General features: G+C 37.2%; 1 long non-coding RNA gene across 1 annotated transcript; it reads right to left on the bottom strand.

The window, feature by feature from the left end:
* Positions 1–29,484: 29,484 nt before the first annotated feature.
* On the bottom strand, positions 29,485–38,664 carry LOC106996686 (uncharacterized). Its single transcript, XR_013414592.1, has 3 exons — positions 38,294–38,664; positions 34,211–34,347; positions 29,485–29,625 (listed from the first exon to the last, which is right to left on the bottom strand). It is a non-coding gene; the product is annotated as an uncharacterized LOC106996686 (long non-coding RNA).
* Positions 38,665–72,089: the final 33,425 nt, after the last annotated feature.

Here is a 72,089-nt window from a genome sequence, read left to right on the forward strand (position 1 = left end):
CCTAAGTATTTTATATAACTTGATGTTACTGTAAATGATTTTTTAATTTTTTTGTTTTCCCATTGTTTGTTGCTAGTATACACAAATACAATGGGATTTGCATGCTGACCTTTACATGCAGATCTTTTAAGCAAAATATACTCATCAAAATAGAATGAATGAATAGGTGTTATGAGGAGGGAAATTCAACTCTAATATTAAACAGTTTTCTTAAAGCAGTTGCCAGCTAACAATATGATAGACTACCTGGTAGAGTAGTGAGTTCTCTATCACTAGAAAAGCCCAAGATAATTAAGGGGCCAATCACAAGAGGAAAAAAAGCCCAAGGGACTAATCATATCTGCTACCAAGAAAAGTTTGACATTGTATGAAGAAATCTTATATTTTCTTAAGCAAATATACACTAAAGCTAAATTTTAGTGGTGTTCAATTCCCTATAATTGTTTTGCCAAGTATTATGTCTTGTATGAAATAAAAGCAATTCTGTCTTATATATTTACACACATACAAATATACAGGTGTATTCTAATGAAGTTGCTTCCACTTTCTGGGTCAAACTGATTCATATGTTTGTGTGTGTGTGCACACACATATGCACAATATATGTAATAAGTTATGGATGTATACATATATTTTTTTCTCATCCCTTTATCCATGGTACACAATACACATTACTTCTGAAAGAAAGATAATACTGTGAGCAAAAGTATTTACTTTAATATAAAATCATTGTCTCATTTTCAAAGGACTAAAGATAAGACAGCTGTTTTCCTCATAGAAATAGAAACTTCTGAAAATCAGGTTTTAAAATAAAAATACGAGTATACCTTAAAGCACTGCCTTAAAAAGGCCAATAAACAATGAAAGAGATTACCTCAAAGGAAAGCTCCATTGTTCCTGATCTCAAACAGCCAAAATGGAAACCAATTTTTAAAAAAGAGGTGCTAGCTGTTGAGAAGATGGGTTTTAAGTACCACTGATATACGCTACACTCTGAAAGAAATATGAACAGCATCTGGCCTTCCCTCTCCTGAACTTGGCTGATTGCACTATATAGAAAGATGCATCTGTTCCTCTCATAGAACAGATAGTAGAGTCTTTAAAAGGATACTCAAGGAATCCACAGGGATCCTGAGGCAGGACTGTTAAGCACAAACCTTGATGCATGTGGCTGTTTGCTTGACGCTGTGTGTACTGCACACACTGCTAATGTGTATCGATACCGTCACCAAAGCATGGAAATTAAACCTTCATTAAGTGCCAACAGCAACAAAATTTCAAAGCCAGATATTACTAAAGACAAATGGACACTTTGGCCTGAAATATTGAGCTTTTGCAAAAGCATTTCTTCCCTGAATTAAGGCTTGCTTATCTGTTTACCTCTAAGAAGCAAAAAAAAAAAAAAAAAAAAAAAGAAAGAAGTCTACTCTGAAATATTCTTTAAAATGAAATGAATAATGCAATAAAATGAGAGGTCCACAAGGAGTTTTGTGGGAAACGGAGGTTTATTCAATTTTAGAGATGCATTTTCTATAGCTGTACTATCCAACATGGTAGCTACCAGCCACATATGGCTGTTTAAATTTATATGAAATTTAGTTTAATTTAAAATTAAGTTCAAATTAAACACTCAGTTCCCCAGTCACATGAGCCATATTTTAGTGCTCCATAGCAAATGATGCAGAGCTGGTGGTGCTCCATAGTGGCACATGATGACCATATCAGACAGCACAAATGTAGAACACTTCTGTAGCAGCAGAAACTCTGTTGAAGTTTCTTTTTGAAGAAAAGCAAACAATTTTGAAGAAAAGCAAACAATGTGTTACCCAGACTTGAGCTATGGACACAATACAAGCAGAAAAATTGAGAACATTGTCAAATAGATTTTTATAAAGTCCTACCAGTTAAGGAAAGGAGAAATATTTGGCCTTGCCTCTCTAAATCTACTTTGAATAACTATTAAGATGACTCGATCCTTAAAAACTCATTGAATAATAAGCAGACAATGGGGAACACAAAATAAAGTGCATTGCACAAATAGCAGGTGACCAAAGAATTACCATCAAAAATGAAACACTGAGTTGCTGTAGGTACACAAAAGAGACAGGTTAGAAATTAGCAGAGATTTCTAGAATTCAAGGAGGCTGGAATCTTAGATGATTTTCCTTCTTCTTGAAATAATTTGTATGTTCATTCTGTAAATCTTTGGAAGGCATATCCTAATTTTCAGATTTCTATAACAGAAAATAATATGCATGAATGAAGCTGTTTATTGAAATAGCTACATTCAAACAAAATAAGAAACAAATTATTTTTCTCACTACTGACTGGGGAAACTTGAACTTCTCCAATCCTACATGATAACCCTGATAAAAAAACATACAGCTTTTCTAGCAACTTTTAGGCAAACAAAGAGTCCTGTCTAATATAACAAAATTACTTGCAGCTATTTGATTCAAACTTCTCCCTTGCTCCAACTAAGAGCACTTAAGGGAAAGTTGAGTTGGAATCTTCATCTTTATTTATCCACCTTGCTGCTCGATTTCCTCATTCATTGTACTGAATCTGGTCTGGTTAATATTGCAACAGGAGAAGGCAAGGGAAAGAAGGGTCAGAAAGTTCTTGTTTGACAGACTGGGTATCTTAGATTTCAAAGGTGACTTTATTTTTTGTGGAGTAGTTTGTATCTTCTTGAGAGACACGTACAATGCCCCTGACCTACCTGCCACTCTTAGCTCTGTCAAAACAGACAGATTCAGCCAGCCAATGTCACTGTTTTCACTTCATAGAGAAGCACATCAGTCTGCTGCCAAAAGCAAGGGAGTTGGCATCAGAACAAGAATAAAAATCCTTTCTCTTCTACTTTTTACCCATTCAGATTGTGCAATCATTTTACCTGTTTACACCTCAGTCTTCTCTAGGAATATTTAGGGATTACTGTGAAATATAGGATTATTACAGGCAAGATAAATAAAACAGAGTCTGTGTGTAGGGTTTCTTTTCCTTTCATCTATCCTCTCCCTTTCTAATGACTAGTATCTGTAGTTAGATGATCATGTTGATAAAGCATTCTGCTCCATTTACATTATTTGCCTAAACTTATAAGAGAATTGCCAAATATAAAATTAGTTGATTTTAAAAGAAGAATATTTAAGAAAATTCTGAAATGTTATCAGAATTTTTTATTACCAAATAATTGAAAAGAATACTGGTGGATATTTTAATTAATATTTTTTATCCATTGCCCCGATTTACAAGAGGCATAAACATGCTGCAAAAAGATTTTAAGAAACTTTTTAACAGTTCTTTGAAAAAAAAAATACCAAGATACTAAAATAACCAAATGTTTAACATAAAGCTTTCTTTGTATAAGCATAAGATCTTATTAATTCATGGAATTATATTTTTCTCAATAAAGAACATTTTAAATAGTCTTATATATAAGTAGAAAATAGTTGACACAACTTGTGGGCTTTGTACCCAACTGCCTATATTTGAACCCAAATTCCAGCATCCACCAGCTAGTGACCTTAGGCAAGTTACTTCACCTCCCTGTTACTCACTATTCCCCTATAAAAGGGAGACATTTCAATACTCACCCACTAGGCCTGAGTCAATGCATGTGAAGTGCTTGCATGAATACCTCACAATGAGTAACTGCTCATAAATGTTAACTATTATTTTTTATTTAGAAATATTTTTGTTTTAAATATATGTCAGCTAATAATATGAGGAAATTAGTATCAGAACAAAATTAGAACTCTGTTTTCTTAAGGCAAAATATAAGCACTGTTTTTCTGTGCCACAAGAATGTTACTCTAACCCTTCATTAAGCAACTGAAGAAAACTAGAAAATTTAACTTATCCAAAGTTACCCAATAAGTTGGTGTCAGAATAGAAAAAAAACATCAAACCACCAACTGAGAAGGTATTAGTTACTCTATTTAAAGCTAATAAAAAAGGTAGTCCCCAACCTGGATTCCGGCTGTAAAAGAACACTACAAAACAGAATATCCAAACCCTGTGGGACAACTCCAAAAGGTGAAATGTACATGTAATGAGAATAACAGAAGGAAAAAAAAAAAAGAGAGAAATGCCCAGAAGAAATAATTCAAGCAATAATCACTGAGAATTTCTCCCAAATCAATATTAAACATTATTACCAGAGAATTGAAGATCACCAAGCAGGATACATGCTTAAAAAACGACACCTAGGCATATCATAGCCAAACTTCAGAAAATCAAAGATAAGGAAAAAGTCTTGGCAAAAGCCAAAGGGGTGGGGTGCGGGGGGGTGGGGGCGTGGTTAGAAACACCTTACCTATAGAGGAGCAAAGCTAAGAATTACATCTGATTTCTCCAGAAATCATGCAAGCAAGAAATTAATTAAGTGAAACATTTAAAATGTTGAAAGGAAAACCCCACTAACCTAGAATTCTGTACCTTATGAAATTATTCTTCATAAGTGAAGGCAAAATAAAGACTTTCTCAGACAAACAAAAATTGAGGGAATTTGTTGCCAGAGATCTGTCTTGCAAGAAATGTTGGGAGCAAAGAAAAAGTGGATCTCATGGAGGTGAAGAATCAATGATGGTTAGAAGAGGCTGGGAAGAGTAGTAGGGAGGGCAGGAGGAAGAGAAGCTGTTTACAGGGTATGAAAATACAGTAAGATAAAAGGAATAAATTCTAGTGTTTGATAGCAGGATGACAATAGTTAATAATAATTTATTGTATATTTCAAAGTAGCTAAAAGAAAAGACTTGTAATGTTCCCTAAACAAAGAAATAATGAATGTTTGAGGTGACAGGTATTCTGATGACTCTGATTTGATCATTACACATTGTATGCATGGATGAAAATAGCACATGTACTCCATAAATATTTACAATTAATATGTATCGAAATAAATAAATATTTTAAAATGTGGTATATATACACAAGGCAATACTATTCGTCCTTTAAAGGGAAGAAAATTCTGTCATTTTCAACAGCATAAATAAATTTAGAAGACATTATGCTAAGTGAAATAATCCAGGAATGAAAAAACTAACAATCCTTTATCCAACTTATATGTAGAATCTTAAAAAGCATAACTTACAGAAGTAGAGAACAGAATGGTAGTTAGAGACAGGAATCCCAGAGACTGGGACTGAGGGGAGAGCAGGGAAAGAAGACACAGTAGTCAAAGACTAAAGCGTTTCAATTGGGAGAAATAAACTCTGGTGAACTATTGCACAGCATGGTGACTGCAGTTTTAATAATGTACTGTATATTTCAAAATTGCTAAAAGTGTAGATTTTGAATAGTCTCACCACAAAGAAAAGATTAATGTGTGAGGTGATGGCTGTGTTAATTAGCCTGACTTAATCATTCTATATTGTATATGCATATCATAACATCATACTATAGCTCATAAATATATATAATTATTATTTATCTATTAAAAATAATGAACTTAGAAAACAATAAGTCATTAGCTAAGCTAACTAAGAAAATAGAGAGAAAACACAAATTACTAACATCAGAAGTGAAAGAGAATATCACTATAGATCTCATGAACATTAAAAGGATTGATAAAAGAATAGTATGAACAACTGTCTTTGCCCACAAATTTGATAATCTAGATGAAACAGACCAATTCCTTGAAAGACACAAATTGCAATAATAAGAAAATAAACATCCTAATTTAAAAATGGGCAAAAGATTGAAACAGATGCTTCACCAAAGAAGATACAAGCACATGAAAAGATTTTCAACATGCACTAGGGAAATGAAAATTATGACCACAATAAGGTATCACTACACACCTAATAGAATGACTAAAATTTAAAAGACCCTACCAAGAGTTGCCTAGAATGAACAGCAACTAAAATTCTCATGAAGTGCTGGTGTAACTTAAAATGGCACAATCACTTTGTTAAACGGTTTGTCAGTTAATAAAAAATATAACTGTACACCTATCACACCACCCACTCAACTCTTAATTATTTACTCACAAGAAAAGAAAGCCAGTATCTACAACAAGACTTGTAAAAGAATATTTGTCTTTATTTATATTAGCCAAAAAACAGTAAACAAACTAAATGGCAAATGGATGAACAAATTTAGCGTACCCATACAATAAATTACCACTGAGAAATTAAAAGAAATGGAGTGTTGAGGTGGGCAAAAACACGAGTGAATGTCAAAATAAATACATTGAGTTGAAGATGCTAGACAAAAAAGAGTGCATACTATATGATGCCATCTATATTAAATTCTAGAATGTGCAAACTAACCCATAAAACAGGGGTTTGAATCATCATTCTGAAAGATACAATCCTGAACACCACAATCCCAAATGCTGAAATTCCAGAAGATCAAAAATGCCTAAAGTCCAAATTCCTACAGTCTAAACTCTCTAAGGTCTAAAATCCCCCAAATCACAATCACAAAATAGTTGCATCACGTTTGATTGACTTATTACCTTGTTATTGTCTAAATGCAGAAAAAAAATTCAATTGAGTCCCCAAACCATAATGACGGATTTGGAATTAGATGTGATCAAAGCTTCTAAAAGTGAGTTTCAAAGTGTTGTCAATCAAGTTTGTTTTGCTCCATTCAACCCAATGCATTTGTTAGAAAATTCAGAGAAGTGGATTGGCCATGAGATAATGGCAATGATAAAAACTGCTGTTTAAAAATGTGCCATTTTCCTGCATTGACATTCCTTGTAGCTGATGACCTCTCAAGAGATTTTAATTAATTGAAACCACATTTGCCTGAAGAAGCCAGTGAAGTCACTGACTGGCTTTAAAACAATTATGTGCATGGTAGGATGAGAAGGCACTTATGCAATGGTGTTGCTGTTTGATCACCAGTATTATTTCCAGCAAACTTGTGGTCTGTGTATGAGTACGTGCAAAGTGGGTTTTCAAGTGCCAAAAACAACATAGCAGCATAGCATAGAAGATAGAAACACTAGTTTCAGTGTATATCAAATCACAGAAGAATTTCACAAAGAGAAAGACCACATAGAAAATGAATGTGAGTGTATTCTCCAATGGCTATGTCAAAAAAGAAAAACAAAAAGGCAGCTATTTATCATGTTGTAAGGCCTCAAAATATAGTTAATAATCATGAAGATCAGCAACCTCTTATGGACTGTCTGCATGCAATTACTCCTAATCTATCCCTGTCACCCCGTCATACACTTTTTTACATGTTGAATTTTCTTTTCAGCTTTTTATTTTTTCTTTTATTTCATTTTTTCCCACTATCTTAAATCGTCAGCATTAGTTTTTACAATTCACTGTGCTGTGTATTCCATCTCTGCATCATTTCCAATACTGGAGGCATAAGTTGTGTTGGACTATTAGTGAGTTCAAATTCATTTTATACAGTTTTTGCAAATGTGCATTATCATAAGGTTGACTATGTAAACATGATGCATATACATTAAAAAATGGAAACTTCCTTAGTAAGTGAAGAGATGTCCTTTTTGTACATCTGCATTTGTGACAGATAAAATTCACGAGACCTTGGGTCTTTGGAGGGCTGGCTCGGTGGTGATGCTGGCATTTGGTTGAGCTGGTCAAAAACTTCAGTTGTCCATCACAGTATTTCAGATGACTGCAATTATAAAGCTAGGTACACACAATTACCACCCATAGTAATAGGTTTTATACATTTTGGTTTTTTGACTATTTCTTTATGAATATAGTTCATCTGCTCATAACTACTATACCCATGTGACTGTCATTAGTATACCTCAGTGTTTATCCTTACAAAAATATGTATGTTATTGTTGCCTATTTTTTTGCATTTTTGCATAAAGTGATCTATGAAGTATTGTCATGCTTTTATATGTTTCTCAAATAAATCCATTTTAAAAAGATAAACAAATATATTTTTACACATCTTTAAAATTTTTTCCAAAATTTTATTTCTAGGATTTTGAGATTTGGGGATTTCAATATTTGGGATTATGTCATGCAGGATTGTGTCTTTTGGGACTGTAAACAGCTCCCATGGCAAAAAACCTATTAGACGTGCCAGAGGGACAGCACCGGAGAGAAGGAGAGTCAGAGAAGTTGGAGGGGAGAATTACAAAAAGGAAAAAGAAACTTTAGGGTGTGCTAAAATGTTCATTATACTGACTGTGATACTTTAATGTGTATACATATGTGTCATAACTTGCCAAATTTAATATTTTTAATATGCACAGTTTATTTCATGTCAATATACCTTGATGAAGGTATAAGTAAGTAAAATATTACTCACACAACATGCTGATGTGATAGCAAGTATGCTCTAAATTACAAAAAAAATACATAGTTCTCAAAATTAGAAGTGTTTTCAATACCTTTAAAAAATAATCAAACGTATTTACTACAAAATGTCAACATTAAGAGATTTCTTCCTGGCCTCTTAGTCACATTTAAACGTAAAATGTATATTTAAATGTAAAACATTTTTAATAAGTTTCTGAAGTTTTAACACCTTAGTGGAAAAAACTTATTCTTAATATACTTAAAAAACCCAAACGTCATGCCAAATAGCATTATTTTTGAGGTTTGAAGCCTTCCTCCTTGTAGATGTTTTCAAAGTGAATTTTTTTCTCCTAAGTAACCCATATTTTATACAACCAACATTCGTTTGACATTCTTACTCTTTAATGTACATTAGTTTGTGAAAACCTAATGAAACATTCTGAGTTAAATCAAAGCAAGGATGCAAGTAGATTCTTTGATCTTTGTTCTCATTTTCCAAAATCATAAGTCCAGCAAAGTAGTATATATGAAAATTTTCAGGACAAAATTTTTTAATAAGAAGCAAGATCTTTTATTTTACGATCTATTTTCACGGTCTCTGCCATTTGCTGTAAGTCTTCTTCCAAAGGATATTTTTGCTTTAATGAACTCAGCGTCATAATCTCTATACATGTATAATAAATACACTTCCATTCTTTATTATTACCCATTGATAACATGATTAATGTGCCTTTCAAATACCAGTGACCCGCAGTGCAAATATAGAACACTCTACCTCACACCTCTAACCTCAGGCGCAAGCTGACCCTTTGTAGTCAGATTTTTAAAATCATTTGGCTATCTATCTTGCTCAGCATTTACTATGATTTCAGTTTGCATTGAAATGAGAAGTGCAAAGAGTTAAATAATCAATAACAGAGCTAGTATATTCTATTTTGTAGCATTAACATATCTTCATGTTTAAAGGCAGAATGCCATTCTTTCTCACTATTCCAACTACAAGTATTTAGAAGATGATTATCTTAAAGATCTTTAAGCATTTTTAAAAGTAGGCTAAATATTTTAAAAACAATTTTAATGTAAATGTCTTTAGACAGGCATGCACTCTCCAAGTAGTTGCATCTCCACCACTCTCTATAGCAAGCCAGTCATTTCACACATTTCTATGATGGCTGGTCCACAAGGCATTTCAGTTTTTCACACCTAATGTATAAAGCATTAGAAGTTTTAGATTGAAAGACTGTTAGAGTTTAAAGGATCTTAGAAATATATGCCCAACCTTCTCACTTTACTAGTGAGACACAGATAAAAGATTTGTTCAACACTAAACATTAAATTAGCAGCAGAATAGCAGATAAATCAAACTTTCTCACTCCTAATATTCCTTTTCCATTACAATACTCTAGTCTTTCTAGTTTAAGGTCTTAAACCTAAATTTTTCTCCCCATATAATGTAAGCTTCAAGAGAGTGGGCTATTTATCTCTGAAGTCAAAAACAATCAGAACTTTCAAACAAAAAAGTGATTATTAATTTTTGATAAATATACGGTTGATGCTTAGTCAGAAGTTGTATGAGCAGCAGGAGAATTAATATTAACTGACTTAAGTTACTTCCCAGGTATTTCATATATGTAATTGCATTGAACCCTTCCAAAAACTGCAGGAGAGAAGGTATTGCCCCATTTTATAGATGAGTAAATTAAATATAGTAGGTGACAGTATATACAGTGTGCCTGATTCTAAAATCTCATACTCTGTTCACTACAATGGTCTATAGCTATAACGCAAAGAACCAGTAGTGACATGCTTGGTTTTAACATATTTATGATGTCTACACAACATAATAAGAGCACTTGTAATATGGTAGACATTGTAGGTAAATTTTTGTGGCTTTAGTGCTATTATCTTACTAAAATGGAGATTTTTATCCTCATTTTCCAGATAAGAAAATGAGGCAAGACAAATGTTAAAACTTGCTTAAAGTCAATCTAGGACATGGCAGGATCAGACAGCCATGCAAGGAAGTTGGCTCCAGCGTTCATGCCTATGACCAGTACACTGAACTACTGCATAGACCAAAATGATGGTTCTGAAAGGATGGTTCCCTGAAGAGCAGCAGCAGCAGCAGCGTCACCCGATAATTTGTTAGAAAAACAAGTTATTGGGCACCACCCAGACCTATTGAATCAGAATCTATGGGGCTAACACTGAGCATTCAGTATCTTAACAGCCTTCTGATGCACACTAAAGTTTGAGAACCACTGAATGAAAAACATGATATAATTGTTTTTAAGATGCTTTTACTCACCTTTTCATATATACACTTCTAGAATTTTTGTAAGCATGTACATACTTTCAAAAATATATAACAACCTGTACTGTTTTGTCATTTTTTCTCTAATTGATGTGCCATGAACATTTTTGTATATTGATAGTATTTTTCGAGATCATAACTTTCAATAGCAGCTTAGTACTCTTTCAAATGCACTTAACTTACTAGTGAAGTCCCTGTTGTGTCAAGAACCACAAAGAGTCTGAGATTTTTACCCCACTAGTAAGCTAAGAAGTTAACTTGTTACTGATTCACAGATGGTGACAGAAGACACAAGACTGTAAGTAGGAGAAAAAAGATTTTATCACTCACAGGACAGCAAGAAATAGAATCATATGCATACTTCCATTGTCCTCCCCTCCCATCAAGTCCCAGGAAGGTGTACCATGCTTTCAGCTGACACCTGTATACAAAAAAAAAAAAAAAAGATTGCATTACAAGAGAAGAACCTGGGACCAAAAGTCTGAGGCTTTTTGACAAGCTGCCAGTCACTGTAGCCAGCAACACGTAAGCCAGGCTTTCTCCTCTGAAGGTATGTGCTGTTATAAATTACACGGTGGTCAGGTTGTGGTCATCTTGACCTACTCATTTGACTGTGTGACTAGCTGCATAAGCTACTCAGAACACAAAACATATAAGCCTTGCAATCTGGAACACTTTCCAAGAATGTGGAGGAATACTCAGGACCCGTGGAGGATACCTCTCTCAACAATTGTTGGACATTTCGAGTATTTTAAATTTTTTATTGTTTTAAATAATGTCACGGTAAACCATCATGTGCTTAAAATTCTTAATTTCTTGTTATTTATTTAGGATACATTCCTGGAAATAAAATTGTATGGTCAAAAGTCTCTTTCTCTCAGCTTTGACTAATACTTCACTTAGATTATGTGAGGCCGGGCACGGTGGCTCAAGCCTGTAATCCCAGCACTTTGGGAGGCCGAGACGGGCAGATCACGAGGTCAGGAGATCGAGACTATCCTGGCTAATACGGTGAAACCCCATCTCTACTAAAAAATACAAAAAAACTAGCCAGGCGAGGTGGCGGGGGCCTGTAGTCCCAGCTACTCAGGAGGCTGAGGCAGGAGAACGGCATGAACCTGGGAGGCGGAGCTTGCAGTCAGCTGAGATCCGGCCACTGCACTCCAGCCTGGGTGACACAGTGAAACTCCATCTCAAAAAAAAAAAAAGAAAAAAAAAAGAGATTATGTGAAAAACCCCATTTTGTGCAAATTCTTACCAACACTAGGTAGTTTTTTGTATTATTAAAATTTGGAATGTCTTTTTTAAAAAATCACATTATTAATGCTAATCATAATTAGCACTCTTTGGTTATCACTAAAGTAAACTTTTTAATACATGTATTAGAATTTGTATTTCTTCTGTGTGTTACCTGTAATAGTATTTGCCATTTTTTCTTAAGATTATATATTTGAGGGGGGCAGAGCAAGATGGCCGAATAGGAACAGCTCCAGTCTCCAACTCCCAGCGCGAGCGACACAGAAGACCGGTGATTTCTGCATTTTCAACTGAGGTACTGGGTTCATCTCACTGGGGAGTGCCGGACGATCGGTGCTGGTCAGCTGCTGCAGCCCGACCAGCCAGAGCTGAAGCAGGGTGAGGCATTGCCTCACCTGGGAAGCGCAAGGGGGAAGGGAATCCCTTTTCCTAGCCGGGGGGACTGAGACACACAACACCTGGAAAATCGGGTAACTCCCACCCCAATACTGCGCTTTAAGCAAATAGGCACACCAGGAGATCATATCCCACACCTGGCCGGGAGGGTCCCACACCCACGGAGCCTCCCTCATTGCTAGCACAGCAGTCTGTGATCTACCGGCAAGGCAGCAGCGAGGCTGGGGGAGGGGCGCCCGCCATTGCTGAGGCTTAAGTAGGTAAACAAAGCTGCTGGGAAGCTCGAACTGGGTGGAGCTCACAGCAGCTCAAGGAAACCTGCCTGTCTCTGTAGACTCCACCTCTGGGGACAGGGCACAGTAAACAATAACAAACGGAACAGAAACCTCTGCAGACGCAAACGACTCTGTCTGACAGCTTTGAAGAGAGCAGTGGATCTCCCAACACGGAGGTTGAGATCTGAGAAGGGACAGACTCCCTGCTCAAGTGGGTCCCTGACCCCTGAGTAGCCTAACTGGGAGACATCCCCCACTAGGGGCAGTCTGACACCCCACACCTCACAGGGTGGAGTACCCCCCTGAGAGGAAGCTTCCAAAGCAAGAATCAGACAGGTACACTCGCTGTTCAGAAATATTCTATCTTCTGCAGCCTCTGCTGCTGATACCCAGGCAAACAGGGTCTGAAGTGGACCTCAAGCAATTTCCAACAGAACTACAGCTGAGGGTCCTGAATGTTAGAAGGAAAACTATCAAACAGGAAGGACACCTACACCAAAACCCCATCAGTACGTCACCATCATCAAAGACCAGAGGCAGATAAAACCACAAAGATGGGGAAAAAGCAGGGCAGAAAAGCTGGAAATTCAAAAAATAAGAGCGCATCTCCCCCGGCAAAGGAGCGCAGCTCATCGCCAGCAACGGATCAAAGCTGGACGGAGAATGACTTTGACGAGATGAGAGAAGAAGGCTTCAGTCCATCAAATTTCTCAGAGCTAAAGGAGGAATTACGTACCCAGGGCAAAGAAACTAAAAATCTTGAAAAAAAAGTGGAAGAATTGATGGCTAGAGTAATTAATGCAGAGAAGGTCCTAAACGAAATGAAAGAGATGAAAACCATGACATGAGAAATACGTGACAAATGCACAAGCTTCAGTAACCGACTCGATCAACTGGAAGAAAGAGTATCTGCGATTGAGGATCAAATGAATGAAATGAAGCGAGAAGAGAAACCAAAAGAAAAAAGAAGAAAAAGAAATGAACAAAGCCTGCAAGAAGTATGGGATTATGTAAAAAGACCAAATCTACATCTGATTGGGGTGCCTGAAAGTGAGGGGGAAAATGGAACCAAGTTGGAAAACACTCTTCAGGATATCATCCAGGAGAACTTCCCCAACCTAGTAGGGCAGGCCAACATTCAAATCCAGGAAATACAGAGAACGCCACAAAGATACTCCTCAAGAAGAGCAACTCCAAGACACATAATTGCCAGATTCACCAAAGTTGAAATGAAGGAAAAAATCTTAAGGGCAGCCAGAGAGAAAGGTCGGGTTACCCACAAAGGGAAGCCCATCAGACTAACAGCAGATCTCTCGGCAGAAACTCTCCAAGCCAGAAGAGAGTGGGGGCCAATATTCAACATTCTTAAAGAAAAGAATTTTAAAACCAGAATTTCATATCCAGCCAAACTAAGTTTCATAAGTGAAGGAGAAATAAAATCCTTTACAGATAAGCAAATGCTTAGAGATTTTGTCACCACTAGGCCTGCCTTACAAGAGACCCTGAAGGAAGCACTAAACATGGAAAGGAACAACCGGTACCAGCCATTGCAAAAACATGCCAAAATGTAAAGGCCATCAAGGCTAGGAAGAAACTGCATCAACTAACGAGCAAAATAACCAGTTAATATCATAATGACAGGATCAAGTTCACACATAACAATCTTAACCTTAAATGTAAATGGACTAAATGCTCCAATTAAAAGACACAGACTGGCAAACTGGATAAAGAGTCAAGATCCATCAGTCTGCTGTATTCAGGAGACCCATCTCACACGCAGAGACATACATAGGCTCAAAATAAAAGGATGGAGGAAGATCTACCAAGCAAATGGAGAAAAAAAAAAAGCGGGGGTTGCAATACTAGTCTCTGATAAAACAGACTTTAAACCATCAAAGATCAAAAGAGACAAAGAAGGCCATTACATAATGGTAAAGGGATCAATTCAACAGGAAGAGCTAACTATCCTAAATATTTATGCACCCAATACAGGAGCACCCAGATTCATAAAGCAAGTCCTTAGAGACTTACAAAGAGACTTAGACTCCCATACAATAATAATGGGAGACTTCAACACTCCACTGTCAACATTAGACAGATCAACGAGACAGAAAGTTAACAAGGATATCCAGGAATTGAACTCATCTCTGCAGCAAGCAGACCTAATAGACATCTATAGAACTCTCCACCCCAAATCAACAGAATATACATTCTTCTCAGCACCACATCGTACTTACTCCAAAATCGACCACGTAATTGGAAGTAAAGCACTCCTCAGTAAATGTACAAGAACAGAAATTATAACAAACTGTCTCTCAGACCACAGTACAATCAAACTAGAACTCAGGACTAAGAAACTCAATCAAAACCGCTCAACTACATGGAAACTGAGTAACCTGCTCCTGAATGACTACTGGGTACATAACCAAATGAAGGCAGAAATAAAGATGTTCTTTGAAACCAATGAGAACAAAGATACAACATACCAGAATCTCTGGGACACATTTAAAGCAGTGTGTAGAGGGAAATTTATAGCACTAAATGCCCACAAGAGAAAGCAGGAAAGATCTAAAATTGACACTCTAACATCGCAATTAAAAGAACTAGAGAAGCAAGAGCAAACACATTCGAAAGCTAGCAGAAGGCAAGAAATAACTAAGATCAGAGCAGAACTGAAGGAGATAGAGACACAAAAAACTCTCCAAAAAATCAATGAACCCAGGAGTTGGTTTTTTGAAAAGATCAACAAAATTGACAGACCACTAGCAAGACTAATAAAGAAGAAAAAAGAGAGGAATCAAATCGACGCAATTAAAAATGATAAAGGGGATATCACCACTGACCCCACAGAAATACAAACTACCATCAGAGAATACTATAAACACCTCTATGCAAATAAACTGGAAAATCTAGAAGAAATGGATAATTTCCTGGACACTTACACTCTTCCAAGACTAAACCAGGAAGAAGTTGAATCCCTGAATAGACCAATAGCAGGCTCTGAAATTGAGGCAATAATTAATAGCCTACCAACCAAAAAAAGTCCAGGACCAGATGGATTCACAGCTGAATTCTACCAGAGGTACAAGGAGGAGTTGGTACCATTCCTTCTGAAACTATTCCAATCAATAGAAAAAGAGGGAATCCTCCCTAACTCATTTTATGAGGCCAACATCATCCTGATACCAAAGCCTGGCAGAGACACAACAAAAAAAGAGAATTTTAGACCAATATCCCTGATGAACATTGATGCAAAAATCCTCAATAAAATACTGGCAAACCGGATTCAGCAACACATCAAAAAGCTTATCCACCATGATCAAGTGGGCTTCATCCCTGGGATGCAAGGCTGGTTCAACATTCGCAAATCAATAAACATAATCCAGCATATAAACAGAACCAAAGACAAGAACCACATGATTATCTCAATAGATGCAGAAAAGGCTTTTGACAAAATTCAACAGCCCTTCATGCTAAAAACGCTCAATAAATTCAGTATTGATGGAACGTACCTCAAAATAATAAGAGCTATTTATGACAAACCCACAGCCAATATCATACTGAATGGGCAAAAACTGGAAAAATTCCCTTTGAAAACTGGCACAAGACAGGGATGCCCTCTCTCACCACTCCTATTCAACATAGTGTTGGAAGTTCTGGCTAGGGCAATTAGGCAAGAGAAAGAAATCAAGGGTATTCAGTTAGGAAAAGAAGAAGTCAAACTGTCCCTGTTTGCAGATGACATGATTGTATATTTAGAAAACCCCATTGTCTCAGCCCAAAATCTCCTTAAGCTGATAAGCAACTTCAGCAAAGTCTCAGGATACAAAATTAATGTGCAAAAATCACAAGCATTCTTATATACCAGTAACAGACAAACAGAAAGCCAAATCAGGAATGAACTTCCATTCACAATTGCTTCAAAGAGAATAAAATACCTAGGAATCCAACTTACAAGGGATGTCAAGGACCTCTTCAAGGAGAACTACAAACCACTGCTCAGTGAAATAAAAGAGGACACAAACAAATGGAAGAACATACCGTGCTCATGGATAGGAAGAATCAATATCATGAAAATGGTCATACTGCCCAAGGTAATTTATAGATTCAATGCCATCCCCATCAAGCTACCAATGACTTTCTTCACAGAATTGGAAAAAACTGCTTTAAAGTTCATATGGAACCAAAAAAGAGCCCGCATCTCCAAGACAATCCTAAGTCAAAAGAACAAAGCTGGAGGCATCACGCTACCTGACTTCAAACTATACTACAAGGCTACAGTAACCAAAACAGCATGGTACTGGTACCAAAACAGAGATATAGACCAATGGAACAGAACAGAGTCCTCAGAAATAATACCACACATCTACAGCCATCTGATCTTTGACAAACCTGAGAGAAACAAGAAATGGGGAAAGGATTCCCTATTTAATAAATGGTGCTGGGAAAATTGGCTAGCCATAAGTAGAAAGCTGAAACTGGATCCTTTCCTTACTCCTTATACGAAAATTAATTCAAGATGGATTAGAGACTTAAATGTTAGACCTAATACCATAAAAATCCTAGAGGAAAACCTAGGTAGTACCATTCAGGACATAGGCATGGGCAAAGACTTCATGTCTAAAACACCAAAAGCAACGGCAGCAAAAGCCAAAATTGACAAATGGGATCTCATTAAACTAAAGAGCTTCTGCACAGCAAAAGAAACTACCATCAGAGTGAACAGGCAACCTACAGAATGGGAGAAAATTTTTGCAATCTACTCATCTGACAAAGGGCTAATATCCAGAACCTACAAAGAACTCAAACAAATTTACAAGAAAAAAACAAACAACCCCATCAAAAAGTGGGCAAAGGATATGAACAGACATTTCTCAAAAGAAGACATTCATACAGCCAACAGACACATGAAAAAATGCTCATCATCACTGGCCATCAGAGAAATGCAAATGAAAACCACAATGAGATACCATCTCACACCAGTTAGAATGGCGATCATTAAAAAGTCAGGAAACAACAGGTGCTGGAGAGGATGTGGAGAAATAGGAACACTTTTACACTGTTGGTGGGATTGTAAACTAGTCCAACTATTATGGAAAACAGTATGGCGATTCCTCAAGGATCTACAACTAGATGTACCATATGACCCAGCCATCCCATTGCTGGGTATATACCCAAAGGATTATAAATCATGCTGCTATAAAGACACATGCACACATATGTTTATTGCAGCACTATTCACAATAGCAAATACTTGGAATCAACCCAAATGTCCATCAGTGACAGATTGGATTAAGATAATGTGGCACATATACACCATGGAATACTATGCAGCCATCAAAAAGGATGAGTTTGTGTCCTTTGTAGGGACATGGATGCAGCTGGAAACCATCATTCTTAGCAAACTATCACAAGAACAGAAAACCAAACACCGCATGTTCTCACTCATAGGTGGGAACTGAACAATGAGATCACTTGGACTCAGGAAGGGGAACATCACACACTGGGGCCTATCATGGGGAGGGGGGAGGGGGGAGGGATTGCATTGGGAGTTATACCTGATGTAAATGACGAGTTGATGGGTGCAGGACACCAACATGGCACAAGTAAACATATGTAACAAACCTGCACGTTATGCACATGTACCCTACAACTTAAAGTATAATAATAATAAATAAATTTAAAAAAAAAGATTATATATTTGAATTATACATAATTGACATATTTTAATAATCCTCATAAGCTTCTCCCTTATTATATGTTAACACCACAAATACATTATCTATATATGTCTACAATTATTATAATAATAATCTGCTGAAAGATTGATTTTCTAATTATTGCTAGAAGACCACACCACTGCAAATTTTTTTTAGCATTTCTTTAGGTAAACTACAGTTAGAAAAATCCACTTTTGAAAGATCACTCTGCCGATCAAATAAAGCATTTTTTTCAATATAATTTGGTATTGAGAGTTCTTAGTAGATTCAATAAGAGTTCAGTAGGAGGACTACAGGAAAGTTTCAATAAGTTTTTGTTGTAAATTTGCATAGATCTTTCTTTGTTAATACCAGGGCCTGCTTGGAAGTGGAGGGTGGGAGGAGGGTGAGGATTGAAAAACTACCCATTGGGTGTTATGCTGATTACCTAGGTGACAAAACCATCTGTAAAACAAGCCCCATTATCTACAATTTTCCTATGGAACAAACTTTCACATGTACCCCTTAAATCTAAAAGTTCAAAAGAAAAAAAAGATTCCAGTCCATTATATTGGAGCAGGTACTGAGGGTTAATTTGGAGCTGAGAGGCATAAAGTTGATAACCATGTTGCTGAACACGTTGACACTTTGGTCATTGTTATTTATCCCTTTGAAAATTGTTCTTGTCATAATCATATTTTTCTCATGGAATACTTTTATATCTATTGTTTCTACAAATCCTTTACATGTTAACAATGCCAATTTAAATAGCTCATCATTTATATTTTGTTTATAGATTTTGGACATAGCAAAGCATTAAGTTTTATGTAGAAAAACTGTATTTTTTTTTCTTTTGTCTAAATATCTTTTGTCTATATGCTTAAACTTTTCCTATTAAGATCAGACAAATAATCGCCTACATTATCTTCTGCTCTACTTTCTTTTTATTTAAAATTTAAACCCCATAGGGAATTCTTTGATATATGATATGAAATAGTAATCTAATTTTATTCTTCCCCAAGTGTTTTCCAATTATCTCGAAGGCTAAAAGAGCTATTTTTCCTTCTAATTGTCTTTATTTTATGTCAAATTATTAAATAATTGATGTTTACAGAAACAAAAATTGATTTTATATATACCTATGAACCCGTCACATATATGTAACAGATGTTACCAACATCACACATATGTAACAAACTACATGTTACAATGTAGTCATAAATTTTTAAAGGAAATAAAATATTATATACAGAGCTATAACCCCCCTCTGTTCTCTGTTTTTTTTGAAATGGAATTTCACTCTGTTGCCCAAGCTAGGGTGCAGCGGTGTGATCTTGGCTCACTGAAACCCTTGCCTCTCGGGTTCAGGAGATTTTCCTGCCTCAGCCTACGAGGGGCTGAGATTACTGGCACCCGCCATCACACCCAGCGAATTGTTGTATTTTTAGTAGAGATGGGGTTTTGCCATGTTGGCCAGGCTGATCTCGAACTCCTAACCTCAAGCAATCAGCCCTCCACGGCCTCCCAAAGTGCTGGGATTACAGGCATGAGCCACTGCACCAACACTCTGTTCCTCCTTTCTGCCCCCCTCATTTCCCAGAAGTAACTGACATCCTCATATTGGTATATAATGTTAGGCTGTGTGTTTTAATATTTTATCACATATATATGTATACTTATTTGAGTGTTTTGTGAGTGTATGTAAATGGTATACGCTATACATCCTTTAGCAATTTGCTTTTTTTTACTCAACATTATGCTTTTCAAATGTATCTAAGTTGATAGATACACACACACTTCCTTTTAGTACCGTGTAATGTCCTATTTTATGAATAAATCACATTTATTTTTCCTTTCCCTAAAACTTAGAGACAGTGTGAACCGAAATGGTTTTAATGACTTAACATCTCACCTACAACACATGAAGTTTGCCTTTGCGCCACAACTCTACAGATTGATATTATCAGAAATTTATTTTTGTTGATGAGTTGGGTATAGAAAATGATCTCGTTTTTATCTAATTTGTGTTTTCCTAAGTACTAGTAAGATTATATGTATTGACCACTCAAATTTAATTATCCATGAGTTGCCGACCATAAACTTTCCCATTTTTCTTGGAGAAATGTACAAACAGGACGTCAATTGTTGCGGTACAGAGAGCCATGGGTTCAAGGTAGACTAATTTGCATAGAGACCCCAGTTTCTTTCCTATAGAAAAATACTAGAGACACTAAGCTCTGCACTACAGCAAACTTGAAATGTTGCTATTCTCCAGGAAAGGATTACTGCATCACTAATAGTAATAATAGCAGTCACAGTGATAGTAAGAGCACACATTTCCTGCAAATCTTGGAGGTGCCAGGCAGTTTGCTTGATACGTGTTGTGTCATTTAATTTTCACAATACCACTATCAGATAAATTCTATTATTATCTTCATTTTATAGAGGAGGAAACTGAGGCTCAGAAAGTTCAATAACTTGACTTAAGTCACACAGCTAAAAAGAAGCAAAGGCAATATTCAAATTCAGTTCACAGGACTACAGAACTCAGAATCTTAACCAGGCACCCTCTACATTAACCCAAGAGTGCAGGGAACCCAACGTAGGAACTTAGACTAGAAAGGCGTCACCACAAACTGGTGAACATTTATGGAACTGGACAGAACCAACCTTCAATAATGGCGTCATATGGCAATGGGAAACTATAAGTAGAAGATTAACACAAATTTGCAATTACCTTGGAAATATGACTGCTAGCTTTTGGTCTGAGAAAGCCAGCTGAACAATCTGGAATGACCAGGAAAAAAAGCACTCCATCGGGAGATGTTAGACTTCCTGCTAATAGGAAACTCCTGTTGTTTGAATGATTAATTAGCAAAATAAAAGAGATATGATATATTGCTACTCCTAGTTGGTGAAGCAAGTCATTTTGTGAATGTTAACCTAATCTATAATGTATATACATGTACATTAGTGGATTTTAGATTTATAACTGCTTTTTAAAGGAAGGTGGAGATGTTTGGAACATGGCCCTAGCCTTTTGAGTTGATACAACAAATGGTAACGATATGCTGCCCTAATACAATAAAGGAAGTACATGGGACACAGTGTCAACTGGAAAGAACACATGTTAAGGTAAAGCCTCTATACTAATTATTGTCCTTAGTATATCGCTTTGCATCAGAGACTCGTCAATGACTTGTAACTCAATGTTACTTCTATAATCTTTAGGCTTTTCTACTCATGATTCATCTAGTACTGGTTTCCTAAAAAATTTAGAATACCTTGCTGCTCCCTTTTTGTTCAAAAAGGAATACCAATTTGAAATGAGCTTTACAATTTTATGCAAAAAATCTATCCATCCTTATATCAGTAGTAATTGCTCAATTATAATTAATCATTTTAGATAACATGTTATTGTTTATTTTTTATTGTTAGTTTTTGTGTGTACATAGTAGGTATGTGTGTATATGTGTGTATATATATATATATATGTAATTTTTATATATCTCATGTGCCCTATAGAGAGGGTATATATATATATATATATACACATACACACACACACACACACACACATAGGGTACATGGCATGTTTTGATACAGTCATATAATACCTCATAATTACATTAGGATAAATAGGCTATCCATCACCTCAAGCATTTACTCTTTCTGCTCCAACCATCCAATTATACTTTTAGTTATTTTAAATGTACAATAAATTATTGTTGACTGCAGTCACCATGTTGTGCAATCAAACACTAAATCTTATTTAATCTATCTAACTATATTTTTGTACCCACTAATTATCCCCACAACCCACTCCCCCAACCCGACCATCCAAAACCCTTCCCAGGCTCTGGTAACCGTCATTCTACACTCTATCTCCATGAGGTCAATTGTTTTACCTTCTTCAGCTCCCACAGATAAGTGAGAACATGTGAAGATTTGTCTGTGCCTGGCATATTTCACTTAACATAATGACATCTAGTTCCATCTCTTCAATATACTGATTTCCTTTCTTTGGGACATATATCTAACAGTGGTATTGCTGGATTATATGGTAGCTTTTTTTGTTTTTTGAGAAACCTGCATAGTGTTCTCCGTGGTGGCTGTACTAAATAACATTCCCACCTACAATGTATGAAGGTTCTCTTTTCTCCACATCCTCGTCAGCATTTGTTGTTGCCTATCTTTTGGATATAAGCTATATTACCTGGGGTAAGATAATATCTCATTGTAGTATTCATTTGCATTTCTCTGATGATCAGTCATGTCAAGCACCTTTTCATAGATCTGATTGCCATTTGTGTTTCTTCTTTTGAGAAATCGCTATTAATATCTTTTCTCCCTTTCTAAATTAGATTATTAGATTTTTTTCTATAGGGTTGTTTGAGCTCTTTATATATTCTGGTTATTAATTTTTGGTCAGATGAGTAGTTTCCAAATATTTTCTCCTATTATATGTGCTTTCTCTTTATATGGTTGACTGTTTCCTTTGCTGTCCAGAAGGTTTTTAACTTGATGTGATCCCATCTGTTCATTTTCGCTGTGGTTGCTTGTGCTTGTGGGATATTACTCAAGAAATATTTGCCCAGTCTAATGTCCTGGAGAGTTTCTCCAACAAGTTTTAGTAGTTTCATGGTTGGATGTCTTATATTTAAGTTTTTAATCCATTTTGATTTTATTTTTGTATATGGCAAGTGATAGAGGTCTAGTTTTATTCTTCGGCATATGGATATCCAGTTTTCCCATCACTGTTTATTGAAGAGACTGGTTTTTTGCAAGTATATGTTCTTGGCACTTTTGACAAAAATGAATTCACTGCAGATGTATAAATTGATATCTGGGTTCTCTATTCTGATTTATTGTTCTATGTGTCTGTTTTTATACCAGTACCATGCTGTTTTGGATACAATAACTATGTAATATAATGTGAAGTCAGGTAATGTGATTCCTCCTGTTTGGTTCTTTTTGCTCAGGATAACACTGCCTGTTCTGAGTCCTTCGTAATTCCATGTAAATTTTAAGATATGTTTCTATTTCTGTTAAGGATATCATTGCTATATTGATAGGGATTGCATTGAATTTGTAGATGGCTTTGGGTAGAACGGATAAGATAATAATATTGATTCTTCCAATCCATGAACATCAAATATCTTTCCAGTTTTTGGGTGTTCTCTAATTTCTTGCATCAACGTTTTATACTTTTTTTTTTTTTTTTTTTTTTTTTTTTTTTGTGACGGAGTCTGGCTCTGTCACCCAGGTTGGAGTGCAGTGGCACGATCTCAGCTCACTGCAAGCTCTGCCTCCCAGGTTCATGCCATTCTTCTGCCTCAGCCTCCCGAGTAGCTGGGACTACAGGTGTCCACCACCACACCCAGCTAATTTTTTGTATTTTTAGTAGAGATGGGCTTTCACAGTGTTAGCCAGGATGGTCTCGATCTCCTAACCTCGTGATCCGCCCGCCTCTGCCTCCTAAAGTGCTGGGATTACAGGTGTGAGCCACCACGTCCGGCCTGTTTTATACTTTTATTGTAGAGATCTTTCACTTCTGTGGTAGTCTATTCTTAGATATTGTATTTTATTTGTAACTACTTTGAATGGGATTAATTTCTTAATTTTTTTCAGATTGTTTGCTGTTGGCATATAGAAATGGTATTGATTTTTGCATGTTGATTGGTATCCCACAGTATAACTGAATTTGTTTATTGGTTCTAAGTTTCTTGTTGGAGTCTTTAGGTTTTTTCAAACACTAGATAATATCATCTGGAAACAAGGATAATTTGAATTATTCTTTTACAACTTGGATGCTCTTTCTTTCTCTTGTCCGATTGCTCTAGCTAGAACTTCCAGTACTATGTTGAATAACAGTGATGAAAGTGAGCATCCTGTTAATGTTCCAGATCTTAAAAGGCTTTCAGTTTTTCCCCATTTAGTGTGATACAAGCTGTGAGTCTGTTGTATATGGTTTATATCGTGTTGAGGTATGTTCCACCTATACCCAGTTTTCTTAGGGCTTTTATTATGAATGGATGTTGAATTTTATCAAATGCTTTTTCAGCCTTGATTGAAATGATCATATTGTTTTTGTCTTTCATTCTATTGATATATCATATTAACTAATTTGTGTATGTTGAACCATCCTTGCATCCCTGGGATGAATCACATGTGGTCTTGATGAATGATCTTTTCAATGTGTTGTTGAATTTGGTTTGCTAGTATTTTGTTGAGGATTTTTGCATCAATGTTCATCAGATATATTGGCCTGCAGTTTTATTTTTTGACTTGTCTTTTTCTAGTTTTGATATTAGAGTAATATTGACCTCATAGAATGAGTTTGGAAGTATTCCCTCCTCCTCAGTTTTTCAGAATAGTTCGTGTAGAATCGGTATTAGTTCTTCTTGAAATCTTTGGTAAAATTCAGCAGTGAACCCAACAGGTCCTGAACTTTTTTGTTGCTGAAAGAGTTTTTATTATAGCTTCAATCTTATTACTTGTTACTGATCTGTTCTGGTTTTGAATTTCTTCATGGTTCAGTCTTGGAAAGCTGTATGTGTCTGGGAATATACCATTTCAAGGTTTTCCAATTTATTGGTATATATTTGCTCATGTAACCTTTAATGATATTTTGTATTTCTTTGGTATTGGCTGTGATATCTCCTTCTTTCTCTCTGATTTTATTTATCTGGGTCTTCTCTCTTTTTTCTTGGCTAATTTAGCTAGAAGTTTGTCAGTTTTGTTTACCCTTTTAAAAACAGCTTTTTTATTGATCTTTTGTAGTGTTTTCTTCCTTTCAATTTCATTTATTTCTTCTCTGATCTTTACTATTCCATTTCTTCTACTAATTTTGCATTTGGTTTGCTCTTGCTCCTCTAGTTTTTTAAGATGCACCATTAGGTTTTTTATTTGATGTTTTTCTAATTTTTGATGTAGGTGCTTACTGCTATAAAATTTCCTCTTAGTACTGATTTTGCTGTATTCCATAGGTTTTGGTATGCAGTGTTTTCATTTTCATTTGTTTCATGAAATTTTTTAGTTTCCTTCCTTCTTTCTTCATTGACTCACTGGTCATTCAGGAACATATTGCTTAATTCCATTTGTTTGTCCAATTTCCAATATTCCTCTGTTATTGATTTCTAGCTCTATCCCACTGTGGTTCAAAGAAGATACTGTATATGATTTCAATTTTTTGAATTTTCTCAGGTTTATTTTGTGGCCTAACTATGATCTATCTTTGAGAATGACCCATATGCTGAGAGGAATGTGTATTCTGAAGCCATTGGATAAAATGTTCTGTAAATATCTATTAGGTCCATTTGTTCTATTGTGCAGATTAAGTCCAATGTTTCTTTGTTAATTTTATGTCTTGATGATCTGCCTAAAGCTGAATATGGGGTGTTAATGGTTTCCAGCTATTACCATATTGGGGTCTATCTCTCTCTTTGGCTCTAGTAAATATTTACATCTCCGAGTACTGCAGTGTTGGATGCATATATATTTAAAATTATTATATCCTCTTGCTGAACTGACCCCTTTATCATTAAATAATAATTTTATTTGCCCCTTTTTACAATTTTTGTATTAAAATCTATTTTGTCTGATGTAAGTATAGCTACTTATACTCTTCTTTGGTTTCCATTACATCTTTTTCCATCCCTTTACTTTAGTCTATGTGTGCCTTTACAGGTGAAGCATGTTTCTTCTAGGCAACAGATCATTGGGTCTTGTTTTTTATCCATGTAGCCATTCTGTGTCTTTTGATTGGAAAGTTTAGCTCATTTACATTCAATATTATTAATGATAAGGAAGGACTTACTTCTGCCATTTTCTTATTTTTTTTTTTTTTCTGGCTGTTATATGGTCTTCTCTTCTTTCTTCCTTTTTGTCTTCCTTCTAGTGATGTTGATTTTCTCTGGTGGTATGTTTTAATTTCCTGTTTTTTATTTTCATTTTTTTCACATCTGTCATGTATTTGTTAACTTGTAGTTACTGTGATGCTTGCAAATAATATCTTATAATCCATTATTTTAAACTGATAACAACTTAACACTGATTTTATAAAAAAGTAAACGGAAAACTAATAAAGACTCAACACTTAAACTTCTTCCCCCCTCTTTTTAACTTTTTATTGTTTGTATTTATATCTTATTGTACTCTCTATGTATGTAAACATTGTTTTAGTTATTATTTTTGGTCATTTCCTCATTTAACCTTTCCACTAAAAAAATCAATAATTGGCACACCTCAATGAGAGTATTATAATATTCTGTGCTTTTCTGTGTACTTACTATTACCAATGAGTTTTGCACCTTTAGATGGTTTCTTATTTCACACTGAGAAATTCATTTTAGTATTTCTTGTAGAACAGGCCTGGTGTTCATAAAATTCCTCTGTTTTTTGTTTTTCTGGGAAAGTCTTTGTTAAGCCTTCATATTTGAAGGACATTTTTACTGCATTTACTATTATAGGATACATCTTTTTTTCCTTCAGAACTTTAAGTATGTCATGCCAGAGACATATTTAAAGTTTCTCATTGTAAACTTCACCTGTCTCCTGGTCTGTAAAGTTTCCACTGAGAAGTCTGCTGCCAGATGTATTGGAGCTCCACTGTATGTGATTGGTTCCTTTTATCATGCTGCTTTTAGGATTCTTTATTTATCCTGGACTTTGGGAGTTCGATTATTAAATGCCTTGAGGTAGTTTTCTTTGGGTTAAATCTGCTTGGTGGTCTATAATGTTCTTGTACTTGGATATCAATATTTTTCTGTAGGTTTGGAATGTTCTCTATTATTATTACTTTGAATACACTTTCTACCCAAATCTCTCTCCCTGCTTCTTCTTTTAGGCTGGTAACTCTTAGATTTGCCTTTTTGAGACTATTTTCTAGCTCTTGCAGGCATGCTGCAGTCTTCTTTTTTAATCTTTCCAGTTTTGTCTCTTTTTACTGTATTTTCAAATAATTTTTAAGCTCATTGATTCTTCTGATTGATGAATTCTGCTGTTAAGAGACTCTGATGCATTCTTCAGTATGTCAATTGAATTTTTCAGGTCTAGAACTTCCACTTGATTATTTTTAATTATTTCAATCTCTTCGTTAAATTTATCTGATAGGATTAGAATTCCCCCGCTCTGTGTTATGTTGGATTTCATTGAGCTTCTACAAAATAGTTATTTTGAATTCTCTGTTTGAAAGGTTATATATCTTCGTCTCTTTAGGATTGGTCGCTGGTGCCTTATTTAGTTTGTTTGGTGAAGTCATGTTTTCTTGGATGTTCTTGACGCTTGTGGATGTTCATTGGTGTCTGGGCATTGAAGAGTTAGGTACTCATTTTATTTGTCACAGTGTGGGCTTGTTTGTACCTTTTCTTCTTGGGAAGGCTTTCCAGGCATTTAAAGGTACTTGGACGTTGTGATTTGGGTATGCTTACTGCAGTCATACCAGCTTCACAGGACACCCCAAGCCCAATAATGGCATGGATCTTAAAAACTCAAAGAGGTACCACCTGTGTGGTCTTGGGTAAGAGCCAGAATTCCCTGGATGACCATAGACTCTTGTTCTTTCCTTACTTTCTCTCAAACAAATGTAGTCTCTGTGCTGAGCTGCCTGGAACTGGAAGATGGTGACATGAGCACTCCTTTGGCCATTACCACTGGAACTGTGCTTGCTCAGACTAAATGCCAGCACAGCACTGGGTCTCACTCAAGGCCCACAGTGTCCAGTCCCTGCCTATTTTCTATGTTCATTCAAAGTCCTAGAGCTCTACAATCAGTAGGTGAAAATCCAGGCAGGCTTGGGTCCTTCCTTTCAAAGTAGCATGGTCCCCCAGCCCTGAGAAGGTTTGGAGATGCCGTCCAGGAGACAGGGCCTGGATTTAGTAACTTTTGGGATCTACCTGGTGCTCTATTCTATTATAATTGAGTTGGTACCCAAGCTCAAGACAAAGTCTTTCCCACTCTTCCCTCCCCTTTCCACTTTAAATGTCATGCCACTAACATATTTTAAGATTTAAGCATAGGAGTTTCTCCTTGTGGCCACCACAATCCCAGGCCGTAGCAAGTACTGCTTGGCTACTGCCAATATTCACTCAAGGCCCAAGGCTCTTCAATCGGCTTGTGGTGAATGCTGCCAGGCATGGGTCTCTCTCTTCAGGGCAATGGAACCTCCTGGCCCAAGATAGGGCCAAAAAAGTCATCCAGGAGCCACGGTCTTGAATTGGGAACTGGAAGAGCCTGCTTGGTCTTCTGCTCCATTGCAACTGAGCTGGTAACCAAGCTGCAAGGCATTGTTCCCATTGTTCTTCCTTATCTTTTCGCAAGCAGAACGAGTCTCTTCACATTGTTACCATAGTTGAGAATTCACTGGGGTCACACCTGAAACAGCACAGCTCTGAGTCACACTTAAGTCCCACTGCAAGTACTGCCTGGACCACTACTGATTATTCAGAGTCTGAGGTCTCTTTACGCAGGTAATGGATACTTCCAGAACTGTGTCTTCCTTTCAAGGCAATTGGTTCCCTTCTGACACAAAATGTGTTTAGAAATGTCATCCAGGAGCTAGGGCCTGGAATGGGGGCCTCAGGACTCTGCCTGGTGCCCTCTCTTGCTGTGACTGAGCAGTATTCAAGTTGCAAGACAAAGCCCACTTTACTCTTCCCTCTCCTCTCCTCAAGCCATGGGAAGGAGTCTCTCCTGAAGCTATGAGCTACACTGCAGCCTGGGACTGAGGGAGAGCTGTCACAAGTACTTCCTTGGTTGCATCAGCCAGTATCTCACTATGTCACATGCCTTCCAAGTCCACTGACTCTGGGCCCAGCACAGCACCAGGACTTGCCCAGGAATTGCAGTTCATATGATCTAGATTGTCTTTCAAGTTTGCCTTTCAAGTCCTTATGGTCTAGATTGTCTTCCAAGATTGCCTTTTATTTAGGACCTCACTACCCTTTAGCCCACAGTGGCAGGGATTGCCAGAACTCATGTACCAACTACTAGGTGGACGATTTGACTCTGGCTAGAGTTGGTCTAAATGCTCCCTCTGTAGGTGCTGACTGAATTCTGTCCTGTATTGCTTCCCACTATAACAGGGCATCACTGAGTTCCAATGCAAAGTTCCACAATCTATGTGCTCTTCTTTCCCAAATCACACAGATTCTGTCTCCATGCCACATGTCCACATCCAGGGAATGGGGAGGGGTAGCATCAGCAATTCAAGGCTGTCTTTCCTACCTTCTTCAGTGTATTTTTTTCTTGATATGATGTTAAAATCAGTTATTATGATCACTCACCTGATTTTTGGTTCTCATGAAGGTGCTTTTTTGTGTGGATAGTTTTTCAGTTTGGTGTTTCTGTCAGGGGTCAATTGCTGGGGGCGTCTATTCAGCCATCTTGCTCTGCCTTTGCTGTTACTGCTTCTTATAAATCAACTGCTGCTCCTAATTTTATAAAACACATTTCAGTAACTTCCAATTTTTACCAACATCATATTTCATTTTTTAAAATATCTTTCTTAAAGTTTTAGGACTTAGAAGAATCCCATAGATCCTCTGGACCAACTTTAATGATAAGAAAATGGCCACTCAGAAAAGTTTTGTCTTTTACTAGTGGCAGACCTAGGGCAAAAAGCTAATCTCCAGACTATTTTAGTAAGGGCTCTTCCCACTACACTTCTGAAACCCCTACCTAGAATCAGAAAAAGCATGTTCACTCACATTTGTGCATGTACCACCTTCCTTCCTGCTAAATATAGATACAGATATATTTGCCTTAAATCTTTTAACCTTTTTGATTGTCCTAACTTTTCTTTCTCAGTTGCTGCACAGACAGTGGTCTCAATACTTGGCTGCAAGGAAGATCCCACCATCCTATCCTTAAAGGATCATTTTGGTTAAGAAAAGTTTTCTTTGAACACATGACTAATAATATGTTATTTCATCCAACACAACTACAAAAGAAGCAGATTGATGATTTTGTAAAGCCTTAATGACCTTAATTTATTATCCCTCCTTGTATTTAGATTATTTGCCATATGACTTTCCAGTTCCTCCCCAGCTATGTGGATTAACCAGTGGAATGTTAACAGGTGTGATGAGACCAAGGCTTGAAAAGCACCTGTATGTTTGGGTGTGCTCTTTTGTGACTTTGTCATGCTATGAAAGCTCATGCCCTGGTTAGCCTATTGGTCCTAACATGAGGATGAGAGACACATGGAACTGGGGGAACCCACTCCAGGCAAAAAAGCCTAGCACAAAACCTCTCAGGTGACCCACAGATCCATGAGAACAAATGATAGTTGTTTCAAACCACCAAGTTTTGAGGCAGTTTATTACACAGAATTTTGTGATACTAGGTTACTGATATTCCAGAGTATACAGGGTATAATAAATATATCTGACACATGCTGGACAAATACCTGCAGACTGTATAAGACATAGTGTTAGTTTCTCTTTATTATGGATTCATTTTTGAACAATCTATATTCCAATAAGAGGCTGAGGATATAATATTAGAGTAGTGATTTAGAGCACGATTGAAGTTAGATTGTCTGTCTTTGCTCCCTTCTATCTGATGACTCTGGGCAAATTACTTAATTTTTCTGTCCTCAGTTTTCTCCTCTATAATTGGAGACAATGTTAGTATCCATTTAGCAGCATATCTGTCATGTAGTAAGTCCTCAAATAATATTGGTAATTAATAATAATGTACTGTCTCATCATATAATCTTGGAGTGTTGGTTAATAAGTTTTTAATTTATTATGCAATCAATTCTCTTTTCAGCTTGATTCTGAATTCATAATAGTTTTTTCTTGGCTTCTGTTTCTAACATACATCACCTTTAGATATGTGCTTATACTTAGTAAGTTTTTATTACAAGAAACCTCTCAATGACTTACATTAATACTACAAGTAACTCTTTTATTATGCTTCTGTGCTTCTTTTATGCTAGGACTCTTAGTTAACAACTGCATGAAACTCACACATCGTTTCTTCAAATAATTCATAACAACTTAGACTTATTGATAAGTCGTATTTGGTATTTTACTCATGATACCCCGTGTCTTCTTTTCTGGTTTCCTCTTACATTTTGCTAAAGAACAACCTAGAGAAATTTTAATTTTTTCAAAGATGTTCAACTTTCCATCTTTAAAATTGTCTTTATTTTTCCTTTTCTCTTGAATAACAGCTTGCCTAATGAAGAATCCAAGATTCAAATCCCTCAGGATTTTGTAGATATGGCTACATATTTTCTGGCATTTGGCGTCAGAAAACGCCAATGTCATTCTGATTTTTCTTCCTTTTCAGATAATGTATTTTTACTCTCTAGAAAATTGTAAGACTTTTTCTTTCTCCTTCGACTTCCTAAATTCTTCCCCGGTATTCGTAGGTCCCTTGGTGCAATATTGCTGCTCTGCATTCTAATTCTTTTAAATTAAAAAAAAACAAACCCCAGTACCTTCTCTCAGTTTGAAAAAAGATATTATTCTATTATTACTTGGATTATGTCATTCCTCCTATTCTCTCTAGCTTCTCCTTATACAAGTTTTTTTAGGAAGATTTTAGAATTTCTAAACATTTTACATACTTTGTAAATATCTAAACCTCATATACTGAATGACATCATTCCTTCCAAGTTTCTTGGACAATTTTCGTCAACAGATGAAATCATCGACAGATTATTGCACTACATTCCAAGAAAACCTCTTGGCTCGATCTTCCGTAACACTGATTTGGTGTTCAACCACAACCATTCTAATATTCAGGATTTTCTTATTGTCCTGAAGTTTTGTTTTCTTGTAGTTTCTTATTTGGCTTTGGTAACAGCGTAATGCTGGCCTCGTAAAATGAGTTTGGAAGTGTTTTCTCCTCTTTCATTGCCTGGAAAAGTCTGAGAAGGATTGGCATTAATTCTTTCAGTGTTTAGTAGAATTCGTGAATGAAGCCATCAGATCCTGGGTTTTTCTTTGTTGAGAGGTTTTTTATTACAGTTTCAATCTCTTTACTCATTATTGGTCTGTTCAGATTTTCTTTTTTTTTATGGTTCAGTTTTGGCAGATTGTATGTTTCTAGAAATTGATCCATTTCTTTTAGATACCCAGTTTGATGGCCTATAATTGCTCATAGTAGTCTCTAATGATACTTTGTATTTTTATGCTATCAGTTTTAAGGTCTTCTCTTTCATTTATAATTAAACTTGAGTCTTATCTTTTTTCCTTTAGTCTGGCTAACAGGTTGTAGATTTTGTTTATCTTTTCAAAAATCCAGCTCTTGGTTTCATTGAGCTTTTGTTTTTCTAGCCTCTATTTCTGCTCTGATCTTTATTGTTGATATTTAGTCAATTAGTGTAATATACCTCAGCAGTTAAGGAGTATGAATTTAGCCACACCTTTTGTATTTTTCAATTGCTGTCTAGCTGACACATAACTAAGTTGGCATCTCCTTCTTGAGGTAGTCCTTTCTCTCCCTAATTTCACAAGAATTCAAAGAATTTGCTCCAGTCTTTGTCTACTAAGCCACTGGACTTTTCATAAACTTGATCGGTGAGAGAGGTGCTAACAACATTGGACCTTAAAAGGGAAACATTGACCTTCATGGAAAACTCTTTCCCCATCTCATAACATTATCCCATGCAAATATTCCCATCTCCTCACCAGTAACCAACTCAGCATTTCAAAATCAGATTAAAGGCATCTTTCGTTAGCCAACATCGTCCTTATTATCTTCTTTCACCTGGACAGTGGGTTAAGGTACCCATTCAAGTGGCCCTTTTCTGAACAAAAATCAGTCCAACGTGACTAGTCTTGTTCATCTAGATGAAAAACACTTTTGGAAATTAAGAACTTTACATTCCACATCAATTGCTCTGTTATATTCGCTTCAGTAAATATATGTTTATTTTAATTTCTATGAAATTTCCTTTTTTTTTTCACTTTTTCTTAGTGGCCTATTCTAACTACGTGAATGCAGTGTCCTTCAAATATCTCTTAAGATACAAATTAAATTGTTTCAGTAAGTTTTTCTATATTTCACCAGTAATTCAATTGTTTCAAGAGTTAACTTCAGTTTGTTTACTTTGGTGGTTCATTTTTATGCTTTTTTTCTTCAATATATGGAAATTCTTAGTTGTTCATTTATATTTATAAGTAGTTCATTTATATTTACAGGTGGCTAGTGTGAAAGTTACAGCTTCTTTGATAATGAATATGATTACAAATTATAGAAGCCATCACTATAGTTAGTGAGCTAGGTGGTATCTTAGTCCATTCAGGCTGCTGTAACAAATTACCATAGATGCAAGGCTTAAACAACAGATATTTATTTCTCACAGTTCTGTAGGCTAGGAAGTTCATGATCAAGGTGCTGGGAGGTCCAGTGTCTGGTGAGGGCCTGCTTCCTGGTTCGCAGAAGGCCATCTTCTTGAGGTGTCTTCACATGGCAGAGAGCAAAGATAGAGGAAGCAAGTTTTCTCATGTCTCTTCCTATGAGGCACTAATCCTGTCATTAGGGTTCCACCTTCATAACCTAATTACCTCCAGAGGCCCCATCTCATAATACTATCCCATTGAGATTTCGAGCTTCAACCTACGAATTCTGGGGGACACAAAAATGCAGTCATGTAGTGGACGGGAGTTTTCCATTAGAAGGTGAGAAAGTCTAGCCCTGTTGGCAGCTTACATTACCCAAGAGCACCATTCCACTTTTTATAACCCCAGTAGTCACTTTAAATATCCCTTGCCTATCCCCAGTGGCAGAATCCATCTGCTCCTTTATTACCTTTCAAACTGTTCATGCCAGTTCTGTTGGATCTGGGTGGAAATGCCCTTTCCAGGTGCTTGAAACACCCCAGGTTCATTAGCCTTCCCATCAAATGCCACAAAGTTGAGTATCTTCCTTACCTCCTCATAATTATGATCCCTGGGCTTTTCCAAAAAACTCCAAACTTTTCAAACTTCTGTTTAAAATTGAACAAACTCCTTTCTTCTTCCATCGCTACTCTCTTTCATTTGTATTAACTGTACTTACCAGTTCTATTTGGTTATTTCCTCAGACTGATCCCATCTGCTTTGTATCATCCAGAAATGTTTTGCTTCTGCTGGTATCACTCTTCCACATTTCCTAGTGCTGCTTTAGTGTTATGCTTACTTTTCTCCCTGGTGGAACTTTAAGGACAGAAAAGTAAACATATGTGCTTAGTCATCAAGAGGGCACTTAGCTCCCAAGTGGCCTTTTCGCTTTGTTGTTTTTCTTTTTTCCTTCCCTATTTATTTGTATTACTTCCACTGATTTAGTTTCTTTCATTTTGTTTTTATTCAAATACATTTATAAAAGCAGTACTGGCGTAGGAATTAACTATTCCTTTATTCTAATCATGTTTCTGTGATTCCTGCCTGACACACAGCAGGTACTCATTAAGTATTTTTGAGCAAATGAATAAATGAAGCAAATTATCACACACTCCCCACCCCAGACTTCAGCTTTTCCAATGTGAAATTAAGAGGCCTCTGCAAGTAATAGCAAGCTATGGTTCTTCTTGGGCTTGATAAAAAACATTTATCGTCACTGAATATCAAACACCAAGAGGAGAGAGGCAGCCAGTGTATGAGCAACACCAACCTAAGACAGAAAACTGTGATCAAAAGCCTAAAAAGAGACCTATGACATCAGAGTCTCAGAGGAGTTCAAAACAATCATAATTAGGCTTAATAACTGACTCTCTGGTAGCTACATAACTATGATCAGGCCAGATGGCAAGTGAGCACTGACTGAGTAAACTGAGAGAGCGAGGTAATAACACAGTCTGCCTTTAAAGGACCTATGTGAAGATCTCCCTTTTCCCAAATTCCCTTCGTAAAAACCAATGTAGAAAAAATCTGTAGGGCCCTCGGGCCTGGAAACCCTCTCTGGGAAATTATTTTAACCTCCTGGATGGGAGATCTATGAGCTGTAAGTCTGGAATTAAACACTGTCTGCAAGGTTGACAATGATGATAAAGTTCCCAAGTCAAATGGTAAGTCTGACGCAAACACTCAGGTACTCCATACCACATGTGCTCATCAGAAACTATTCATTAGCAATGAAGTTGGTGGACAAAACTAAAAGTCACAATTATAACAATGTTTTCAGGAAGTCTTTTACATTTTGAATCACCTTATTACCATACTATTTCTGAGAAATCTAAGGAAAAAGAAGAAATTACAAATTTTATATCTGCTTAATATAGTGATCTTCAAACACAGTCACCTGGAGGGCTTGTTAAAACACAGACTGCTGGTCCCCACCCTCAGTTTCTGATTCAATAGGTTTAGGATGAGATCCAAAAATTTGCATTTCTAACAGATTCCCAAGAGATGGAGGTACTGCTTATCCTGGGACTATACTCAATAATTTCAAAATGTCTGCTACATCTGAGTCTGCTTTTGGTGCTTACCTTGATTTTTCACACTGCGTTTTTTTCTTGCCTTTTGACATGTGTTATAATTTTTTGTTGAAAACGACATGATTTATTGAATAATAGGAACTGAAGTAAATAGGCCTTTAGTGTGAGGTTATATGTTTATCTGCCTAGCAGTTAGGCTGAATTTAATGTGTGGTACAGCTACAGGCATCGGAGGCTTCAATCACCACTGGCCACCTTGTTTTTGTCTCCCATGTTGTCTTTGGGTTTCCCTAGAAATTCATTCTTGGATACAGTTTTTGTCTTTCAGTGCTCCAAGTTGTAACTCACTGTTATTATGTAGGAGCCCTATTGGTGTAGTGTGATGGTACTGGGAAGCATTCTATAATATTATGATTAAATTGCCATTTCTTATGGGCCTGAGTCCTCAGACTGCGACCTTCAGAAGTCTTTCTTAGACTTTTTTTCTCCCTTACTTGAGGCAGAAAGGGTACAGAGGATTCGGTTGTCAAATTGCACTTCCTCTACATAAGATAAGGCTCTAGTAAGCTAGTTTTCCTGCAGGGCAGGACTTTGATATAAAGAACACACTGGGCTTATTTCAAAATGGTTACTGTTGCCCTGCCAAAACCACAAGGGGATTTTTCTCCAATCTTCACTAAAAGAATCTGGTAGGAATCTGCTACTATATGAATGTGAGTGTACCCCCAAAATTCATGTGCTAAAATCTAACCCCTAAATTGATTCTCTTAAGAATTGGGGCTTTTGGGAGGTGATTAGGTCAGGAGACTGAATACATTATAAAAGAGATTTGGGAAAGCCTGTTTGCCCCTCCTGCCATGTGAGGACACTGCAAGAGAGACTATCCATGAGAAATGGGGCCTTCACGAAATGCCAAATCTGCTAGAGACTTAATCTTGGATATCCCAGCCTCCAGAATTGTAAGCAATAAATATATATTGTTTATAAACTACCCAGCCTGGTATTTTTGTCATAGTAGCCTGAACAGACTAAGACAGGATCCCACAAATAAATCTCACAAAAGCGTGACAGGTCCAGGTCCTCCTGAGACTGGGCTCCAGGAGTTTTTAACTCTCAAGCTTGTCCACACTCAGCTTCAGCAATTTTTCAGTTACCTTTAAGAAACACTCAAATGCTCCTACCCATTACTAGCTCCAGTTTTTTGTGTTTCTGGTAAGCTGTGATTCTCGTATTTGCCTGTCTCTTCAGCTTCCTAAACAGCAATTTACCCTGTCACCTCAATTCCCTGATAGACTAAGAAGAGTTATTGAGCTACGTTTTCTCTTGTGGTGAGGACAGGTGAGACATCTCTAAGTTATTTACATTTGTAAGAAGAAACCAGAAGTCAGGACTGTTTGGGGATTATACTTTAAGAACCACTGGTTTAGTGAGAAAATAGCCACCTTCAGTCAATCTCAAAATACATGAAAGCTTTAGGCTCCACTGCATAGCCTCCAATACCCACCTTAATTTAATAATTATTTGTAGCATTATTTTCTTCCAGCCAATGTCCTTCATGTCAAAATTAATACATGTGTCAAAAAAGGGAGAAGACCCAACACCCTTGATTGAGAGGTCTCATGTTGTACATGTCTGAGCCTGCCTCACCCTGAGTCACATCCTCACCCTAAGCCACATCCTCGAGTGTACCTGTTGGAATGCTTTTAGCTGCAAGTATCAAAATACCTGACTCAAACGGTAGAAACAATAAGAAGTGTTCTAACAGTAAGTATTGACGACATAAGAGAGACTCTGAAGCATAATGGACTGCTGGGCAGTGAACCTAAAGGCTCAACTATGTCATCAAAGCCACAGGTTCTTTCTACTTTTCATCCTGCTATTCACACTCTTTATTTTATTCTAAACTTGGTTCCCCTTATGTTTCCAGTAAGTTCTCAGTGGCAAAAAGAGGCTAAATGTTTTCCTGTTCATGTCCACTGGGAGAGAAAAAACGAGTTTTCTCCAGCAATCAAAGAACTGCTCTTTCTTTTATACTGTTTGGGACAACTTAGGTCATATGCTTACCTCTAAACCAATACAGATGCTCCTGAACTTATGATGATGTTATATCCAGATAAAACAATTAAATGTTGAAAATATTGTAAGTCAAAAATGCATTTAATACAGTTGACCTACTGAACATCATAGCTTAGCCTAACCTACCTTAAACATGCTCAGAACACTTACATTAGCCTATAGTTGGGCAAAATAATGTAATACAAAGCCTATTTTCTAATAAAATATTAAATATGCAATTTTTTGAATACTGTATTAAAAATGAAAAAAAATGTTGTATAAGTATTCATCATTAATGTACACAGCTAAAAGCACCATCATAAAGTGGAAAAATTGTAAGTTGAAGCAAAAGTTGGGAATCATCTGTAACTGCTGCCACATGAAGCTATGAGCCGATTGGCTTAGGCTTAGCTTCCTGAACCACCATATTCAAGAAGTATGAGACATATACTGTGTTTTAACTAATCAAGAACTAACAAGGAGCTCAGTCAGTTCTGTAAACTACAAATGGGAAAATAAAGATCCTTACAGCATAGAATTTTTGACATAATTTTGACATGTGCTCACATGAGTCTAAATTTGAGAGTACACACCATTAGTGGCTACGAATAATTCCAGCGACACATTTTTAAAACGTCTGGTCTTAAATATAAAACGTGCCTTGGACACAATACCTGTCATGCCCACCGAAGATATTCCTCTAAGGACATTCTCACCAGACGTGAAATCTCTTCTCCTTCCCTTAAAAATCTTCAGTTGGCTTCACAACTATTTAACAGGAGAAACAAAATAAACTTTAGCATTCCTTTCTTCTTGGACTCCTTTAGAAAGTTGTAGAGCATTATTTTCCTTTTGTATTTCAGCAATTCTGTTTGTGGGCAGCTTTTGTTTTTTTTTTTTTTTTCTCTAAGCTGATCATTATGGATAAACATAAAATCTCTAAATAGATTTTCCTAGTCAGTTAACCATATTCTTGGGGGAAAACATAAGGTAGAATCATTATTAAAAAGCATTCTCAGTAATACACACATCTTTATTATGTCAGTCTTTTGCCAAAAAAAAATAAGATTGATAGTAAATTCCATTTAATTTTTTTCTTCACAAAATCAAGCCATCTGCCTCAAAACACACCACCAGCCTCTGTTAGATGAATTCACACATTTAAAAGCCCCGAAGTAACCATTTGAATGGAAATTGGACACTTCTTGTCATTTAGGAAGCTTTTTTAAACTGGAAAGGCTTCTCGTTTGTTCAATTAAATGTGTGTGTATGCAATACACTTTATGAAATTTATCCCAAAACAGTGAGGGCTGAAATAATATTTGAAACAGATGGCACAGCTGCTGTACTTAGAGAGCTACCCATGGACATAGATGGGGACATTGAGGGAACTATGGAGTGCAAGCCAAAATATTGTACAATCAAGACTCTTAGTCACAGCCATTAAAGATGGGAAAATCTTTTTAATGTCAACCTCTTCCATAATGGAGGTGTGTGGAAAGGGCTACGATGTAAGTCAAGTGGAATTTATATCCTTTTCTGGATGAACACTTTTCTTCTCAGTTGAGCCTTAAAATTTGAAAATACTGGATCTGCTGCCTTGGAGTTTTCTCTCTCTTGAATACTATTTGAAAACGATGCTGAAAGTATCATTCCCAAGGGAATGTTAGACAGTGGCATATGCATAGCAGAGAAAAGCAAATTATAGTGTTTAAAGCTAGAGGGAGGGAACTGATGGAAATCACAGACATCATTTCTCTAGTGCCCTAATTTTATAGGTGAGGAAACAAAGGCCAAGGAGGGTTAAATGACTTCTCCTCCACCCCACAGTACTGGTCTCTGGAGACTCACTCCCAGGCAACTTCCGTCACAAATACTGCTTACTAAAAGGAAAGGAAAGTTTGGGTATTTTTTTTTTTTTTATTTTATGCCATTTTATTTCATTTCGTTTTAAATAACACTGTCACATTTTTTAAAATTCCATTACTTATGAGGCAGATTTGAAAGGCAAAGTAGAGAAACAGATCAATTTTTTCTTAAAATTGCTTTAAGGTAAATTATTTTACAAAAATGGAAGTATATATGCTCTAATTTGGGGAAACTGTGTGTGAACAAGATATTTGGTTAGATTTTTCATTTCACATTAATCATGTGGACATAATTTGCATGTTGTTTTACAACACCTAACAATTCTGCATATTAATCTAATCAAGGAGGCTAATTTTTAAACACAACATTTTTGAACTCAGAATTTGTGAGTGGGTGTAATATGCCTGTAATATTACAACCCCCAATTGTAATATGCAACCCCCAATCTTCTGCCCTACATATAAGTCATAAGCAGTGAACAGAAGGAAAATATTCCAATATTCATAGCAACAATTCTTTTCAAATGCAGCAGTGTCTGGAGTCCAAAGGTTCATACATTTCCCTCTCTGTGGTGGCTTTACAGACATGAGTATTGAAAGCAGATGCCTTCAGTTTCTCTCAGGGAGATCCCTGAACTACTGAAAATGACAAATCTCGGCAATCACCTTCAGGTTCCCATATTCTTCTACATTGAAAAGAAATGGGTAAAATCTTTCATAAGAAAAGCAACAAATAACTAAGTTTATCCATCATCTTCTCTGAAGTACTGCTAACGAAACAGAAATGAAGCCATATCCATCTGCAAAGGAACTTTTTCCCAGTAGACAATGATTCTGTACGTCAGTGGAGTCCTCCTGGTGAGGGCAAATTGATTTTCTACAACATTCTTGGTTATTCCAGGGAGAGAATAAAGTCGCAGCCTGACACGTTAACCTCCCACTACATTTCTAAGACAGGATCTATACACCTGGAACAGAGAAATAATTAGGGCAACTTCAGGTCACTTCAACAGAAAGTCTATTTAGGTCTGAATGACCCCAACAATTGGGTTATTTACTACCTTTGCCTCACCAATTATTTCACCATGGCTCTGTGAATGCATGGTTGTAGCACAGTCTTTGTCTCCGTGAAAGTCAGAGGAGTAGTTCCTGAAAAGCAATAACTGCACACAACTAACATGTACACTGATAACCAGCATGGCGTCTCTCCAAAGTAAGATTATACTTTTCTACCTTTTGCACTCAGGGAAAACAAATAAATTTCTCCAGCACCCTGAAAAGTATCAATCTATTTGTTTCCAATGCATGTTTTTGATGGGTTTTTATAACAAATTTTAAAATTAGAAAGGCTCAAATACACTGATCTTAGAACTTCTTTTAAGCTGCTGACATTTCCTTTCTCACATAATAAGTGATGAAAGCCAGTCAACAGTTAAAGGGTGTTTCCGTTTCTTTGATGTGGTCTTCTGTGTTACAAAACCTCACTGAAATTCATTCCTATGAAGTTCTACATCAGGATGTATAAGTCATCCATACAAACGCACACATTCATTCACATATATGCTAATTTGGAAAGAGGGAGAAAAGGAGAATTTTATTTGGGGAAAAAAAAAGCAGCACAGCAAACCTATCTTTGAATTACTTCTACCATTTTGTTTTTCTATTAGTATACTGGAATGTCTATCCTAGGGCAACATGGATAGCTAATCTCATATTCATTCCTGAAAGTTCTAATTAATGATCCAGGAACTCATTCTGAGGTAAGAGAGCCTACCATTTGGTGTTCCGTGTCATTTAGGGTCATTTGCAATTGAATGCTGCAGGAGATGATTTGCAGTGCTGACTTGTAAGTATTGCTCAAGTTATCTTATGTCAAACTACATACTCTGGAGGGACTGTGAGAAACTGAAAGAGAGAAATAAAAGAGTTTTAACACAAAGGACTTTATATGAAACAAGAAATGAAACCCTTTATTAGTCTCTAAATAAAGAATTGTAAGACAGATGAGGAGAGTGTTCTTCCTTAATCTGTTTGATGACGGGAAGAAAAGCAAAGACTGCTATAGAGAAGAAAAATACCATCAACAATGAGTGATCAGTTCCCAAAGACCTGTGAAAGTCAGAGTAACAGTAAGAGGGGCCACAGCAGCAGGGATGGACACTACCAGGTGATGACCGAGAATTTAAGCTTCCAAACAAAATATATAGACCACCCTAAAAAATTAAAGTGGTGTTTCTTTTTCCTCTACTATGCATTTGAAAGTCATCTGCTTCTACTTCTTGAAAGTTCACACTTTTCAACCCAGGTTAAGACCTTCTGTCACTTCTCCATGGGCCCCTGCTCCCTCCATACAACAACCTCCAAGCCTTACCATTGTGAGCAATTATGATAGGTGTATTTTTCTGGAGGTGTATTATATCACAATGAAATAAAGACACAGCCACAAATTAACAGACAAATATGAAATACGTCAAACCACACCTAGCCAGTTCTGTTTCTGAGAAAGATGGTGAGTTGTTCAGTGTATTCTTTGCAGCCTGAATTTTTTAACAAGAGAAGATGCATCTTCCTCAGAGCTAAACCCCAGCCTCCTTCCCAGAGTTTCCTTCCTCCCTGGTCTTATTACACTACTGAACACTACCATCTTACATGGAGCTGTTACCCATTTTTCCTTCTGTTCTGCAATCTATAATTTTCATATCACAAGTTGGCATATGAAATTCAATAATATTCTTAGATTTATTTAATTCTAATATTCAGTTTCATGTTGTGATTTTGGAAAAACATAACTTACTGGAACCAAGTTATTACTCTTAACCATGAATGTTTCAAATACCTTTCAAAGGATAAATTATCTTCTACTTTTTCCAGTTTAAGCAACCCCACCCACACGGATGCACACAAAATCTTGTAAAAGTTGACAATTAAAAGGCCAACTTGAAGTGTGCTTATGAATGGCAATCTAAAGCTTGATAAAAGTAAATTAGAAATCCAATGATCAGAAAAATCCAGTTGGGATAACTCAATTCACAACCATGATCTTTAAATAATTTCTTAAAAATAAAAATCTCAGCCGGGCGCGGTGGCTCACGCCTGTAATCCCAGCACTTTGGGAGGCCCAGGCGGGCGGATCACGAGGTTAGGAAATCGAGACCATCCTGGTTAACATGGTGAAACCCCGTCTCTACTGAAAATGCAAAACAAAATTACCCGGGGAATGGCGGTGGGGGCCTGTAGTCCCAGCTACTCCGGAGGCTGAGGCAGGAGAATGGTGTGAACCCGGGGGGCGGAGCTTGCAGTGAGCGGAGATAGCACCACTGCACTCCAGCCTGGGCGACAGAGCGAGATCCCGTTTCAAAAAATAAAAAAATAATAAAAAATAAATACAAATCTCATTCTATACTTCCAATCAATGTCGCTCAAGCAAATGCATCATTGTACATAAAGGATTAAATTCCTCTATGTATCTTAGATGTCTGTAGCTTTTGAATGAGAAGACAATTTCTTGGCAGAAAATAGATAAAGTTCCATATGGCTCCTGTCTATTTCTTTCAAAAATTCTGTTGCAATTAGGATCCCTTCTCATAATAAAAACATGATGAGACTGACAGTTTTCTGAAATCATAGCTAGTATATTAGGAAAATTTGCTCTTGGTTTTCAGTAACTACAGAGCATAACAGAGGAACAAATTATTGATCAAAGAGGGCCTGAAATGTTAACCACCTTCTTAAGGAATTGTATTTACCTGAAATTCAGTTCAACTTTAGGAAGTTCTCATGTACAATGGCAACTCGTTATAAATTTCTCCATTTTTATAAATTACTTCCTGCTAAAATTTGCTTTAATTTTTTTTTAAAAAAAAAAGATAAATGGAAATTTGAAAAGTAGAAAGTAGATTGGAAGATACATCCATCTTGAGAAGGTGAAGGAGTCAAATATCACATTTAAAACTCTATTTTCCAAGGTGGCCAAACATAAGCCTTCACCCATCATTTTCCCTGCAAGAACACCGAACTGGACAACTATCCACACAATAAAACATCCTCACAGGAACCAAAAATCAGGTTTGTGATCGGAGTACCTAGTTTTTTGTTTTTGTTTTTGTTTTTGTTTTAGACGGAGTCTCACTCTGTCACCAGGGCTGGAGTGCAGTGGCGTGATCTCGGCTCACTGCAAGCTCCGCCTCCCAGGTTCCCGCCATTCTCCTGCCTCAGCCTCCTGAGTAGCTGGGACTACAGGCACCCGCCACCAGGCCCGGCTAATTTTTTTAATTTTTAATAGAGACGGGGTTTCACTGTGTTTGCCAGGATGGTCTCGATCTCCTGACCTGGTGATCCACCCGCCTTGGCCTCCCAAAGTGCTGGGATTACAGGCGTGAGCCACCGCACCAGGCCAGAGTACCTAGTTTTAACTTTATATCACAGAAAGAGACACTAAAGAGGATGGGAAAGACAGTCTTGAATTGCCAGAGCCAACCCTCTTCCTTCCTGTGGCAGTGGTCACATAGCACTGAAAGAGAATCTGTGCACTTAGGGGAAGGAGAGCACAGTGATTGTGGGACTTTGCATTGGATCTCAGCACTGCCCTATCACAGTGAAAGCAACACCAGGCAAAACTCACCTGGTGCCCACAGAGGGAGCATTTAGTCCATTCCTAGCCAGAGAGAATCACTCATCTCAGTGGGCAGAACCAGAGTTCTGGCAAGCCTTGCCACCACAGGCTAAAGTGCTCTGGGGTTCTAAATAAACTGGAAAGGCAGTCCAGGCCACAAGGACAAAAATTCCAGGGTAAAACCTTGTTGCTGTGCTGGGCTCAGAGCTAGTGGACTTGAGGGGCATGTGACCTAGTAAAACATCAGCTGGAGTGGCCAAGGGAGTGCTTGCATCTCCCTAACCCCAACCACAGGCAGCATAGGTCACAGCTCTGGAATAGACTCTCACATTCCAAGCCCTAGTTCTTGGATGACATTTCTACAAACACCCTGGGCCAGAAAGAAACCCACTGGCTTGGATTAAGATGATGGATAGAAAGCAGGACTAGCTTGCTTCCCCAACTCAGACAGAAAGAGCAGCATGTAGAGACTCACATTACAAACTTTTGCTCCACGAACTATTACAGGAACATACCAGGAGTGACAAGAGAATCCACAGACCCTTTGAGGAAACTGGATCACTGCTGCAGGCTCCCCGAGATGCTGGAAAATTGGGAATCTGTTTGCTTTCTCAATGGGGAGGCTCGTGGTCTGGGGCAAGCTCTCAGCCCTGGTCACTGGCTTCCTGGAAATAGAATTGGTATTGTTGGGGAAGATGAGGGGAGTGAGACCAGCCTTTAGGACTGCAGGCTGTGTGGGAATGGGATGGGGCCTGTGACTGCCAGCTCTCCCCAGCTTCCATGGTGGCCTGTATGACTCAGCAGATGTGGCCATAATCCCTCTGAAAATATAATTCCACTGGACTGGGAACCATACCCCCATTCCCAACAGCAGCTGCAGCAAGCCCTGCCCAAGCTAAGGCTGAGCTCAGACATGCCCATCCCTGCCCCCACTTGGTGGTCTTTCTCTACCTGCCCTGGTAGCCAAAAACGAAGTCCATAATCTCTTGGGAGCTCTATGGCCCCGCCCACTGCCTGAGAAACCTGAATACTTAACCAGGTGTCCCTAGGGTGAGTTTGCATCCTCCTCCCTGTAGGACTGCAGCTGACGCACTATTGAAAGTGCCACCACCTGGCTGGAGGCCAAAAATTACAAAACCGGTGTGCTAAACAAAAATACAACCAAGGGCCCTCACAGAGTCAACTTCACTCCCCTGCTACCGCCACTAGAGCAAGTGCTGGTATCCACAGCTGTAAGACTCGAAGATGAATCACATCACAGGACTCTGCAGACACTCCCCAGTACCAGCCCAGAGCCCAGTAGCTCTTCTGGGTGGCTAGATTCAGAAGACCAAAACCAATCCATACAGTTCGGCTCTCAGGAAGCCTCTTTCCTAGGAGAAGGGGGAAAACACCACATGAAGGGAGCATCCCATGGGACAAAAAAATCTGAACAGCAGTCCTTGAATCCCATACCTTCCCTCTGACATAGTCTACCCAGCTGTGAAGGAACCAGTAAAACAATTCTGGTAATACGACAAAAAAGGTTCTTTAGTGCCTCCAAAAGATCATACCAGCTCACTGGCTCACTGGCAATGGATCCAAACCAAGACAAAATCTCTGAAGTGCCAGAAAAAGAATTCAGAAGGTCAGTTATTAAGCTAATCAGGAGGCACCACAGAAACGTGAAATCCAACTTAAAGAAATCAAAAACATGATACAGGATACAAAAGGAAAATTCTTCAGCAAAATAAATAGCATAAACAAAAAGCAATCACAATTTCTGGAAATCAAGGACATACTTAGAGAAATACAAAATGCACTGGAAAGTCTCAGCAATAGAATTAAACGAGTGGAAGAAAGGACCTTAGAGCTTGAAGGCAAGGCTGCTGAATTAACCCAATCCATCAGAGACAAAGAAAAAAAGAATTTTAAAAAATGAACAAAGCTTCCAAAAAGTTTAGGACTATGTTAAACATCTGAACCTAAAAATAACTGGTGTTCCCAAAGAAGAAGAGAAATCTAAAAGTTTGGAAAACATATTTCAGGGAATAATCAAGGAAAACTTCCCTGGCCTTGCTAGAGATCTAGACATCCAAATACAAGAAGCTCAAAGAACACCTGGGAAATTCATCACAAAAAGATCATCCCCTAGGGACATAGTCATCAGGTTATCTGAAGTCAAGATGAAGGAAATAATCTTAAGAGCTGTGAGTCAAAAGCATCAGGTAACATATAAAGGAAAACCTATCAGATTAACAGCAAAATTCTCAGCAGAAACCATACAAGCTAGAAAGGATTGGAGTCCTATTTCTAGCTTCCTTAAACAAAACAAATATCAGCCAAGAATTTTGTATCCAGCAAAACTAAACTTCATAAATGAAGAAAAGATACAATCTTTTTCAGACAAAGAATTCACCACTACCAACCCAGCACGACAAGAACTGCTAAAAGGAGCTCTAAATCTTGAAAAAAATTCCTGAAATACACCAAAATAGATCTTCCTTAAAGTACCAATCTCACAGGACTTATATAAAAATAGCACAATGAAAAAAATGAGGCATTCAGGTTACAAAGAGCACGATGAATAGAATCATACCTCACATCTCATCTCAATACTAACATTGAATGTAAACGGCCTAAACGCTCCACTGAAAAGATACAGAATGGCAGAATGGATAAGAATTCACCAACCAAGTTTCTGCTGTCTTCAGGAGACTCACCTAACACATAAGGACTTAAATAGACTTAAGGTAAAGGTGTGGAAAAAGTTAATCCATGCAAATGGGCACCAAAAGTGAGCAGGAGTAGCTATTTTTATAGCTTTGAAGCGACAGCAGTTAAAAAAAGCCAAAGAGGGACATTATATAATGATAAAAGGACTAGTCCAAGAGGAAAATATCACAATACTAAATATATATGCACCTAACACTGGAGCTCCAAAATTTATAAAGCAATTAATACTAGACCTAAGAAATGAGATAGATGGTAAGAAAATAATAGTGGGGGACTTTAATACTACACTGACAGCGCTAGACAAGTCATCAAGATAGAGTCAACAAAGAAACAATGGTCTTAAACTATACCCTACAACAAATGGACTTAACAGATATTTGCAGACCATTCTACCAAACAACTGCAAAATACACATTCTATTCATCAGCACAGGGAACATTCTCCAAGACAGACCATATGATAGGCCACAAAACAAGTCTCAGTAAATTTAAGAAAATTGAAATTATATTAAGTACTGTCTCAGACCCCAGTGGAATAAAATTGGAAATCAGCTCTGAAAGAAACCCTTAAAACCATGCAAATAAATGGAAATTTAAAAACCTGCTCTTGGTTGATCATTGGGTCAACAATGAAATCGAGATGAAATTAAAAAATTATTTGAACTGAATGATAATAGTGACATGACCTATCAAAACTTCTGGGATACAGCAAAAACGGTGCTAAGAGGAAATTTCATAGCATTGAATGATTGAATGTTTACATCAATAAGTTTGAAACAGCACAAATAGACAGTCTAAGGTCATACCTTATAGAATTGGAGAAACAAAAACAATCCAAACCCAAACCCAGTAGAAGAAAACAAAAAATCAAAGATAATAGCAGAACTAAGTGAAACTGAAACAAAGAAACAAAAACCACAAAAGACAAATGAAACAAAAAGCTGGTTATTTTTTAAAATAAAATAATACTGATTAACCATTGGGAAGATTAACCAGAAAAGAAGAGAGAAGATCCACATAAGTTCAATTAGAAGTGTAAAGGAAGATACTACAATGGATACCACAGAAATATAAAAGATTATGCAAGGCTACTATAAACACTTTTATGCACATAAACTAGAAAACCTAGAGGAGGGGGTTAAATTCCTGGAAATATGCAGCCCTTCTAGATTAAACCAGGAAGATATAGAATCTCTGAACAGACCAATAACAAGCAACAGGATTGAAATGGTAATAAAAAAAATTGCCAAAAAAAAAGTCCAGGACCAGATCAATGCACAGCTAAATCCTATCAGACATTAAAAGAAAAATTGGTGCTAATCCTATTGACACTATTCCATAAAATAGAGAAAGATAGAGAATCCTTCCTAAATCATTCTATGAAGCTAGCTTCACCCTAATACCAAAACCAGGGAAGGACATAACAAAAAGAGAAAACTACAGACCAATATCCCTGATGAACATAGATGCAAAAATCTTCAATAAAATACTAGCAAATCTAATCCAACAGCATATCAAAAAGATAATCCACCATGATATAGTGGGTTTCATACTAGGGATGCAGGGACGGTTTACTATATATGTAAGTCAATAAATGTGACACACCACATAAACAGAATTAAATCAAAAATCACATGATCATCTCAATAGATACAGAAAAAGCATTTGTCAGAATCCAGCATCCCTTTATGATTAAAACCCTCAGCAAGATCCGCATAGAAGGGACATACCTTAAGGTAGTAAGAGTCATCTAAACAAACCCAGAACCAATGTTATACTGAATCGGTAAAAGTTGAAAGCATTTCCCCTGAAAACTGGAACAAGACAAGGATGCCCACTTTCACCACTTCTACTCAACATATCTTTGGAAGTCCTTGCCAGAGCAATCAGACAAGAGAAAGAAATAAAGGGCATCCAAATCGGTAAAGAGGAAGTCAAACAGTCACTGTTTATTGAGGATATGATCATGTACCTAGAAGACCTTAAAAACCCATCCATAAACTCCTAGAACCAATAAACGAATTCATCAAACTTTCAGGATACAAAATTAATGTACACAAATCAGTAGCTCTGCTATATACCAACAGTGACCAAGCTGAGAATCAAATCAAGTACTTAACCCCCATAGTTACAAAAAATAAAATAAAATACTTAGGAATATACCTAACAAATAAACGTGAAAGACCTCTACTAGGTGAACTGCAAAGCACTGCTGAAAGAAATCATAGATGACATAAACAAATGGAAACACATCCCATGCTCATGGATGGGTAGAATCAATATTGTGAAAATGACCATACTGCCAAAAGCAATCTACAAATTCCATGCAATTCCCATCAAAATACCATCATCTTTCTTCACAGAACTAGAAAAAATGATCTTAAAATTCATATGGAACCAAAAGAGAACCACATAGCCCAAGAAAAACTAAGCAAAAAGAACAAATCTGGAGGCATCACATTACCCAGCTTCAAACTATAAAGCCATAGTCACCAAAACAGCAGGGTACTGGTATAAAAATCAGCACATACACCAATGGAACAGAATAGAGAACCCAGAAATAAACCCAAATACTTACAGCCAACTGATCTTCCACAAAACAAACGAAAACATAAAATAGCAAAAGGACACCCTATTCAAACAATGGTGATGGGATAATTGACAAGCCACATGTAGAAGAATGAAACTGGATGCTTATCTCTCACCTTAGGCAAAAATCAACTCAAGATGGATCAAAGACTTAAATCTAAGACCTGAAACCATAAAGATTCTAGAAGAAAACATCAGAGAAACCCTTCTAGACATTAGCTTAGTCAAAGACTTCATGACCAAGAACCCATGAACAAATGCAACCAAACAAAAGAAAAATAGATGACCAAGCACCCAAAAGCAAAAGCAAAATAAAAAAGATAAATAGATATAACTTAATTAAACTAAAAAGCTTCTGCACAGCAAAAGAAATAATTAATGGAGTTAACAGACAGCCCAGAGTATGGGAGAAAATCTTTACAATCTATACATCTGACAAAGTACTAATATCCAGAATCTACAATGAACAAATCAGCAAAAAAAAAACAAAAACAAAAACAAAAACAAAAAAAAATCCCATCAAAAAATGGGCAAGACATAAATAGACAGTTCTCAAAAGAAGATACACAAATGGTCAACAAGCATATGAAAAAACACCCACCATCACTAATTATCAGGAAAATGCAAATCAAAATCACAATGCAATATCACCTCACTCTTGCAAGAAAGGCCATAATCAAAAAACCATAGATGTTGGCATGGATGTGGTGAAAAGGGAACACTTTTATGCTGTTGATGGAAATGTACACTAGTACAACCACTGTGGAAAACAGTGTGGAGATTCCTTAAAGAACTAAAAGTAAATCTGCCATTTGATCAACAATCTCACTACTAGGTATCTGCCCAGAGGAAAGTCATTATACAAAAAAGATACTTGCACATGCATGTTTATAGCAGCACAATTTGCAATTGCAAAAATATGGAACCAGCACAAATGCCCATCAATCAATGAGTGGATACAGAAAATGTAATATATATATATGTACATATATATACCATGGAATACTATTCATTCATCAAAATGAAAAAGGGAACAAAATAATGGTATTCACAGCTACCTGATTGGAGACTATTTTCTAAGTGAAGTAACTCAGGAATGGAAAACCAAACATCATATGTTCTTACTCATATGTGGGAGCTAAGCTATGAGGATGCAAAGGTATAAGAATGATACGTTGGGTTTTGGGGACCCTGGGGAAAGGGTAGGGGGTGGCAAGGAATAAAAGACTATACATTTGGGTACAGTGTACCCTACTTGGGTGACGAGTGCACCAAAATCTCAGAAATCACTGCTAAAGAACTTATTCGTGTAACCAAATACCACTTGTTCCTCAAAAACCAATTGAAATTAAAAAATTCTTGAAAAATAAAATAAGTAAATAAAAAGAAACTCACTGACCTGAAGAGAAAGATCCAATCATGGAAAGATTCATCACCTACTGCCTAAAGAGCACCTGGGCTCTAAATAGCAGCAGTGATACACAAGCAGTACTCATCATGGGACTTGTGTGAGACTCAGAAACATGTTGGCTTCAGGTGTTATCCAGCACATTCCCAACTGTGGTGGCTACAGAGAGAGACTCCTCTGCTTGTGGAAAGTGGAAAAAAGAGAGGGAAAGGCTTCATCTTGTGGCTCTGGTGCCAGCTCACCCAGAGTAGATAGATAGATTCCTAGGGTTTTCAACTCCACCCCTGGCTCCCAGACAACATCTCTGGGCCCCTTCTGGAGCTTGGGGGAACTTGCCAACCTGAAAGGAAGGACACAGGCCAGGCTTGCCATCTGCTGATTGTAGAGCCCTAGGGCCTTGAGTGAACACAGGCAGTGACCAGGCAGTGGTCACTGTAAGCCTTGGGCAAAACCCAGTGCTATGCTGGCTTCAAGTCTGACCCAGTACAGTCTCAGTGGTAGTGACCATAGGGGTATTGATGCCACCCCTTTCTCAACTTCAGGCAGCTCAGCACAAAGAGAGAGACTCTGTTTGTTTGGGATAATGTAAGGGAACAGAACAAGAGTCTCTAACTCATAATCCAGAGAATTCTTCCAGATCTCATCCAAGACCACCAAGGCAGTACCTCTGTGAGTCTGCAAGAGCCACAGTGTTACTGGGCTTGGAGTGCTCCCTAATGCAGATATGGCTGCAGAGAGCAAAAACTTCGATTATAACACCCAAATCCCTTCAAGTATCTGGAAACCTTCCCAAGAAGGACAGGTGCATACAAGCCCAATCTGAGAAGATTATAATACATATTTAACTCTTCAATGTCCAGAAGCTGATGGATATCCACAAGCCTCAGGACCATCCAGGAAAACGTGACCTCACCAAATGAACTAAAAAAGGCACCAGGGACGAATCAGGGAGAGACAGAGATATGCCACCTTTCAGACAGATAATTTCAAGTAGCTATTTTGAGGAAGTTCAACAAAATTCCAGATAACACAGAATAAGAATTCATAATCGTATTAACTACATTTAACAAATAGAGTGAAATAATTAAAAGGAAAAAAAAACAGAATTTCTAAAGTTGAAAAATGCAGGGTTGGGTCCAGATGGTGGACTAGAAGCAGGTCATGTGTGCTGCTTTCCTGGAGGGGAAACAAAAAGGCTAGTGAACACTGACCCTACAAGCAAATCATCTGGCAAGAAACCATGTCAATATCCATCAAGGTAACAGGGAGACACAGAGAACAGAAAGGAGCAAAGCTGGGCAGCAGACCATCTGGGATTGACACAGAGCCAAAAGAAGCTCCCCAACACAAAAAACAGTGACGGAGTGATTGTCCCCTGGGGGAGCCACACTCTCCACAGGGACCTGAGCAAGCCTGGGAATAGGAGAATCCTCCATGGTGCCCCCACCCCCATGCTGTGCTTCTAAACTGAGACAGAGAGCCACTCAGAGCTTTTGCTGAGGCAACTTTCAAGTCCACAGGGACCTCTAAAAGCCTTGGACCTTGAAATACACAGGCATCAGTGTCATAGCCCAATAGAGGCAACAGTCACAGTGACTGGAAGCAGTAAGATCACTCTATCCTGTCACCAGAAAAGGCATGGTGCCAGTTGCCGGCCCAGTGGTCATGCTTCTACATGAACTAAACCAGGGACACAGTCTCCTGTTGTCCTGGGAAACTCCACCCTCCTCTGCTGCATGTAGCCAGGCAGGCTATAGCTGCTAGAGCTTCCAGGCAAGCAGTCCCACTTCCGCCAGAACTCTGCAGGCAGGTGAAACTCCATGTTCCCCTGGAAAGCACCCACACAGTGGATTAGGTGACCCTAAACACTCCCACATCTTCTATTTGAGTGGGACTTGCTGGTGTGGGCAGTGCCCAAGCAAGGAGGAGCCCTCACTCCTTGATCACTGAGAGAAATGAGACACCTGAGTTCGTGGGTCAGTGAAGGAGCAGGGTGTGCCTCCCTCTGCAAGGCTGATCCAGCAAGAATACAGACTATCTACCAACCACAAACCATGCCTGAGGGAGCCCTGTGGACCAGAATACTTAACAAATGAAATCTGGGCACAGAGCCAGTGATCAAATTGTGTTCCTCTAAGACCCAGGAGCAGACTAGGTGAGCAGGCCATCTCTCTCCCAACCCCTTCCCAACAACAAAGCACTACTGCCAACTGTGCCAAAACACAAAACAGCCATGCCCCAGAATATAAGACTGTATTAGTCTGTTTTCACACTGCCATAAAGAACTACCTGACACTGGGTAATTTATGAAGAAAAGAAGTTTAGTTGACCCATAGTTCTGCAAGCTTAACAGAAAGCATGGCTGGGAGACCTCAAGAAACTTACAATCATGACAGAAGGGCAAAGTGTAAGCAAGCATGTCTTACCATGGTGGCAGGAGAGAGAGATAAGGCGGAAGCACCACACACTTTAAACCATCAGATCTTATGAGAACTTACTCACTATCAGAAGAACAGCAAGGGGGAAATCCACCCCCATGATTCAATCACCTCCCATGAGGCCCCTTGGAAGTTCGTCACTTCCAAGATAAAATGGGGGGACGGGCATTGGGTGAATGCTCCCATTCCAAGTAGGAAAAATGGACCAAAACAAAGGGACTATAGCCCCAAAACCTAGCAGGGCAGACATTAGGTCTTAAAGCTTCAAAATGATCCTCTTTGACCCCATGTCTCATATCCAGGGCACACTGATGCAACACGTGTGCTCCCAAGGCCTTGGGAAGCTCTGCCCATGTGGTGATACAAGGTACAGCCCCCTGGCTGCTTTCATGGGCTGGCATTGAGTGCCTGAGGATCTTCCAGGCACACAGTGCAAGCTGTCAGGGGATCTACCATTTGGAGGTCTGGGGGATGGTGACCCCTTTCTCATAGCTCCATTAGGCAGTGCCCTAGTGGGAACTCTATGTGGGGGCTTCAACCCCACATTTCCCCTCTGCACTACCCTAGTACAGGTTGTCCATGAGGAGTCTGCTCCTGCAGCAGATATCTTCCTGGACATCCAGACATTTCCATACATTCTCTAAAATCTAGGCAGAGGTTCCCAAACCTCAACTCTTGCCTTCTGTGCACCCACAGGCCCGTCACCATGTGGAAGCCACCAAGGCTTGGGGCTTGCACTCCCTGAAGCAACAGCTTGAGCTACATGTTGGCCCCTTTTAGCCACCGCTGGAGTTGGAGCAGCTGGGATACAGCATGCTATGTCCTGAGGCTGCATAGAGCATGAGAACTCTGAGCCCAGCCCACAAAGCCATTTTTCCTTCCTAGGCTTCTAGGCCTGAGAATGGAGGAGTGCTGTGAAGGTCTCTGACATGCCCTGGAGACATTTTCCCCACTGTCTTAGCTATTAACATTTGGCTCTTCTTTACTTATGCAAATTTCTGCAATTGGCTTGTATTTCTCTCCAGAAAATTGGTTTTCCTTTTTTACCATATGGTCAGTTTGCAAATTTTCCAAACTTTTAAATTCTGCTTCCCTTTTAAATATAAGTTCCAGTTTCAGATAATCTCTTTGTTCATACATATGAGTGTTCACTTTTAGAAACAGCCAGGTCACTTCTTGAATGCTTTGCTGCTTAGAAATTTCTTCTGCCAGATACCCTAAGTCATCTCTCTGAAGTTCAAATTCCCTGCTCTCATGCAGGAGCAAAATGCCACCAGTCCCGTTACCAAAGCATAATAAAAGTGACCTTTAATTTAGTTCTTAATAAGTTCCTCATCTCCATCTTAGATCACCTCTGCCTGGACTTAATTGTCCATATCACTATCAGCATTTTGGTCAAAACCATTCAACAAGTTTCTAGGAAGTTCCAAACTTTCTTACATCTTCCTTTATTCTTCTGAGCCCTCCGAACTGTCCCAATCTCTGCCCATTATGCAGTTCCAAGTCAATTCCACATTTTCAGGTATCTTCATAGCAGTGCCCCACAGTCCTGGTACCAGTTCTCTGTATTAGTCTGTTTTCACACTACTAAAAAGAACTACCTGAGACTAGGAAATTTATGAAGAAAAGAGATTTAATTGACTCACAGTTCTGCAGACTTAACAGGAAGCATGGCTGGGAGGCCTCAGAAAACTTACAATAATGGTGGAAGGATGAAGGGGAAGCAAGCATATTTTGCCATGGTGGCAGGAGAAAGAAAAAGATAAGGGAGAAGCACTGCACACTTTAAACCCATCAGATCTCATGAGAATTCACTTACTATCATGAGAACAACAAGGGGGAGTTCCACCGCATGATCCAATCACCTCCCACCAGGCCCCTTCTCCAATTTAACATAAGATTTGGGTGGGAACACAAATCCAAACCATATCGTATCCTATCTGCCAGCTAACACTCTTAAGCACCACCTTCTGATGGCAGCCCAAAATACAGTAACAATATATTTTACCAGTATGCATTGCCTGTGAAAACTAAGGCAAAGATCCAGCCACAAATAAACATTTTGTAGAGTGCTGACCCTCTGAAAACACTCAGAAATGAAGCCAACTGACTATATTCAACCTACATCATAGTTAAAAGAACAATAGCTCTTACACATGAAAAGGAATCAGAACAAGAACTCGCAACTCCAAAAGCCAGGGTGCCTCCTTACCTACAAATATAAACACTACTCTCCCAGATACAGTTCTTAGCCAGATTAAGATGACTGAAATGATGCATACAGAATTCAGAATCTGTATGCCAAAATAGCTCAATGGGATCAAAAAGAGTTGAAATCTAATCCAAGGAATCCAATAAGACAATCCAAGGGCTGAAAGATGAAATAGTAATATAAAGAAAGAACCAAACTGAACTTCAGAAACTAAAAAATTTACTTCAAGAATTCTACAACATAATCAGAAGAATCAAAAGCAGAATAGATCAAGCTGAAGAAAATCTCAGAGCTTTAAGGCCAGCTCTTTGAATCAACTCAGTCAGACAAAAAAAAAAAAAAAAAAAAAAAAGAATTATAAAAATGAGCAAAGGCTTCAAGAAATATGAGATTATGTAAAGAGACAAAATGTGTAACTCATTGGCATTCCAAAAACAGAAGGGTAGAGGGTAAGTAACTTGGAAAATATATTTGAGTATATAGCCCATGAAAATTTCCCCAAACTTGGTAGAGAAGGGGACATACAAATTCAAAAAATACAGAGAACCTCTGCAAGAGACTATGTAAGATGACCATCCCCAAGGTATATAGTCATCAGATTCACCAAGGTCAAAACAAAAGAAACAATCTTCAAGACAGCTAGAGAGAAGGGTCAGGTCACCTACAAAGAAAACCCCATCAGGCTAGCAGCAGACCCCTCAGCAGAAAACCTAAGACAGAAGAGATTGGGGGCCTATTTTTATCATTCTTAAGGAAAAAAAAAAAAAAAAAAAAAACTAACCAAGAATATTATACACCACCTAGCTAAGCTTCATAAGCAAAGGAGAAATAAAATCCTTCTCAGACAAGTAAGCACTAAGGGAATTTATCACCACACCACCTTTATAAGAGCTTCTTAAAAAAAGTGGCAAACAAAGGACAAAAGCCTGCTACCTCAAAAATACACTCAGATAGCCCACAGACAATATAAACAACTACATAATCAAATCTTCAAAACAATCAACAACAGGATGACAGGATCAAAATCTTATCTATCAATACATTACCTTGAATATAAATGGTCTACATATCCCACTTAAAAAGCACAGACTGGCAATCTGGACAAAAAGACAAGACCCAACAGTCTGTTTTCTTTAAGAGATGCATCTCACATATGATGAAACACACAGGCTCAAAGTAAAGGGATGGAGGATGATCTACCAAGCAAACAGAAACAAAAAAGAGCAGAAGCCTCTATTCTTATATCAAATAAAACAGATTTTAAACCAACAACAATCATGAAGGACAAAGAAGGGCAGTAAACCCTGATTTAGGGGTCAATTCAACATGAAGATTTAATTATCCTAAAGATATATGCACCCAACATAGGACCACCCAGATTCACAAAACAAATTCTTCTTGACTTATAAAACTGTAGATGGCCACACAATAATAATGGGTGATTTTAACACCACCCTCACAGCATTAGACAGACCATTGAGGAAGAAAACTAACCAAGAAATTCCAAACTTAAACTTGACACTTGACCAATTCAACTTAATAGACATTTACAGAGTACTCTACTGTAAAACCACATAATATACATTTTTCTCATTTTCTCATTCATATATGTAACATATTCTAAGATTGACCACATGCTTTGCCATAAAGCAAGTTTCCATAAATTCAGAAAAATCAAAATAGTACCAAGCCCACTCTTGGACCACATTGCAATAAAAATAGAAATTAACATCAAGAAGATCACTCAAAAACTACCCAGCAAAGTGGAAACGAAATAACTTGCTTCTGAATAACTCTTGGGTAAACAATAAAATTAAGACAGAAATCAAAAAATTTTTTGAAATAAATGAAAATAGAGATACTACATACTAATGCCTTTGGGATGCAGCTAAAGCTGTGTTTATAGGAAAATTTATAGCACTGAATGCCTTAATCAAGAGGTTACAAAGCTCTCAAATTAACGACTTAAAGAGCAACTGGAGGAACTAGAATTAAAAAAGAACAATCCAACCTCAAAGCTAATAGAAGAAGAAAATGAACTAAAATCAGAGAACAACTGAAAAAAAGGAGATCCAAAAAATCAGTGGGAGCAAGTATTGGTTTTCCAAAAGAATAAACAAGATTGATAGACCATAAGTTATATTAACAAAGAAAGAGAAAAGATCCAAATAAGCACAATCAGAAATGACAAAAACAACTTACAATTAATCTTACAGAAATACAAAAGATCCTCTGATCTATTATGAACATGCTATGCACACAAATTAGGAAAACGAGAGGAAATAATTAAATTCCTAAAAACATACAATCTCCCAAGATTGAATCAGGAGGAAAGTGAAAATCTGAACAGACCAATAACAAGACTGGAAATTAAATCAGTAATAAAAATTCTTACTGAAACTATTCCAAAAATTGAAGGAGGAGGAACATTTCCCTAACTCATTCTGTGAAGCCAGTATCATCCTAATACCAAAACCTGTCAGAGACACAATAGAAAAAGAACACTTTAGGCCAATATCCCTGATTAACATAGACACAAAAATCATCAACAAAATACTAGCAAACCAAACCCAGAAGTACATCAAAAAGGTAATTTGGCATGATCAAGTAGGCTTTATTTCTGGGATGTAAAGTTGGTTCAGCATACACAAATCAATAAATGTGATTCACCACATAAACAGAATCAAAAGCAAAAACCATATGATTATCTCAATAGACACATAAAAAGCCTTTGGTAAAATCCTACATCCCTTCTTGATAAAAACTCTAAACAGATTAGGCATTGAAAGATGATATGGTTTGGATCTGTGTTCCTACTCACATCTAACGTTGAAATGTAATCCCCTCTGTTGAAGGTGGGGTCTAGTAGGAGGTGATTGGATCATGGGGGTAGGTTTCTCACAAATGGCTTAGCATCATTCCCTTGATGCTGTCCACACAATAGTGAGTGAGTTTTCATGAGATCTGTTTATTTAATAGGCATCTCCCCACCTTCTTCCTCTTGCTTCTGCTCTGGCCACGTGCTGTGCCTGCTCCCTCTTTGCCTTTCACCATGATTGTAAGTTTCCTGAGGTCTCCCCAGAAGCTGAGCAGATGCCAGCATTATGTATTTTGTACAGCCTGCAGAACCCTGAGCCAATTAAACCTCTTTTTCTTATAAATTACCCAGTCCCACATATTTCTTTGTAGCAATGCAAGAACAAACTAATATCAAAAGAACATACCTCAAAATAATAAGAGCCATCTATAACAAACACATAGCCAACATTATACTGTTATCAAGTGTAAGACAGTTATAGAATACTAAGCAGATTTAATTGAAAGAAAACTACCTCAAGACATTTAATAATCAAACTTCCAAAGATCAAGGATGAAGAAAGAATCCTAAAAGTAACAAGAGAAGAGAAACAAATAACATACAATGAAGCTCCAATACATCAGGCAGCAGACTTCTCAGTGGAAACCTTACAGGTCAGGAGAGAGTGGCATGACATGCATAACATGCTCAGGTTAAAACACTTTTATCCTAGAATGGTATATCCAGCAAAACTATCCTTCAAAAGCTGAGGGATTTTATCAACACCAAACCAGTCCTACAAGAAATGCTAAAGGGGGGTCCTCAATCTGAAAGAAAAGGATGTTAATGAGCAATAATAAATCATCTGAAAATAGAAATCTCACCGGCAATAGTAAGTACACAGAAAAACAAAGAATATTACAACACTGTCATTGTGGCATGTAAATTGTTAATGTCTTGAGTAAAAAGACTAAAAGATGAACCAATGAAAAAATAGCAACTACAACAACGTTTTAAGTCAGAGACTACAGAGATCTAATTTTGGATCTCATGTATCTTATCTACAAAAAGACATAAGTAGAAACAACAGAAAGTTAAAAAGCAGGGGAAGGAAGTTAAAAGGTTAAGTTTTTATTAGTTTTCTCTTTATTTGTTAATTTACTTATTTGTTTATGCAATCAGTGTTGTCATCTATTTAAAATAGTGGCTATAATATATTACTTGCAAGAGGCATGGAAACCTCAAATAACAAAACATACAACAGATACACACACAAAAGCAAAAAATTAAATATCACCAGAGAATAACACCTTCACTAAAAGGAAGACGGGAATAATAGAAAGAAGAAAGGGAAGGCCAAAAACAAACAAAAAACAGTATTACATTTAATGTAAATGAACTAACACTCCAATCAAAAGACATAGAATAGGTTGCACACAGTGGCTCACACCTGTAATCCCAGCACTTTGGGAGGCTAAGGCAGGCAGATCATGAGGTCAGGAGTTCGAGACCAGTCTGGCCAAAAGACCAGCCTGGCCAATATGGTGAAACCCCGTCTCTACTAAAATTACAAAAATTAGTCGGGTGTGGTGGTGGGCGCCTGTAATTCCAGATATTTGGGACGCTGAGGCAAGAGAATTGCTTGAACCTGGGAGGCAGAGATTGCAGTGACCCAAAGATCACGCCATTGCACTCCAGCCTGGGAGACAGAGTGAGACTCTGACTCAAAAACAAACAAAACAAAACAAAACAAAACAAAAAAGACACAGAGTGGCTGAATGGATAAACAACCAAGACTCAATGATTTGCTGCCTATAAAAAACACACACACACTGCACCTCTAAAGACATACACAGACTGAAAATAAAGAAATGGAAAAAGATATTCCACAAAAGGGAAACAAAAAAAGAACAGGAGTAGCTACGCTTATACAAAAAGATTACAAGATTTAAAACTATAAGAAGAGACAAAATAAGTAATTACATAATGATAAAAGGGTCAATTCAGCAGGATATAACAACTGTAAATATATATGCATCCCACATTGGACCACCCAGATATATAAAACAAATATCATTAGAGCTAAAGAGAGAGATAGCCCCCAATACAATCATAGCCAGAGATGTTAACACCTCATGTTCAGCATTGGACAGATCATTCAGACAGGAAATCAACAAAGAAAATCAGACTTAATCTGCATTATAAAACAAATGCACCTATTATATATTTAAAGAATATGTCCTCTAGTGGTGCATAATATGCATTCTTCTCCTCAGCACATGAAACATTCTCAAGGATAGGCCATATGTTAGGCCACAAAACAAGTCTTAAAACATTTTTTTAAAATTGAAATTGTATCAAGTAACTTCTCTGACCACAATGGAATAAAACTAGAAATCAATAACAAAAGAAATACTGGAAACTATACAAACACATGGAAATTAAACAATATGTTCCTGAATGACCAGTGAGGCAATGAAGAAAGTCAGAAGAAAATTTAAAAATTTCTTGAAGCAAATGATAATGAAACACAACATACTATACCCTATGGGATACAAAGAAAGCATAATAAGAGGAAAGTTTATAACTATAAGCACCTACATCAAAGAACCAGAAAAACTACAAAGGAACAACCTAATGGCATGTCTTAAAGAACTAGAAAGAGAAGAGCAAACCAAACCCCAAATTAGTAGAAGAAAAGAAATAATAAAGATCAAAGCAGAAACAAATGAAATTGAGATGAAGAAAACAAAACAAATGGTCAAACAAAAAGTTGTTTTTTTGAAAATACATTTTAAAAAATCGACAAATGTTTGCTCAGAATAACTGAGGAAAAAAGAAAGAAGACTCAAGTAAATAAAATCAAGGTGGAAAAGGATACATTACCACCAATACCACAGAAACCGAAGGATAAACAGAAGCTACTCTGAGCAACTGTATGCCAATAAATTGGAAAACTTAGAATAAAAGCATAAATTCCTAGACACATACAGCCTACCAAGACTGAAACACGAAGAAATCCAAAACCTGAAAAGATCAATAACAAGTAGTGAGATCAAAGCCATAATGGAAACAATCCCAGCAAAGAAAATCCTGGGACCTGATGGATTTACTGCTGAATCTTACCAAACATTTAAAGAAGAACTGATACAAATCCTACACAAACTGTTTCAAAAAATTGAGGAGGGAATACTTTTAAATTCATTCAATGAGGCCAGTATTGCTCTGATACCAAAACCAGACAAAAACTCATCAAGAAAAACAAAACTATAGGCCCATATCCCCAATGAACATTGATGAAAAATCCTCAACAAAATATTGGTAAACCAAATTCAACAACACATTAAAAACATTGCTTATCATGACCAAGCGGGATTTATCCCAGGGATGCAAAGATGGTTTAACATACACAAATCAGTCTATGTGATACACTATATCAACTGAATAAAGGAAGAAATCAATATGACCATTTCAATTGATGCCAAAAAAGCGTTTGATAAAATTCAACGTCCCTTCATGATAAAAAATCCTCAAAAAATCTGGGGATAGAAGGAACATACACAGTAAAAGCCATTTATAACAGACTCATAGCTAGTATCATACTGAATTGGGAAAAACTAAAAGCCTTGCCTCTGAGATCTGGAAGAAGACAGGGATCCCCACTTTTACCACTGTTACTCAACAGAGTACTGGAGGTCCTAGCTAGAGCTATCAGACAAGAGAAAAAGGAAAGGAAGGGAAAGGAAGGAAAGGGGAGGGAAGGGGAGGGGAGGGGAGGAAAGGGAAGGGAAGGGAAGGGAGAAAAAAAAAGAAAAGAAAAGAGAAAAGAAAAGGCATACAAATTGGAAAGGAAGAATACTAAGTATCCTTGTTTTCATATGGTATGTTCTTATATTTGGAGAAACCTAAGGACTCCACCAAAAACTATTAGAATCGATAAACAAACATAGTAAAGTTGCAGAATACACAGTCAACATAAAAAATTAGTACAACTTCTATGTGCCAAGAGCTAACAACCTCAAACAGAAATCAAGAAGGTACTCTTATTTACAGTAGCTACAAAAAAATAAAATAAAATACCTCAAAATTAACTTAAGCAAAGAAGTAAAAGGTCTCTACACTAAAAACTATGAAACATTGATGAAGGAAATTGAAGAGGACACCAAAAAATGGAATGATATTCCATGTTCATGGATTAGAAAAATCAATATTGTTAAACTGTTCATACCACCCAAATCAATCTACAGATGCAGTGGAGTCCTTATCAAAATACCAATGATATTCTTCTGAAAAAAAACAAACAATTTTAAAATGTATATGGAACCACAAAAGACCTAGAATAGTCAAAGCTATCCTGAACAAAAATAACAAAACTGGAGGAATACATTACCTGACTTCACATCACGCTGCAAATGTATATTAATCAAACCAGCATGGTACTGGCATAAAAAAAAAATAGACCAATGGACAGAATAGAGAATGCAGAAACAAATCCATACATCTATGGCAATCTCATTTTGATAAGTATTCAAGAACATACACTTGAAAAGGGACAATTTATTCAATAAATAATGCTGGGGAAATATTCATATCCATATGCAGAAGAATGAAACTAGACCCTTATCTCTCATGATATACAAAAATTGAATCAAAATGGATTAAAGACTTAAATCTAAAACATCAAGCTATGAAACTACTAAAAGAAAACATTGAGGGAATTCTCTAGGACATTGGACTGAGCAAAGATTTCTTGAGTAATATCCCACAAACACAGGCAACCAAAGCAAAAATGGATAAATAGGATCACAACAAGTTAAAAAGCTTCTACACAGCAAAGGAAACAGTCAAAGGTGTGAAGAAATAACTCACAGATATGGAGAAAATATTTGCAAACTATCCATCTAATAAAGGATTAATAACCAGAATACATAAGGCGCTTAAACAACTCTACAGGAAAAAAAATCTAATAATCTGATTTTAAAATGAACAAAAAAATCTGAATAGAAGTTTCTCGAAAGAAGACATACAAAAGGAAATCAGGTATATAAAAAGGTGTTCAACATCATTGATCATGAGAGAAATAAAAAAAAAAACCACAATGAGATATCATTTTACCCAGTTAAAATGGCTTTTATCAAGAGACACATAGACCAATGGAATGGAATAAAGAGCCCAGAAATAAGGCCACACACATCTATGACCATCTGATATTTGACAAAGCTGACACAAATAAACAATGAAGAAAAGACTCCTTATTCAATAAATGGCGCTGGGATAACTGGCTAGCCATATGCAGAAGATTAAAGCTGGGCTCCTTCCTTACACCATATACAAAAGTCAATTCAAGATGGATTCAATACCTAAATGTAAAACCCAAAACTATAAAATCCCTGGAAGGCAACCTAGGCAATACCATCCTGGACATAGGAACAGGTAAAGATTTTATGACAAAGACACCAAAAGCAATCACAACAAGAGCAAAAAATGACAAATGTGAACGAATTAAACTTAAGAGCTTCTGCACAACAAAAGAAGCTATCAACACAGTAAACAGACAACCTACAGAATGGGAGAAAATACTTGCAAACTATGCATCTGACAAATGTCTAATATCCAGCACGTTTAAGGAACTTAAACAAATTTACAAGAGAAAAACAACTCCATTAAAAAGTGGGCCAAGGACATGGACACTTCTCAAAGGAAGACATACATGCAGCCAACTGGCATATTTTAAAAAAAGCTCAATATCACCGATCATTAGAGAAATGGAAATCAAAACCACAATGAGATGCCATCTCACACCAGTCAGAATGGTGATTACTAAAAAGTCAAAAAATAACCAGTGCTGGTGAAGTTGTAGAGAAAAGGGAACTCTCATACACTGTTGGTGGGAGTGTAAATTAATTTCGCCATTGTGGAAAGCAGTATGGTGATTCTTCAAAGAGCTAAAAGCAGAAATACCATTCTACCCAGCAATCCCATTGCTGAGTATATACCCAAAGGAATATAAAGCATCCTACAATAAAGATTGTGCACACAATGTTCATTGCAGCACTATTCACAACAGCAAAGACATGGAATCAACTAAAATACGCATCAATGACAGACTGGATAAAGAAAATAGGGTACACATATAACATGGAATATTTTGTAGTCATAATAAAAAACAAGATATCTTTTACATGAACATGGATGAAGCTGGAGGCTATCTGGCAAACTAACACAGAAACAGAAAACCAAATAGTGCATGTTCTTACTTATAAGTGGGACCTAAATGATAAGAACTTATGAACACAAAGAAGGAAGCAACAATCACTGAGGTCTACTAGATGGGGGAGGTTGGGAAGAGGGAGAGGAACAGAAAAGGTACTCATTGGGTACTGGGCTTAATACCTGGCTGATGTAATAATATGTACAACAAACCCCCGTGACATGTATTTATCTATGTAACAAACTTTCACATGTACTCCCAAACCTAAAATGAAAAGTTTTAATTAAAAAGGTATAGTAAAAGTAATTATAATTTTAAAAAGTAAAATAAATAAAACAGCTTTTATCCAAAAGACAGGCAGTAACAAATGCTGACAAGGATAAGGAGAAATGGGACCCTTGTACATTGTTGGGTGGGAATGTAAATTAGTACAACCACTATGGAGAAGAGCTTGGAGGTTCCTCAAAACTAAAAATAGAGCTACTATATGATCCAGCAATCCCACTGCTAGGTATGTACCCAAAATAATGGAAATCAGTATATTTGAAGAGATAACTACACTCCCATGTTTATTGCAGCACTATTCACCATAACCAAGATTTGGAAGCAACGTAAGTGTGCATCAACAGATGACTGTATAAAGAATATGTAGTACATATACACAATGGAGTAGTATTCAATCATACAAAAAATGAGATTCTGTCATATGTAACATGGATGGAACTGGAGATCATTACGTTACATGAAATAAGTGAGGCACAGAAAGACAAATTTCACTTGTTTTCACCTATTTGTGGGAGCTAAAACTGAAAACAATTGAATCTCATAGAGAAAGGAAGTAGAATAATGGTTACTAGAGGCTGAAAAGGGTAGTTGGGTGAGGGGCCAAGGGGAGATGGCTAATGGGTACAAAAATATAGTTAGATAAAATGAGTAAGACCTAGTGTTTGATAGCATAACAGGGTGACTATAGTCTACAATAATTATTATATATTTTCAAGTAACTAAAAGTATAATTGGATTCTTCGTAACACAAAGAAAGGATAAATGCTTGAGGTGATGGATACACCACTTACTCTGATGTAATTATTATGCACTGGATGCCTGTATCAAAATAGCTCATATATTCCATAAATATATATGCCTGTTACATACCACAAAAGTTAAAAATAATTTTTTAATTCCAAAAAGCCTCAGAATTTCATATTCTCCTAATGATATGGTTAAGCTTTCTGTCCCCACCCAAATCTCATCTTGAATTGTAATCCCCAGGTGTTGAGGGAGGGACCTGGTGAGAGGTGATTGGATCATGGGAACAGATTTCCCCCATGCTGTTCTCGTGATAGTGAGTGAGTTTACATGAGATCTGACAGTTTCATAAATGGCAGTTTCCCCTGGACTTTTCACTCACACTCTCTCCTGCCACTTTGTGAAGAAGGTGCCTGCTTCTCCTCCCGTCATAATTGTAAGTTTCCTGAGGCCTCCCCCCCGTGAAGAACTGGGAGTCAACTAAATGTCTTTTCTTTACAAATTACCCAGTCTCGAGTATGTCTTTATACCAGTGTGAAAATGGACTAATATACGTAAGCTGAGAAACTTGAATATGTTTCAATGACACAAAATTATGTCTACTGCCTTTTCCAGGTGTTTTCCATCAGCTATCTGCATGAATCAGTCTTATTATTGCAAGGCTGTCTTTAGCTTCATTTTTCAACGACAGGTTCAGGCTTCTGATTTTGATACCATATGCCTCTTTCTCTCCCTATAACTCTTTAACTTTGGTCCCAGAAACACTGACTTCTACTATTTATTGAAATTGTACAGCCACAGCCCTTTTCCAGATCCTAACTACTTTACTCTTAAATACCATAAATTATTATGACCAATAACATTATCAGCATTATATTCATAATAACAAAAAGCTTACTACTTCAAAGTTATTTTAATATAAAAGTAGAACTATCCCAAATAGCATCATATTAATAAAGTCAAGTCTGATGTCATAACTTTATACATTTACACCTCAAGTCAGGTGAATTCTATGTCTGAATCTGTGTCCCAGAATTCCCTTAGTATTTAGCGCCATCTGTAAATTTTTAACCAATGCTAAATAAAAACATAAATTTAAATAGCTACCTCCAGTCTAATGCATGCAGACTTTATTATGGTATTTTATTCAGACTCGATTGTCAATTATTATTGACTATTTTTGACAAAATTCTCAGGAAAAAGTAATTCACTATCACTCAATTTAGAATGATATCATTGATAGTGAAGCACAAAGAACTCACATCCTCCCCTGAGAAGATTTCTGAAGTAGTCAGAAGAAACAAATGCTAGTTTGAAGGTTGCTATTTAATTTTCCAGTGCTATTATACAATCTGCACAGTAGATAATACTGGAAGAGAGGAAGCTAGGTCAAGCCATAAAAGAAGAAAATATCTGTAACATTGAATAAAAAGATGTTTAGATCTAATTGTCTTCCTCTTCCACAGGGTAATCACAACATAAAGGCAAACAAAGCAGCATTTTTATTTATGAGGCTTTCATCTCTTGTCAGCAGGAAAAGCCAAGAAAGCTCTCAGATCAAGATGCTAATCTAATTCCAAGGAAACTAATGCATTTGATCTAAGTTCTATGAGAAGGATGGCTTACGAATATAGCCAGATGGAAAGCCACATAACTTTGCAGGGGAGAAATTCACATGAGAATTACAATGTGAGGATGAGAGGAACCCCTACAAAGTTCTGGTTTCCAAAACTTCCCAGCATAAATTTAAGCAAATTAAAAGCTTTGGGTACAGCTGAGATAGCCAATACTATGAAGAAATATATTAGAGCAAAAGCTATTTAGAAGTATTGAAGTATTCCCAGACTATACCAATATGGGTGCATATCAGCTTTTTCATTCACAAAGACTATGCTTTCATTACTACCCATTCCCATAAACTCAGAAGAGAAAAAGAGTACTTGAATTTTCTGTTTTTCTTGGGATACGCAGCTCAGGCTGAGGACTTTTAATTCTAGTGGCAAAGTGGCAGCATGTGGAGAGCAAATATTGTATGCTTGGGCCAGCGGTCCCAATTACCCATCTTCCCCATACCCACAATATCTGCTTCCCCCCAAACATGTATGATTTTGTTGGCAGAGTTCTCATTTCTTTAAACTGGCTCAAGTAGTTTGGCAAAATCTGGATGTGTTAGACGATTACAAAATAGGTTTGTCAAATCTTCATAACTCAGGCCAGTGAGAAGGTCAATGAGTCCAAGAGTAAGAAAAACGTTAGCTTACAGTTGCTGCAGTACGGCAGAAAGAGAACAGCCTCTGGGAGTCCATCAGTCTTCGCACCAATAGAAGCAAAGGAAGATTGTCAAAGATAATGGACACAGCAACCTCTCCATGACCTTTTTCTTTCTTTAGCCCTCTTTCCTTCTTCATATATCCAGTCAAATTACTCTCTCATGCATGTTCACCTCTAAAATTATCCTCCCTATATGTTGATGGCCAAATTTTATTTTCTTAACCTTTGATTTAGGTTTGGGGGTGCATGTGAAGGTTTGTTACATAGATAAACATGTGTCATGGGGGTTTGTTGTACGTATCTTTTTATTACCCAGGTATTAAGCCCAGTACCCAATAGGTACCTTTTCTGCTCCTTTACCTCCTCTCAACCTCCCTGTCAAGGAAACTCCAGTGTCTGTTGTTTTCTTATTTGTGTTCACAAGTTCTTATCATTTAGCTCCCACTTATAAGGGAGAACATGCAGTGTTTGGTTTTCTTTTCCTGTGTTAGCTTACGAAGGATAATAGCCTCCAGCTCCACCCATGTTCCTGCAAAAGACAATCTCATTCTTCTTTATGACTGCATAATATTCCATAGTGTATATGTACCACATTTTCTTTATCCAATCTGCCACTGATTAGCATTTAGGTTGATTCCATGTCTTTGCTATTACAAATAGTGCTGCAATGAACATTTGAGGGCATGTGCCCTTATGGTAGAATACTTTAAATTCCTTTGGGTATATACCAAGGAACAGGATAGCTGGGTTGAATGGTACTTCTCCTCTTAGCATTTTGAGGCATTACCATACTGCTTTCCGCAATGGTTGAACTAATTTACACTCCCACCAACACAGTATAAGAGTTCCCTTTTCTCCACAACTCCATAAGCATTGGTTATTTTTTTACTTTTTAATAATAGCCATTCTAACTGGTGTGAGATGGCATCTCATTGTGCTTTTTTATTTCCATTTCTACAAGCAAATTTTATCACAAACTTATGATCTTTACTCTGCTAGATTGCCATTTCTAGATGTCGACTATATAGTTCCACTTAGATGAAGCATTTAGAGCTTCAAACTTCACATGTCCAAAAGCCAAACCTGACCCTCTGACCCTCTAAACCAGATCCTCCTTATTTTCCTTTATCTGTTAATGAATTATATTCTCCCAGGCACCCAGGCTGGAAATATCCTAACCATTTTTAACCTCCCTTTCTTCCTTTCACTTCCTTTCATCCATATCTGGAGTCTCGAACTCCTGACCTCAAGAAATCCTCTTGCCTTGGCTTCCCAAAGCATGGGATTGCAGGTGAGAGCCACTGTACCCGGCCAAGGCTCTTCATTATGTTATAAGGCAACAAGTGTCTGATGTATGTGTGTGTGTGTGTGTGTGTATGTATATATATATATACACATACACACACACACACATGCACACACACACATATATATATACACATTAACATATATATGTTATTTTTAATATATGTTAAATAACAATAATATAATTTGCCTGATTAAAAACTTTTTACAGTCTGGTTCTGAATCCTGGTATTAAAACCTTTTCACAATTTGGTTCTATATTTCTCTACATCTTTTTTATCCAAATATCTTATAAATGTATGATTCAATAAAAAATATTTAGTAATAAAAGAACTATTTTATGAATACTAATTTAATCCCATATGCTATAGTACTGATTTCTCCACTTTTTCTCAATCACAGTACATATTTTCACACTCGCTAACCTCTGTTCATCCCATTCCTTCTGTCTGAAATTCATTTGCCTCATCTCTACTTCTGGAAACTTTAGTCAACCTCAAGAGCCCGATTATATGTCCTCTCCTTCTTAAAGTTCTTCTTAATTCCTGTTTTGCTTTCAACTTTTAGAGGCATTTGGTCATCCTCATCTCAAAGTTCTTAATCTTAATCACATCTGGATAGTACCTTTGCCAAGTAAGGTACATATTCACACATTCTGGAGTATTAGACAGAAATCTTTTGGCGGCCATTATTCTGCCAATCACATTATAAAATGCAAACTTTTTGAGGGTAAAACAATGTTGTACTCCTCATTTCTTCTCAAATGTCCAACAGTGCATTTTCCAAAGTAGGAATGTACATAAATAAATGTATCATTATATGTATTTCAGATAGTTATCAACTATATATGACTAAGAATTGCTGTAGTTCAATAATGGACAAGCAGTGAGGCATTGAGAGAAATGCCATTAACACTACAGAGCTGGCCAAAATATAAGTAACAGTTTTCTCTTTTTATTCTCTATTTAACACAGGATTGGTGAATCTGGAGTAGTGAGTAAGAAACAACACAAACTCCAAAAGATACTACCTCTTGGCTGACTGATGGCAGCAGCTTCTTAACCAGTGCCCTCTATGTTACTCCTTTCTCTCTCCTCTCTCCAATCTATCTTTCTTAAGCAGAGTTGTAATCAAATGACTTCCCTGGTAAAGACTTCAATGGCTCCCTCATTTCCTACTAAATAATGTCAAAACTAATTACGCTGAAATTACAGCTTGCTACTCTCATCCCAAACTTTGCTTGTACACATTCCAACCTGCCATTTTATGAGTTAATGATTCAGTAATAAATGTTTTGGGAATATGACCTTGAATGGACTCTATTGCTAGCTGAAAATTCCTAGTTTTCTCAGTGACTTTGGTGATGCCCTAGTAGATTAGTATTTTGATAAATTTATCACACAATAGAGTCACTGGGAATCCTTTAAAATCACTCTTAATGAGATTGCTTTAGACTGCAAAAACAATAAACCACTTGTATGGGGATTTCCAATTAAAGGTAAAGGAATAAATGATTTTTGTTTACCAGTTCTCCCCAAAGCACACTGAAAGCAACAAAATGTGAAGAAAACATCATCTCTAATGAAATTGAAAATGCACCACAAATCCAAACCTCGAACTAGGAAGAACATCGGCCAAAAACAATAGTGCCTCACAAGTGGGGAAGCAGGCCAGAGGAGTGACAGAGAACAGAAGAGAGGGGAAGTGGTAACTGCAGTTCTACTGTTGGCTGAAGTTATATGTGCAGATTTGTAAATATACATGCTAGACTAGCACATGGAGGATTTATGACATGCCAGCTTCCCTGCAACCCACAAGGAACTCCTGCTCATCCCCAGAAAAGAAGAGCTCATAAACTACAGGGAGACCTACCTCAGAGGAAAGGTGATGGAGAGATCTTGGTAGGAAACTGTTTGCGATTACAATCCAAGACTGCGTCAATCCCCCAGCCCTCCTGTCTTAGCTTGGACTGCTATAACAAAGTATCATTCATAGACTGGGGGACTTGAAAAACAAACATTTATTTCTCATAGTTCTGGTGCCTCGGAAATCCAATACCAAGGTTCTAGCAGCTTCTGTGTCTGGTGAGGGCCCACTTCCTGGTTCATAGATGATGCCTTCTTGCTGTGTCCTTACATAGCAAAGATGGGAAGCAAGCTCTCTTAGGACACTACGAGGGCTTCACTGTCATTACCTCCTCTAATCCTAAAAACCACCCGAAGACCCCACCTCCTAATATTATCACATTAGGGGACAGGGTTGCAACATACGCATTTGTTGAAGGACACAAGCATTTAGTTCATTACAGCTCCCCACATCTGCTGAGCAAATAGGTGGCCAAGATTTAGGAAGCCTTACTTAAAGGTGAACAACAGTCATAAAGGAGCCAACACAAGGTCTATACAGAGGTGTTATAAAAGAAAAAAGTGAGAAGAATATACGAAACGAAAATAATTGGTTGAAAACTAAATATCCAAAGACGTATTGCAAAGAAATTGTACAGGAGAAAATTTCAAATAAATTCCAAAAGGTAAACAAATAAATAACTTGGACTCTGGGGCAAAATGAGGCTCAAAGAAGACAAGGAAACCAAATGAGAGATAAGATAATTTGACAGATGACAAACGCAGTAAAAAATAAAATAAAATTATTAGAGAAGTGAAAGCCACATTAGAAGAAGCTAACATTAGAAAACAGTTCTGAAAATCTGGTCAGAGAGAACAGGATTAAGAGGATAAAAAGATTAGAAGATGCTTGTCATTAGGGAGAAGACAATAGAGCAGGAAGACATACATATAAGATCATGGTACTTACATTAATATTGCTGAAGAAGATACAATAGATGAAACCCTTTTTTATTTCTGTGCAACAATGTTTGTAAATTGTTACAGGATCAAAATTGAACCCGAAAGTTACATACGTAGCCAAAATTTATTTAAGAATAAAAGCAACAGACAGATCTCATCAGAAAAGCAAGAAATATAAAATATCTCTGAGGATTTCTTAAAAACTTCTG

This window comes from Macaca mulatta, chromosome 2 (assembly GCF_049350105.2).
Source record: "Macaca mulatta isolate MMU2019108-1 chromosome 2, T2T-MMU8v2.0, whole genome shotgun sequence".
NCBI lineage: Eukaryota > Metazoa > Chordata > Mammalia > Primates > Cercopithecidae > Macaca > Macaca mulatta.